Source organism: Bos mutus, chromosome 17 (genome assembly GCF_027580195.1).
Source record: "Bos mutus isolate GX-2022 chromosome 17, NWIPB_WYAK_1.1, whole genome shotgun sequence".
In the NCBI taxonomy this organism is placed as follows: domain Eukaryota; kingdom Metazoa; phylum Chordata; class Mammalia; order Artiodactyla; family Bovidae; genus Bos; species Bos mutus.
Genome location: NC_091633.1, coordinates 1,223,762 through 1,276,882, shown reverse-complemented (window position 1 = coordinate 1,276,882; position 53,121 = coordinate 1,223,762). Strand labels below are relative to the sequence as shown.

Below are 53,121 nucleotides of genomic sequence, written 5' to 3'. Positions count from 1 at the left end.
GTTGAAAGAAGTTGTCTGTACTTGCAGGTTACATGATTTTATATGTGAAAAAATTCCAAGGAATACACTTAAAAATATAAGAATAAACAAATTTCACAAAGTTACAGGTTCCAAGATCAAGATACAAGTTTTGTTTTTCTGTACCTGAGCAATGACCCATCTGAAAATGCAATTAAAATAAAGGGTAGGGGACTAATAGAAACCGTCGTGTATAAAATAAATAAGCTACAAGGACATACTGTACAACCCAGGAAATAAAACCAACCCTTTGATAATAACTATAAATGGAGTGTGACCTTCAGAAATTATGAATCACTAGGTCACGCACCTGTAATTCACATAATATTGTACATTGACTATATCTCAACTTTTTAAAAAGCCTCATTTACTGTAGCATCAAAAAGAATAAAACACTCAGGAATCAACTTAGATGTGTAAGACTTGAGTGCTGAAGACAAAACACTGTTGAAAGAAGCGAAAGGGGCCCTAAATGAATGGGGGCCATCCCACCTTCACGGATCAGAAAGACCGAACATGGGCAAGGTAGCACAGAGCGTCTTCACGCGACTCGGAGCCCGTGTGCCCACACGGAGCCCTCCTCGTCCACGCCTGCTCCCGTCCTGCGGGCCCGGTGCGGGGGCTGGGGCGCCCTTCACCCATGTGCTCAGGCTGGAGAGCCGTTGCTGGGCCCTCCTTCCAGAAGCCCAGCGACCCAAGCCCTGTCCCTTCTGCTTGCTGGCTTCTCTTGGTGCTGATCGGCTCCCTCGTCTTTCCTGCCACTGACTTGCCTGGATCCCTCTAACAGCCTCCCGGTGGGTGTTCTCACCTCCTTTTCACCTCCCCGGCAGCACTCAGCAAACCGGGTCCTATTCCTTCATGGCTGAAGCTTCCAGTGACTCAGGGTCCCAAAGCATGTGAGGCCGGCAGGTCGGGCCCCTTCCCACCTTTGCCCTCCACGCCCCCAGCTCTGTGCCCGGGCCTGCTCACACCCTCGCCCTCGGCGCCCCCAGCTCTGTGCCCAGGCCTGCTCACACCCTCGCCCTCGGCGCCCCCAGCTCTGTGCCCGGGCCTGCTCACACCCTCGCCCTCGGCGCCCCCAGCTCTGCGCCCGGGCCTGCTCACACCCTCGCCCTCGGCGCCCCCAGCTCTGTGCCCGGGCCTGCTCACACCCTGTCACTCTGTCGCCCCGCTGGCTCACTGACCTCCTGCTGTAGTCAAGGGAGGCCTCTTCCCTGGGGCGCCCCTGCCGCTGTGCGTGTGTGCAGAGGCCGCCTCTACTGGGTTTCCTGACTGAGCTCAGTCTCCTCTTCTGTGGAGTGTGGCTGATCCTGGTCCTTCCACCTGGGCTGGGTCCACAGCTTGAAGGTGGTGATGACCCCGGCAGGGAACAGTGGGCCCACCCTCCGCACCGGCCATCCCCACTGGTGCTTCGCTCTGCTTCCCGAGACCATGAGCCCTGCCCGTGAGGGTTCCCAGCAGTGCTGGCGCACAGTAGGCACTCAGACATGTCCGCTGAAGGACTGAACGGGGAAAGACGGGCTGGTTCTGACCACACCTTCAGAGGGTGGTTTTTGCAACGCTGGTAGGCCTCCCACAAACCCCTTTGACGTATCTGAGACTTTTTCTAAAGATTCATTTATTCTGGTCTGAGAAGAAGAAAGAGGACGGGGTGGCTGAGGGCGCCCCTGCAAGGACACAGCCCAGGAGTGGCCTCTACCTGACTGCCAAGGGGATCCAGCCCAGGGCTCGCCTCCCAGGAGCAGGCAGACTGAGAGGGACCAGGCGGAGCTCGGCAAGGAGGGGTGTTTCCTCTCCATCTGTCCCCAAGGGGCGCAGCCAGACAGAAGCGAGCTGCAGGGAGGCCTGGTCCTCAGGCAGGGACCAGCTCAGCCCACCACCGTCCAGGCAGGTGCCAACGCCTCTGTCCATGCAAGCCCTGCCTGTGTGACCTTCGGCAGTGGGCTCAGCCCCTGTGGGTGGGCATCTTTGCCAGCAGCGTACCTTTCCAGAGGAGGAGAGGGCACTGCCAGTGGAGGTGGGCACAGGAAGGAAACGGTGGCAGCAAACACAGGCAAGGCTCCCAAGGGTCTCAAGAGGCGAAACGCCAGAGCCAGCGTGGAAGCCAGCGCCTGTGTGCAGCCATCTGAGGGCGTGGCTCAGCGAGCAGAGGAGGCGTGCTCGCCCGCGGGCCCTGCCCTCGCCGCGGGCCTTGCCGCCCTGGGGCTCAGGGCGCATGCTGGGCGGTGTGAGCCAGGCCCCTCGTCCGGGCCGCCCCAGGCCCCCTCCCGCGCGGCCGCTAGTGGAAGTAGATGTGGCAGAGCGCCGTGAGCAGCACCAGGAGCAGCCCGCAGAGCCCGAGCGCCTTGCTCCAGAGGAGCCGCTCCTCCGGCGCCTCCCTCTCCTCTGTCCCTCCCGACGTGGCACGGTGCGCCGTCCCTTCAGCCATGTCATTCTGCTCCGTCTCAGGCACGCCCACCTCTTCCGGGGCCAGCTTGGGGCTGGGCAGCAACTCCAGGCCACAGAACACGTCCCAGGCCTTCCAGAGGCAGCCCCTGTCCTCTACGAACGTGTCTGGAACCGAGGGGATGGGCACAGTCAGGAGGCCACACACAGGAGGGGTCTTCCCAGGGTCTGGCGTCTCGTGGGGAGCCCTGAAGGGAGCCCAGTGGACCGGCTCCCCGTGCGGACAGTAAGCCTCAGCCCTGGCTGTGGAGTGCCTCCCACCAGCCTCAGGGGCACAGAGAGTGGGGCTGGGGGATCACGCTCGCCTATCATCAGCAGAGACTTCAGCCAGCCCAGAGCCCAGCTGGCACAGGGCAGGCCTCCCCTGAGGGCCTACACCGAGCCCAGCTCTGCAGGTCCAGGGCAAGAGGCTGCTCCTCGGAGGACAGAAGAGCCCCGCTGCCCTGCTCTCTCTGCTTAGCAGCCCTGGGAGTGTCTTCTCCAGGCAGTACCAGCCTCAAGGCCTGACCCAAGGACCTTCCGGGTCCTTGGAAGGGGAAATGTTTTCTCCAGGAGCAGGGGGAGGCCCAGGAACTATAGGCAAATTTCCATCCGTATCTCTGGGCCAAATCAGTGAAACGCCTCCCCCTGGGGCTTAGCCGTCCTTCTGGTGTCTGGCAGTGCGGCCGCGCAGGCCAGCACCACGGCCAGCTCCGAGCGCACACAGCCAGGAACGGTGCCCTCCCTGACGACGACAAGCAGTGTGTCCAGCAGTGCGTGCGGCGACCTGCTCTGCGTCTCACCCCCTTGGGCAGCGGCCGCGCCAGCTGTGCCCCGAGGCTGAGGCAGCACCGGGATCGTGGAGCTCGCCGGCCGGTGTTCCAGGGGCCTGTGTCACGGGGGAGGGGCTGCCGCCGGGGACCCCAGAGACGAGGGCCTGCGTGGCGGTGAGAGGCCTGGCCTCTCAGATGCTGTTGTCAGCCGCCAGGCCCAGAGGGCTGACCCCCCATGCGGCCACAACCCAAGGGCTATCTGAAGGGAGGCAGGACAGGCCAGTGGCCGCGAGCATGTGCTCTGCAGTCAGCCTGCCCGTGCCCGACCTCCCAGCCCCACCACTGCTGGGTGGTGTGCGGAGCCGGGGCAGACACTTCTGGGTGGGGCCGCAGTCTCCCCATCTGTGAACCAGGACGACAATGGCCCGTCACACCCAGCGGCTGGCACATCCCACATGCACGGCAGGTGTGCACCAGCGTCCTCGTGGTCGTCCACCCACGACTGAGGACAGGACTGCGAGGGGCCCCAGGGACACACCCTGCACGTGTGGCCCTGACGAGCAGTTCCCCCGTCCCCCAGGGAGAGCACTCCCGAGAGCCTGGCACCCTCCAGAGACCCGGGGCCGCCTGGCTGTAGGTGTCAGGAGAGGGTCCCTGGCAGGAGTGGAGGTGGGGCCCCAGGACGATGTCCCCCAGACATGCCTGCCACAGCGTCCCCTCGGCGCCCCCCCCGCCGCCCCGGTCCCTGGCTGCAGACTCAGCGCTAATCCCGTTAGGCTTTATCTGCTTGCGTCAGTGCTTCAGGAGGTGCGGGTGCCCTCCCCGCGGCCGCACACGCCTCTCTGACCCCCCTGCTGAGCGCTTTCCCCTGGGCCTCCTGGAGACCCCGACCCAAGCCTCTCCTGGACACTCTCCCTGCTGGGACTGAAACTCAGGTGTCTGCAGCGGTGTCCCTGGCGCCCTCGCGGGGGCAGCTGCCCACCACTCCTTGCGGACAATGCCCGCCTGCGCCCAGGAGCCTCTGGCTTGAACCGCTGTGAGAGTGCCGTGACCCACTGTCCCTCCCCCACCCCATCCTGGGGCACACGGTAATCCGTGCATCCCTCCCGCCCCACCGCAGACACTTCTAGATTGCCAGACGCTTCTGTTTCTCCGCCCCTCGCTTTGTGCCAGACCCTCCCCCGCTCCCCCTGCATCTGCTGACGCCTCCCACCTCCATATTCCTGGGCCAGAACCCCAGAGAGGGGTCTCGGAGGCATCACGGGGCCTCCGCCTCGAGGCGCTTCTGGGCGTGGAGACCGCGGGCTTGTGGGCGGGAGCAGGCCCCTCCAGTCGCTGGCTTCCGGCCTCTCACCTGGCTGTGCCTGGGGCTCGGGGCTCTTCACCTCTGTGTCCTCATCCAGGTCCACCCTCTCCTCCTGGCTGTTCCGCAAACTCCAACAGAGGCGGTGGAGCTGAGGGGAGACAAGGGGCCTGTTGCCACCAGGGCCCTATTGTCGGGGTTTATGGTGTCACAGCTGGGCACCAGGGTCTCCAGGGACTGAAAAGAGGTGTGGTCATTGGTTCCAACAAGGGAGGAAGGAAGGGGTGGGGAAAGCGTGGTGCTCAGGAACCCCGGGTTTCAGTTCTGGCCTCGCGAAGGGCGAGCTCAGTGTCCTGGGCTGGACACTGGCGGCACGAGGCACATGCTCAGCGCACCTTCTGGCGACCGAGGTCCAGGAAGCTGTGCCCTCCAGGCTGGGAGAAGCGGCCCCGCACCCCTGGTCTGCTGCTCCTGGGTCACCCACAGGGTGGACCCAGGGGCTGATTTCCTGCTGGAAGAACCTCCTGGCTGTCAGAGACGAGCGCTCACACACAGCCCAGGGGAGGCTTGGCCTGCCTCATCCTGGGTACTCGGTGTCCTGGCCCCGGCAGGGCTCTCCCACTCACACTCTGCAGGTGTCTGCAGGCGCAGAAAGCGGCCGGAGCAGAGGCATGTTCCCGGCCCAGCTCCCGTCCAGACCCCAGGGCGTGTGTCTCACAGGCCCCTCCCTCCAAGCGCCGCCTCCCTTCTCTTCCCCGGACCCTCCCTGCTGGCCTCCAGCTCAGCCAAGCCTGGGGGTCCTGCTGGGCCCACTGGCCACGCCTGTACAGGTGACACAGCGGCGTCTGCTCAGGCCCAGCAGGCCGCTGGCTGGCTCTGGAGTCACGGACAAGTGACCGCACTCCTCGGAGCCCAGGCATTTTATATTCCAACTAGAGTGGCAGACGCCTCTTCCTGGGCAGGGCAAGCGGCCGGACAGGAGAAGGGGCGTGCGGGCCGCTGGCCACAGCTCTGCGGGCATTCCTGTCGCCCCACCCCCACCCGCACCCCCACTGGCCAGGCGGGCGGCCAGGACGACCCTGCTTCTATGAACTCACACCAGAGTGAGCGACCTCAGTGCTTCACAGAAAATTTGTATTTTGAAAGTCAAACGTCTCACTCTGGGTGAATGCTTCATTGGAGGATCACCTTTTAGTTCAGCTCTGTGCTTAAGGCAAGGAGGTTACTTGCCTGTTTCTGACCCGTATGTCACCCCGACCCCCAGCCCTCCCGCTTCTCTTCAGCCGCTTTTCTCCCAAGCTGCTCCCAGGACGCAGGGCCCGCAGGTCGGCCCCAGAGCACGCCCACGGCAGCACTCACATGTTTGTCTGGAATCGGCACGGTGAACATGGAGATGCCCAGGACAGTGATGAGGCTGATGGTGAAGAGGATCATGGCGAAGTAGAGGTAGTGCACGCCGCAGATGATCCGGGGGCACTTCCTGTTCACGGAGCAGCTCCAGGGCCCGTAGGCAAACTCGGACAGCATGCGACAGGAGCCGATCACAAGGCCGCTGGCCAACCCCCAGAAGGCGCCCTGCAGAGGAGGAGCCCAAGTCACCGGGAGCAGGGTGGCCTGAGCCGAGTCGTCTGGGTCTAAGCTGAGCCCGGCACAGCAAGGGCTTCACGCGCCCTGCAGAGCCGTCTCGGCAGCGGGAGACGACACCGCCCGGACGAACAAAGACCGAGAGGCGCGCACACTCTACCAAGTCCATCGGAGAACTCAGGGAACACTGGAGACACGTCGAAGTCAGACGACGAAGACACATCCCAAACAGTGTCCGAGAAGACCTGTCTCGCCTGCTGCGGTGGGGGCACCTCCATCTCCCCAGCTACTCAGGCACAGACCCAGGAGACGTCCCTGGCCCCTTCCCCCCCAACCCTGCCCTGCCCTCGATCGACCAGTGAGTCATGCTGTCACTCCCACGGAGACCACCTCCGTCACGATCGTCCGCTGTCTCTCACACGGGGCCTCCCTTCCTGGTCTCTCCTCGCCCGCAGTCCGAGGAGCCCGCGTGAGCTCTTCGAAGCATGGGTCAGGGAGTGCCCTGTCTCTGCAGAAGCCCTTGTGGCTTCTCCTGGCCGCCCTGAGAAGCAAGGCTCAGCTGCTCCGCTGACCTCACCTGGCTCCGCCCTCCTGTCGGTCCCCTCCAGCCACCAGGCATGCCCTTTCCCTGTCTGCCAAGCCTCTGCACGTGCCCTTCTTCCTGCTTCGGTCTCTCCCCAGATCTCGGTGGTTCTGGCTCGCCCTTCAGGATGCAGGTTCTAGGCCACTTTCTTAGGAGAAATCTCCCACGACCTTGGCTGATGTCCTTGTGCTCCACGCCCTGCCCCCAGCATCTGCCCTGCTCACCTCCATGCTTCTTTACTTTCCCCTCCCCTTCTTTACTTTTAAGCAGCACTACCCCACTCTCAGAAATCCTATCTGTTCACTGGGTACCGTCTGTCTCCTCCACAGAGACATTGTACTCCTCAGCCTAAGGACTTGGACTTGGGCTTGGAGCCAGTCTCAGGGACGGCTGGATGTCGGAGGAGGCAGAGGATGCAGTGTGTGCAGGAAGAGTCCTGGAGAAAGAACTGAAACCAAAGGCCAGGAGAGTGGTCCACAGGCCCCATTTATTGAAGGAGACGTGCAGGAAAGGGAAGACCGAGGGACAGATGAGGGTGAGAGAGAGGGCCTGGAGAAGTTCTCCAGGCCAAGAAAGGGACCCACAACATGCTGTAACCTTGGACCAGGGTAGCCGGACAGCCACTGACAAGCTCCCCAGTTTCCCTTGGTGGCAGCCCCAACACCCCGAGAGTGACTCAGAGGTGGGAGGCAGACCGTTCTGACCGCCTGCTCCTCTTGCCCACGCCCCTCCCAAGCAAGCACAGGGAGGAGCATTTTCAGAACCCAGACGCCCCCTCACCCCATTCTTGGTGCTAAACTGAGTCCTGGTGAGCTGAGCCGTGGCTTGGTGGTAAAGAATCCACGCCAATGCACGAGACTCAGGTCTCATGTAGGTTTAATCCTTGGGTTGGGAAGATCTCCTGGAGAAGGAAACGGCAACCTACTGCAGTATTTTTGTCTGGAAAATCCCATGGACAGAGGAGCCTGGTGGGCTACAGTCCACGGGGGTCACAAAGAATCAGACACAACTGAGTGACTGAGCGTGCACCCACAAGCTGAGCAGAGCAGAAAGCTCTAGCCAACTGGCCTGGAGGACTGAACACCTGGCCTGAGCCTGCAGGAGGCAGCAGCCAAATGGAGGTGGACAAAGAGTCTCACGGCAAAGCAAAGACTCCGTGGGGAAGGACAGGGGCCACAGAGGGCAGGGGACAGGCAGTCAGCACCGCACGTGACCAGCAGCACCCAGGCCCGGGGGCTGCATGCGGAGCAGCCAGGGCTGGTGGGCAGGCAGGAGCCAGGTCTCAGAGGCGCTGAGCTCAGAATGCGTGCAAGGCAGGAAAAACAAGTCCGGATGTGACTCAACTAACCAGTGAAAAGGTTCTGGCAAACCGTGCTTCCAGTCTCACGGGTGAGATGATCGAACCGTTAGTTGGGACCTTTATCTAGTTCTACATGTGGTGAAGAGATGGTCTTCGTGAAGGGAAGGTGGTAGGAGCCTGGGGCTGAACATCCCCCTGAGCGTCTGACATCTCTGAGCAGGAAAGCATCCTCCTGCAGAGGCCAACAGCAGAGGGCCCTCCTGCGGCTAGACAAGCGTGCAGGAGGGCCCCACGTGCTCTGCCCCGTGCAAGGCAGGGCCGGAGGCGGGCGGCCTTGGGAGGGCGGAGCCTGCTCCCACCCGCCCACCCCGCGGTGTGAGCCACCTACCTGCTCAGTGACCCTCTTGCAGAAGACGGCCAGCAGGAACGTGGCGGCCACGGGTGGCGTCAGGTAGCTGAGCAGCGTGTGCATGTACTCAAACAGCTGCTCCCTGTGAGCCACCTGCAGGGCAGGCACCCAGGCGACCGAGACGGCGAGCAGGACTATAACAAAGAGCCTGCAAGTTCAACCGAAGGTCAGCGACACTGAGGGGTTTGTGCTTGTCTGTTTAACCTGCCAATAGAACACCTGCAAACCATAAACTATGAGCTAGTTCTAATCACTCCTTAGGGTACATTTGGATGCCCGTTCCTTAAGTGTGGCAGAGGAGACAGCATACCCCTAAACACTAACGGGGCCCGAGGGTTCTTAAAACCCCTTCAACTTCTGGACTGGATCGTGCGTAGATTTTCATCACATTTGGAGGGTGTGTCTTGAGGTGGTCATGCTTACAATATACAATACATGGAAAACGTTACTTCCTTGAGGGATAACGCACTTGTACACACTTCAAATGGAGCACTGACGCGCCTGACTTTACAGACTGCTGTCAGCTCCCTTACGCCCTCGGCTGCTCATGCGGGAAAGCTGCCCAACAGTCCACAACGAGCAACCAAGCAACTGGTGAGAGACAGAAAAGGCTGAGCAAAGATTCCATTGCCTGCAGAGGGAACCGCCTAGGGCTTTCCACTGAAAGCAGAGAGTGTGTCCGGGACTAAGAATTCGCTACATGACTAGAGAAAACTGACGCAGAGTCACACTGCTGCTGCTGCTGCTAAGTCACGTCAGTCGTGTCTGACTCTGTGTGACCCATAGACGGCAGCCCACCAGGCTCCCCGTCCCTGGGATTCTCCAAGCAAGAACACTGGAGTGAGTTGCCATTTCCTTCTCCAATGCGTGAAAGTGAAAAGTGAAAGGGAAGTCGCTCAGTCGTGTCCAACTCCTAGCGACCCCATGGACTGCAGCCTACCAGGTTCCTCCGTCCATGGGATTTTCCAGGCAAGAGTACTGGAGTGGTGTGCCATTGCCTTCTCCGCAGAGTCACACTGACCAAGCATGAATGCCAGGCCCCCTGTGTCAGCCTAGAGGGGTGGGGTGGGGACGGAGATGGGAGGGAGGTTCACAAGGAGGGGAGACGTGTATACCTACGCCTGATTCATGCTGAGGTTTGACAGAAAACAACAAGATTCCATAGAGCAATTATCCTTCAATAAAAATTAAATTAATTTGAAAAAAAAAGAGGCCTCCTTAAGTTCAAGGGAATCGGCTAGGAATTTACCTGCATACTTGAACAAAAGCCAATATTCTTCAGAGGAACATGATCCAGAATTTCTACTATTATCTACAATGTTAAGTATATAATAAAACTTTTCTATGAATGGGGAGAAGAAAGAAAATGTAACCTACAGTCAAGGAAAACAGACGTCAAAAGAAATCAACCGCAAGATGGTTCAGGTATTAAAATGACCACAGGCTTCAAAGCAACTACTACAGTTATCTTAAAGAATTTGGACGAAATGATAGTTATGAGTGAATAGATGGGAAATCAAGGCAGAAAATGGAATACTAGAGAAAATTTTAAAACCAACAAAACAGACACTCCAGAACTAGAATTCCAGTTGAAAATATGAAATGAAAAATTCACAGGTTGGCCTTAACAGTAAATTGGAAATGGCAGAAGAAAGGGCCAATATCCTCAAGGGAGACTGTGATGAAAATCGAAACTGAAGAACACAGAGAAAAAAATTTTAAAAATAAACAGTGCCTCCATGAGCTGTGGACAATATCAAAAGGCTAATATGTGTGTAAGCAGAAGAGGGACGCAGCAGACAGACATGCAGAGAGATAATGGTCAACAATTTCCCAGATCTGGTGAAAAACATTAATTTGCAGATTAAGAATTTCAGCAAAACCCAACCAGCACATCCATAACAAAACTGCTGAAAACCAAAAACGAAGAGAAAATTGTAAAAATCCAGGAAAGAAGACGCATTACATACACAGAGCAGTACTATGAATTATAGATGACTTCTGATCAGAAAGAAGAGGAACTTGGACAACTTTAACAGCAGCAATAATAGAATTAAAAATGCACAAGGACCTGGTAAACATTGTTCCAAAGAAGATATTCAGATGGCCAACGGGTACATGAAAAGGCGCTCAGCACCACTCATCAGGGAGAGGCAAGAACTACAGTGCGATGCCGTCTCATACCCGCTAGAAGGGCTGCCGTCAGAAAGACGAGAGATGACACGTGCCGGTGGGGAGGGGAGAAAGGGGCGCTGGGGACGCTGGTGCGAGCGTAAGCTGGTGCAGCCGCTACGGAAAACAGGACGGAGGCGCCTCAAGAAACCAAAAACAGAACTACAGCTCAGGCTAGTTCCAGTAGTCGCCCAGTCCTGTCTGACTCTTTGCGACCCCATGGACTGCAGCACGCCAGGCCTCCCTGTTCATCACCAACTCTCAGAGCTCACTCACACTCATGTCCATCGAGTCGGTGATGCCATTCAACCATCTCATCCTCTGTCGTCCCCTTCTCCTCCCGCCTTCAATCTTTCCCAGCATCAGGGTGTTTTCCAATGAGTCAGTTCTTTGCATCAGGTGGCCAAAGTACTGGAGTTTCAGCTTCAGCATCAGTCCTTCCAATGAATATTCAGAACTGATTTCCTTTAGGACTGACCAGTTTGATCTCCTTGCTGTCCAAGGGACTCTGAAGAGTCTTCTCCAACACCACAGTTCAAAAGCACCAATTCTTCATCACTCAGGTTTCTTTATAGTCCAACTCTCACATCCATACATGACCACTGGAAAAACCACAGCCTTGACTAGACGGACATTTGTCAGCAAACTAATGTCTCTTTTTAATATGCTGTCTAGGTTGGTCATAGCTTTTCTTCCAAGGACCAAGTGTCTTTTAATTTCACGGCTGCAGTCACCATCTGCAGTGATTTTCGAGCCCAAGAAAATAAAGTCTCTCACTGTTTCCACTGTCTCTCATCTATTTCCCATGAAGTGGCAGGACCGGATGCCGTGATCTTAGTTTTCTGAATGTTGAGTTTTAAGCCAACTTCTTCACTCTCTTCTTTCACTTTTATGAAGAGGCTCTTCTTCACTTTCTGCCAGAAGGGTGGTGTCAGCTACATATCTGAGGTTATTGATATTTCTCCCGGCAATCTTGATTCCAGCTTGTGCTTCCTCCAGCCCAGTGTTTCTCATGATGTACTCTGCATAGAAGTTAAAAAAGCAGGGTGACAATATACAGCCTTGACGTACTCCTTTTCCTGTTTGGAACCAGTCTGTTCCATGTCCAGTTCGAACTGTTGCTTCCTGACCTGCATACAGGTTTCTCAAGAGGCAGGTCAGGTGTTCTGGTATTCCCATCTCTTTCAGAATTTCCCACAGTTTATTGTGATCCACACAGTCAAAGGCTTTGGTGTAGCCAATAAAGCAGAAGTGGATATTTTTCTGGAACTCTCTTGCTTTTTTGATGATCCAGCAGATGTTGGCAATTTGATCTCTGGTTCCTCTACCTTTTCTAAATCCCACTTGAACATCTGGAAGTTCATGGTTCAGGTACTGTTGAAGCCTGACTTGGAGAATTTTGAGCATTACTTTGCTAGCGTGTGAGATGAGTGCAAACGTGTGGTAGTTTGAACATTCTTTGGCATTGCCCTTCTTTGGGATTGGAATGAAAACTTAACTTTTCCAGTCATGTAGCCATTGCTGAGTTTTCCAAAATTTGCTGGCACATTGACTGCAGCACTTTAACAGCTTCATCTTTTAGGATTTGAAATAGCTCAACTCGAATTTCATCACCTCCACTAGCTTTGTTCATAGTGATGCTTCCCAAGGCCCACTTGACTTCACATTCCAGGATGTCTGGCTCTGGGTGAGCGATCAGACAATTGTAGTTATCTGGGTCATTAAGATCTTTTTTGTATAGTTCCTCTGAGTATTCTTGCTACCTCTTCTTAATATCTTCTGCTTCTGTTAAGTCCGTACCATTTCTGTCCTTTATTGTGCCCATCTTTGCATGAAATACCACATGACCTGGCGATTCCACTTCTGGGTATATATCGAAAGGAAACACGGATCGCTACCTTGAAGAGATCGCTGTACACTTTACCTGTTTTTAATAGCCAGGACATAGGAAAGCCTAAATGTTTGTCAACAGGTGAATGAATAAAGAATACGTGGTACATGTACACAGCCTATTTTTTTCTTTTCTTTTTCCCCCCACACCTCAAGGCATGTGAGATCTGTTCCCTGACCAGGGATTCAACGTGAGCCCCTGCATTGGAACCAGAGTCTTAACCACTGGACCCAGGGAAAGCGCTCGATTGTTTTCTGTTCGACCTAGCTTTCACTTAATTTTTATTCTTCTGACTTCTTTTGGGCTAATCAAATATTTTATTGGCTAGTTCATATTTTACTGACTTGTTACACATCCTTGAACTGTCCTTATATCGCTCAGTCTAGAGGCCACACATGCACCCTTGACACGCCTCAGTCTGGTACCAGAGAGCCTGAGGCTGTTTACACTCCGTGCAGCCCCTTCTCGCTCCCTCTGGGATTCCTGGTGTGTCCTGCCCCCGTGTTGCTGCCCCACGGACGTCTTTGCTTACTGCTGTCAGCACCCGCTCCCCCGTGTTGCTGCCCCACGGACGTCTTTGCTTACTGCTGTCAGCACCCGCTCCCCCCTGTTGCTGCCCCACGGACGTCTTTGCTTACTGCTGTCAGCACCCGCTCTCTTCCATGTCCCATATACTCACCCTTTATGGTACTCTCCATCCTTCTCTGAAGGTCAGTCTTCCATCCGGGTTATTTTTCCTGCAGCCTAAGACTCCCCTTTCAGTTCAGTTCAGTTCAGTCGCTCAGTCGTGTCCGACTCTTTGCGACCCCATGAATCGCAGCACGCCAGGCCTCCCTGTGCATCACCAACTCCCAGAGTTCACTCAGACTCAAGTCCATCGAGTCAGTGATGCCATCCAGCCATCTCATCCTCTGGCGTCCCCTTCTCCTCCTGCCCTCAATCCCTCCAGCATCAGAGTCTTTTCCTTTGGTATTTCTTATCATGAAATTCCAATGGAATACATTCTCTCAACTTGCATTTATCAGAAAACATGTTTGTTTCACTTTCACTCCGGAGGCTATTCTGATGGGTACTGAACTTCAGGTGGGCAGTGTGTTCCTAGCACTTGAGGATGTCATCCCACTGTCTCCCAGCCTCTACAGTTTCTGCTGAAAACTCCACTATGCGTCTCTGTCGCCCTTTTGGAGGCGATGCGATTCACTTCCTTCTGGCTGCTCTACAGGTCTCCTGTCTCCATCTCCAGCAGCTCCACCACCACACGGTCTGGGTACGGTCTCCTTTGGATCTATCCTGCCAGAGATCTGTGGGATTTCTTGCGTCTCTGGATAGTTGTCCAGACATTTGGAACATTCTTGGTTGTCATCTTTTCGAAATGGCTTCTGCGGTCACACATATATAATCCCAGAGACATAACGTATCACAGCCATCTGTGTCCCCCGTGCGCCTTTTTTCTTCATGCTTTATTTTGGATATTGCTGACTGACCCATTTTCAAGCCACTTACTGTGTCTTCTGCTTCAGCCAATCCCTTGTTAACCCATCGAGCTGTCTTCTTTTCTAACTCATTCGTTTGGCTGCGTCATTGTTCGCTGCAGCGCGCAGGGTCTCTGTGTAACGTAGGATCCTTCATAGCACGTGGGCTTAGTTACCCTGAGGTATGTGGGGTCCCTGACCAGGGATCAAGCCTGCCTCCCCCGCTTTGCGAGGGGGATTCTTAACCACTGGACGAGCAGGGAAGTCTCCACCACTGAGTTCTTAATTTCAGATACTTGTTTTTCAATTCCAGACCTCCTCATTTTTACAAATTCTAATTCTTTGGGAAAGTTCCCAATTCTTTGCATCTATTTTCTTGTACATATTAACCCTGGTTATTTCAAAGTCTTTGTCTGCTAGCTTCACCTGTAGGCCTACGTTCACACGTATGATCCGCTGCATTTCACACATGTGGTAGTATAAATACAGCGGTGAGCAGGGACATTCTCTCCTCTTTTCTTTCTAGCTCCATCAGACATGACTTGATTTTTAGGGTGATACAGATATATTTTACTGGGTTGAAAGGTACCTACTTTATGAAATACTTTTTCATCATCTGGATATATATGATTTTCCTCTTTTGATCCATTAATATGGTGAGGTGTGTTACCACACTTTCTAATATTGAACCACTCTTGCACTTCTGGAAAATAACCACAGCTGGCAATGAAATGTCATTCTGTTCTTTTTAGTATTTTGTTGGATTTGTGTCCACTATTTTATTAACCATTTTTGCATTGGTATTTAACAGTGAGATGAAGCTTTAGTTTTAATTTCTTCTGTGCTGTACTTGTTAGGTTTTGGCATCAATATTTTGAGCTTTATAAAATGAGTATGTCTTCTCTTTCTCCCCGTGTCCTATAACAATTTACATAAAACTTGTATCTGTTTCTTAAAGTTTCTCACAAAAGTGCTTTTTAAAGAGTGAAATGCTAATCAAAATGTCACAGCAAACTCAATTTGCAGGGGTCACACAGGTAAGACAGTGAGCAAGAGGCGCGGAGCGCAGAGAGCATTTGAGGTTCAACGCAGGCCAAGTTCAGCGTGTGGGGCTCGAGGTGGGTCACCCTACGGAGATGACAAGGCCTGTGTCTGCACGTTCGTACCCCTGTGTTATGCCCAGCATTTGTGGCCTCCTGGTGGATGGTGTAGCCCTGAGACGGGTGAGTTCTGCTTACCACGTGGTCAGGCAGACCAGCTCCCTTTTCTGAGCCACTACCCCCATTTGTACAGTAAGAACAAGAACTAAAATTTACCTTTAAAGGCTGTCCTGAGGACTTAGAGAGACCCTGGAATAATGAAACACGCTCGTTCATAAGGACTACTTTGGGGGTACGTTAATAAACTATGCTCATTATCACTGTCTCACCACTTAATTTTCTCCCAAGTATAAACACTTCCCTTTGTGATTATAAAAGCAATACATCTTCACTGCAAAACTGCAACAAAAACAAACAGCACCATACCACGTGTAAAAGCGCTAGCTCTACACACAGTTCAGCTCAGTCGCTCAGTCGTGTCCAACTCCTTGCGACCCCATAAACCCCAGCACGCCAGGCCTCCCCGTCCATCACCAACTCCCGGAGTTTACTGAAGCTCATGTCCATTGAGTCGGTGATGCCATCCAACCATCTCATCCTCTGTCGTCGCCTTCTCCTCCCACCTTCGATCTTTCCCAGCATCAGGCTCTTTTCTACTGAGTCAGTTCTGAGAGCCTAAATGTATAACGTAATGAGTTATCGGGGGCATCATTTCACTGACAGCAGAAACCCGTGAGATTAGAGGAGTACTTCACCTTCCTGTTATCATGAGCTCCTTTTTAGTGGCCGTCGGCCGCATCTGGGGGTAGATGTCCATGGTGAACACGGCGCTGGCACTACTGTATACGGCGGTCAGGGAGGACATGAGGGAGGGCGGACACCAGGCCCAGAGGGAAGGACACCGCCTGGGCCTCCAGCTCCCCGGCCGCCCAGACATGAGGGAGGCCCAGAGGGCGGACACCACCAAGCCGCAGACGCCTGCGGGAGAAGGACACCGCCTGGGCCTCCAGCTCCCCGGCCGCCCCAGGAGGTGCCCGAAGCCTGCCGAGGAGCATTCCCACACGCTGAATCTCGCGCAGGGTGGCAGTCCAGCCAAGATGGGTCCATGCATGAAGCCTGCCCTTGCTCGGTGACAAGCCTCGCAGTCTCCGGCTGGGTCCTTATAACCAGAGTGGTCACTCTGGACATCAGCCTGACGGCCCCCCTGCAGCCCTGTAGAAAGGAAACCACCGCTGTCCCCCTTTAACACATGAGACCCAGAGGGCCAGGCCATTAAGCAAGTGACGCAGCTCCTGGGCCTCACCGTTCCCACCTGCAAGGTGGGTTTAAAAGCGCTTCCCACACAGGGCTGTTTTTACGGTGAAGACAGCGCCCAACACCAGGCAAGCACCCAGCAGACGCTAGCTGTAAACACGACGAGCTCAGCTTCTGGCCTGAAAGGCTGCTCAGCAGCAGGGACTTCTGTGAGTGAGTCCCTCCTGCAGTCAGGAGAGCCTGGGGGGTAACAGAGCCCGTGCAATAGTGCCCCCCACCCCGATTCACCAGGGACGTGGGCCAGGCCACGCAGCCCTCCCATTGCCCCACGGCCCAGGCCGCAGCACCCGCGCACAGACAGAGGCTCAGCTGGAGAAGCCAGGTAACCTCCTTCCTGAGCTGTGGGGCGGCTGGCGCTTCCTTCAGTGGGAGCTGTCTACATCGTATTTCAGGGGAATCAATGTCTCCATGTTGTTGGCCTGCTGGTACACAAAGCTAATGTGGAATTTTAAGAAGCCTGTACTCTTGGCTTGGCTCCTCTGGAGGTGGGGAAGCAGGTGAGAGGAAAGCCACCCCTCTGTCGTCCCACTGGCCCGAGCTCCCTGCCAGCGGGATGCCGCCTTGCTCCCCTGTGTCTCCAGGAACCATCTGTGGTGGCAGCGTGGGGAGGGTACAGGCTCTGTGGGTGCAGATGCCCGTGAGACCCGAGAGTCCAAGTGAGGAAGCAAGAGGAGGCCCCGAGGCTCCAGCGACGCAGAGGGCCTCTGCCACAGCCTCACCTCCCCTGGGGCCCTTACTTCGGACCCTCCGCTCCCAGCCCCAGGCACAGCTCCACTGCTTACCGCTAGGCAGAAGCTCCACCACCAGCAGGGGGTAGGCGATGGGGCTGCAGCTGGCCTGCATGCCACAGTACTTCTTACACTCTGAAGGCACAACACACGCCACCTCATCTGCAGAGAGACAATCGCACCAGCACAGGGCCCGGCTCACCAGGACCTCGGGGTGGAGGGATGGTCGCACCAGCACGGGGCCCGGCTCACCAAGGGCTCAGGGTGGAAGTCGGGGGAGGCGGGGCTTCTGCCAGTTCACCGCTTAACCCGCAGCCAGTCCTGAGACCCCAACAAGCCTTCCGGTAACCCAGTCGGGTGTTGGAAAAGCAAACAATAATTCAGCCTCACACTGACTGGAGGGCCACTCGACCTTCTCCCTTCGTCTCGCAGGGGCTGTTATTTCAGAGGGTGTGGGGAGAAATGTGGACAAAGGCAAGTAAATAAGGGAAAGTGATGGGCCATCGAGAGCTTAAATGGGATAAAAAGCTACCACCTGAGAGAAAAGCAGAAACGAGGAATCCTCGTGGACTAGGAAGAGGCAGGTAGGCCTAGGTTCACTCGGAGAGCAAGCAGTTTCACAGGGGAGGTCGGGGGAGCACGGGAAAACCAAGGGGCAGCTTGTCCTCTGCCTGGCCCCACCCCCGGCCAGCAGGCCCCCAGTCCCCCTCAGTGTGGTCCGAGAAGGGCCCCCGGGCCCCTGGCCATTCTGGACACGCCTTCCCCCACAGGGACCGGCCCCTGCCACTCAAGTGGGCTCCCTGAGACTCGCCTGGCATTTATGCCCAGGCGCAGAAAGGAAGCACTCTTTCCGGGGCTTTCTGGGCTGGAGGCTGGAAGCCTGGCGCCACTGGTGGTCAACTCACAGCAGAGAGAGACTGCGAGAAGGCCAGCTCAAAGGAGGTAAAACGCACATCATTTTCAGTCTAGAGCCCTAATGAACACGGGGACCGCCACAGCAGACCAGACTGACGAACCACCAACGTGGGGGCGTGCAAACCCCGGCTCTGGCCGCCTGAGACCCAGAATCTAGGCCAGAGGCCTTCGTGTTACTGGAAAGCCACCCTCTCCCAGGAAGCGGGTGGAGGCCCAGCTTTCGTGCTGACCGCCCCTCTGGCTCTATTCAAATCCCAGGCGTGTGGATACCATCACAGAGTCTGGCTCTTTCTAGGACTGAGAACAAGTGGTCCCAGGCCCTCGCCTCCCAGGCCCCAGTGCAGTCCCCAGGGCACCTGGTGGGTAGGTAGAGGTGGGGGGGGCGGGCGGGGGAGGCTGGCTCTTCCTGCATCCTGCCGCCCTCCACCACCCCCCAAGCCACCTCTAGAGTCCAGGAGTTGCAGGATTCTGCCCAGTCTTCCTCCTCAGTAGGTGGGGTGGTCTGTGCTGTGCAGGGGGACTGTGGAGGCAGTGCTGCCAAGCCCAGGGGACTCGGGTCCTAGGGAGCATGGAGGAGGGGACTATTTTTTTTTTATATAGTTTACAAACTTTTTTTTTTTTAACGCGGATCATTTTTTAAAGTCTTTACTGAATGTGTTACGATACTACTTCTGTTTATGTTTTGGTTTTCTGGCTGAGAGGCACCGGGGATCTCAGCTCCCTGACCAGGGACCGAACCTATGCTGGAGGGCAGCGTCTTAACCACTGGGCCACAAGGGAAGTCCCATGGGGCCTGTTTTCTACCCTCTGAGGGGGCACCACCTATGAGGCTCCAGAAAGCGCCGCCTGACAGCCAGAGAGCAGGCCTGGGATGCGGGGATGGAGCACGCCTCTCTGCTGGGACTGGAAGGAGTCAGCGCTAAGAGCAGCAAGTCTCCGGGGCAGACTGGCGGCTGGACCACGCTGAGCCACATCTCCCGCACGTGCCCCTTGGTCTGCCGGGGCTGTCGGACACTGCGGCAGAACACCGCGGCAGAAGACTCGAGGGAGCGGCGGCTCTGCCCAGTGGCCGCGCTGTCGGAGTACGTGCGCCATGAAGGTGTAGCACACGTTCGTCGCTCGGTCGTGTCCGACTCTATGTGACCCCGCGGACTGCAGCCTGCCAGGCTCCTCTGTCCGTGGGGTTCTCCGGGCAAGAATGCTGGAGTGGGCTGCCGTGCCTTCTCCCCATAAAGGTGTAAGGGATAAACAGACCTCGTGCCCAGAGGCAGTGCAGCCAGTGAAACGGGGCTGGAGTTGGGTAAGGGACATCACAAAATTAGGACGCTTCTTCATGGAAGCGGGGACGTTTGCGTGGTGCTGAATGGAAAGAACGTGGGTTGTTCTGGGGTTCCACACATGCCGCCCCTGGGCTGAGAGGCTGACGCACCTGGCACCCAGGAGGGCTCGCATGTGTCGCCCACGGCGGCCTCCCCGAGGCCGGGCCTCAGCCCCACACAGACCCAGCCGCGGCTGCAGGCAGCGTCAGCCTCTCCCCCCTGCCGATGTGCCCCTCTGCCATTTCTCTCTTGCCACCTGCCTCCACAGTCCCTGCCAGACTTATGCTCAGCCACGCCCCTCATCTAAACCCATCGCCCCCAAGAAAGCACCCTGGGGCTCCCTGACACCAGCAGGCTGTGGGGGACCTGACAGCCCCAGGCCCTCCCGAGGCCGGAGAGCCAGGAAGTCGCTCAGTGTGAGCGAGCGCAGCAGAGCAGGAGTTACCTGTGTACAGGACACGGCTGATCATCCCTGGCATGACGATGCTGAACATGGGCAACAGCTTCAGGAACCCGCACAGGACGCAGCCGCCCTTCACGTGGGACAAGTTCTTCCCGGCCAGGCAGCCCTGGACGAAGATCTGCAGAGGAAACGCGGGGGCACGGGGGGCTTTCTCAGACTGTGTGAGCCTGGGCTGCCTCTGCACAGACAGGACAGGACAGCTGGGACCTGCAGCAGCAGCAGGGGGTGCCCTGGGGCGGGAAGCGGGGTGCCGACCGCTCACCCCACTCGTCCGGCGCCCCTGGGCACGCAGGGCCTCAGGAGACACGTGTGACAGAGCAGCGCGTCCTGCTCGGCGCACAGCTGCCCGAGCGGATGGGGGCAGCCTGCCCTTGGCCTCATTGCTAGAGCTGCACGCCCAGCGCAGCGGTGCGGCGTTTACCAGCTGCCGCCGGCAAGGACGAGACTCCCGCCCAGAGGACACAGAGCGCCTCTGCCCGTGACATCAGTCCCAGCACAGGTGCGTCCCTCGCAACAAATGGGCGTTCAGAGCTAGGGCCAACCTCACTCGTCTCAGCAGAAACCAGCCAGTGTAGACCCTGACATGCGAAGTCTCCTGGGGGCACATCACGGCCTGTGTCACGGCGCTCTAAGAGGCGGTGTGCGCTCAGCCCAAGCAGGAGCGCACGCGGGCAGATGGAGAAGCACGTGAGAAAGAACACGCAGACGTGGTGTGCTGCATTGAGAAGAGGCAGCATTCTGTAGGAGCTGAAATGATGTGCTAAGGCATACTGAAATAATGGGGAGAAACGCCCGGCGTGTGACGCTGACTAAAAGGCACAGAGTGCAGCAGAGCCGCTGACACTGTGACTCTGTGCCTAGAGAAAGTCCACGGGGTAAACCGGGGCGGCGACAGCGGCTAATCCTGACGGGTAGAATTTTCCTGTTTTTCTCTAATGCTTTCTTGCTTTTCCAAATGCATTACTTTATGAGTAAGACGAAGAACTCAGAGTGGTCCTGCCTCATGCAACAGGCACTGCTTCTCAGGGGGCCAGGCGGCATCCTGCTGCCCGCCCCCCGGCGCCCTGGGGGCCGCTGCTGGGCTGCTGGGCTACACTTCCCTTGTCAGCTTAGCCCTGCGCACAGAAGAGATGGGCTCTAAGCGAGGGGCGGGAGGAGGGCTGGGGCCGAAGCCGACTCTTATTCTGAGGACAGGACAGCCGTGAGGCATGAAGTCATTGCATGCAGAAAGCCCTCAGCACTCACGTAGGTGGTCATGTGTCACTAAGTGGGGCGATGGACAAACTCTTGTTTAAAACGGCAGGCACTGTTGTTCAGTCAGTAAGTTGTGTCTAACTTTGCGACCCCATGGACTGCAGCACACCAGGCTTCCCTGTCCTTCACCATCTCCTGGTTTGCTCAGACTCATGTCCACTGAGTCAGTGATGCCCTTCAACCATCTCATCCTCTGTCGTCCCCTTCTCCTCCTGCCCTCAACCTTTCCCAGCATCAGGGTCTTTTCCAGTGAGTCAGTTCTTCACATCAGGTGGTCAAAGTGGTGGAGCTTCAGTTTCAGTATCAGTCCTTCCAGTGAACATTCAGGGTTGATTTCCTCTAGGACTGACTGGTTGGATCTCCTTCCTGTCCAAAGGACTCTCCAGTCTTCTCCAGCACCACAGTTCGAGAGCATCAATTCTGTGGTGCTCTGCCTTCCTTAGTTTTCAACTCTCACATCTATACGTGATTACTGGAAAGACCATACCCTTGACTATACAGATCTTTGCTGGCAAAGTGATGTCTCTGCTTTTTAATATACTATCTAGGTTTGTCATAGCTTTCCTTCCAAGAAGCAGGAGTCTTCTGATTTCTTGGCTACAGTCACCATCCACAGCGGTAGGCAAAGGAAATCAGTTTTCCTTCTGTCCATTTCTTTGCCTCTTTTTTAAATAAAATTTTTTCTTAAATCATTTTCTTTACTTGTTTGGAAGTTAGAGATTCTACTTTAATGCTTTTAATAATTACCTGTAAAATTTTAACATGGATACAACTTCATATCTAAAGAAAACCAGTATTCGCACACTCAACAATTTCAGGCGCACAGACAGATTTAACTCCAACTGTGGTCTCCGAGTTTAGCTCTGTCTGTTTTACTTCCCGTGAGCATAAGTACAATGACTTTCAGGTACTGCTTTAGATCTGTGCCTGTGCTGGCCAGCATCTCTAGCCATCCCTTCTGCTCTCCAGGACTTCCTTTTCCCTTATGCACCTCCTTCAGTATCTAGGGACGGTTATGCCTTTACTTTTATTATGTTTAAAATATTGATTTGGCTGTGCTGAGTCTTAGTTGCAGCATGTGGGATCTAGTTCCCAGACTAGGGACTGAACCTGGGCCCCCTGCATTGGGAGAGTGGAGTCTCAGCCACTGGACCACCAGGATAGTCCCAGTATGACTTTATTTTGCCCTCAGATCAGATCAGATCAGATCAGTCGCTCAGTCGTGTCTGACTCTTTGCGACCCCATGAATCGCAGCACGCCAGGCCTCCCTGTCCATCACCAACTCCCGGAGTTCACTCAGACTCACGTCCATCGAGTCAGTGATGCCATCCAGCCATCTCATCCTCTGTCGTCCCCTTCTCCTCCTGCCCTCAATCCCTCCCAGCATCAGAGTCTTTTCCAATGAGTCAACTCTTCTCATGAGGTGGCCAAAGTACTGGAGTTTCAGCTTCAGCATCATTCCTTCCAAAGAAATCCCAGGGCTGATCTCCTTCAGGATGGACTGGTTGGATCTCCTTGCAGTCCAAGGGACTCTCAAGAGTCTTCTCCAACACCACAGTTCGAAAGCATCAATTCTTCTGCACTCAGCCTTCTTCACAGTCCAACTCTCACATCCATACATGACCACAGGAAAAACCATAGCCTTGACTAGACGGACTTTTGTTGGCAAGGTAACGTCTCTGCTTTTGAATATGCTATCTAGGTTGGTCATAACTTTCTTTCCAAGGAGTAAGCGTCTTTAATTTCATGGCTGCAGTCACCATCTGTAGTGATTTTGGAGCCCAGAAAAATAAAGTCTGACACTGTTTCCACTGTTTCCCCATCTACTTCCCATGAAGTGGTGGGACCGGATACCATGATCTTTGTTTTCTGAATGTTGAGCTTTAAGCCAACTTTTTCACTCTCCACTTTCACTTTCATCAAGAGACTTTTGAGTTCCTCTTCACTTTCTGCCATAAGGGTGGTGTCATCTGCATATCTGAGGTTATTGATATTTCTCCCAGCAATCTTGATTCTAGTTTGTGTTTCTTCCAGTCCAGCGTTTCTCATGATGTACTCTGCATATAAGTTAAAAAAGCAGGGTGACAATATACAGCCTTGATGAACTCCTTTTCCTATTTGGAACCAGTCTGTTGTTCCATGTCCAGTTCTAACTGTTGCTTCCTGCCTGCATACACATTTCTCAAGAGGCAGATCAGGTGTTCTGGTATTCCCATCTCTTTCAGAATTTTCCACAGTTGATTGTGATCCACACAGTCAAAGGCTTTGGCATAGTCAATAAAGCAGAAATAGATGTTTTTCTGGAACTCTCTTGCTTTTTCCATGATCCAGCGGATGTTGGCAATTTGATCTCTGGTTCCTCTGCCTTTTCTAAAACCAGCTTGAACATCAGGAAGTTCATGGTTCACATATTGCTGAAGCCTGGCTTGGAGAATTTTGAGCATTACTTTACTAGCGTGTGAGATGAGTGCAATTGTGCGGTAGTTTGAGCACTCTCTGGCATTGCCTTTCTTTGGGATTGGAATGAAAACTGACCTCTTCCAGTCCTGTGGCCACTGCTGAGTTTTCCAAATTTGCTGGCATATTGCGTGCAGCACTTTCACAGCATCATCTTTCAGGATTTGGAATAGCTCAACTGGAATTCCATCACCTCCACTAGCTTTGTTCGTAGTGATGCTTTCTAAGGCCCACTTGACTTCACATTCCAGGATGTCTGGCTCTAGGTCAGTGATCACACCATCGTGATTATCTGGGTCGTGAAGATCTTTTTTGTACAGTTCTTCTGTGTATTCTTGCCATCCCTTCTTAATATCTTCTGCTTCTGTTAGGTCCATACCATTTCTGTCCTTTATCGAGCCCATCTTTGCATGAAATGTTCCTTTGGTATCTCTGATTTTCTTGAAGAGATCCCTAGTCTTTCCCATTCTGTTGTTTTCCTCTATTTCTTTGCATTGATGGCTTCTGAGTAATACTTAGCTGGGCACCTAATTGAAAGTGGGCATCTTCCTCAGTCCTTCGAAAGGTTTCCTCCTCTCCCTCAGGTTATGCTGTTACAAAGTCTGTTCACCAAGAGGTGACTCTGTGTAGATTTGCACGGGAGTCACTGTGATTCCTGAATCTGAAGAGTCCTGCTGTTAGAACGACTGTAAAAATTCTCAGTTATTTTCTTTTCAAATATTGCTTCTCCTCTTTCCTCCTGGAATTTGAAGGAAGTATTTCAATTCCGTCATCCATGTCACAGTCTCTCGTTCACACTTTTTTTGTACTGTTAGGGCAACTGCTTCAGTTCTCTCTTCCAGGTTGCTAACTCTTTCCTTCAGCTATGTTTAATCTGTTATCTTAACAGTTACTGAATTTTACATTTCAACAAGGATATTTTGCATTTCCAGGAGTTTGAGTTTTAAATCTCACTGGTCATTTTTGATGGAATTGTGTGTTCATGTTTTCAGGTCCACTTTCACTTCCTTATATGCGTATTTTGTGTTTGGTATCTAACACCTCGGTTTTGTGAAGTATGGGGGTTTCTTGCCGTGGTGGTTAGGTTCCCGCCTGTTTTCTATCTTTTACAGAAGGATTTTTCTTGTCTTCGAGGCAAGGCAGCATAATGAGACACGTGATAAGCAGAAGAGGAGGAATACAAGCAACAAGGCTGCGCCGCATCACAGAGCACGCGGGGCGCGGGCGCTCTTCCGGCTTCCGGGCCCTCCAGTCCGCACAGCTTGGCGCTCCGTCAGTGCGGCTCTGGGCACGGCGGCCCCGCGGCTGACAGGTGCGAAGCAGTCCCCAGTGTTAGCTTCCCCCGCCACCCAAGCCGGTCTCATCCTCCCACCTCAGTGCGATCGATGCGGTCATCAAGGCCTCATGTGGTCCCTCGTGAACCTGGATGAGGATTTGGGGGTGCATTCTGGGGAACATGCCTGCTTGGTCACAGAGCACAGCATACCAGACTTGATTCAACACGCAGTCCTCCAGAGCAGGCTACCCCGACCTGCACTCTCACCAGAACCGCACGAGGACCCCTATACATCCACGTCCTCCCCAGAGCTTGGCATCATCAGGCTTCCTGATTTTTGCCAGTCTCATTGTGGTTTTAAATTGCACTCCCCTGATAATACTGGGCTATATTTCATTTTCTACAAATTGCCTGTCGCTGTCTTTTGCCCCCGTGGCTGTGTGGCTGCTGGAGTGCCTTTTTCTTATGGGTTTGCTATTAGTCTGCCGCTCACTGCAAACATTTCTAATGGTCTCCTCTGGCCCATCATCCGTCAACTTTGTCTAGAGCGTCTTTGTTAGAAACACCCTCCTTGCAATGTGGTCAAACCGCTATGACTTACACTCCCCACAACTAATAAAGTATTCACCAGTGTTGCCTTCCCTTATTAGAGTATGGGTTTCCTTTTCACAGTTAAGTCTTTAATTCACCGGAAGTCTCCCCTGTTGATTGGTGGAGCCTCCAGAACATATGTTAAATCCCTGCAAGTATGTGAGTCTGTCTCTGAGCTCTTTGCTCTGTTGGTCTGTATGTCGATTCCTGGGAATTTCAAACTGCTTGCGTTACTGCAACTTTGTCGATGTTTAAATATCTGGTCGGGCAAGTTCTCCCACTTTGTTCTTCATTTTCAACCTCGGGTTAGCTATCTGTGACATCCCCTTTCATAAAAGGCTTAAACCCTTTTTACTGTGATATCACACAGGGACGCATGCTATAGCACGTTATGGAGCGCTGTAGTTCCGTTACCGTGGAGCCACCACCCAATTCAAGAGGTGCAACTCTGCCGAGCCCCAGAAGCCTCTCTCCGTGATCCTGTTTTTAAACATCAAGGTAAAATTCACGTAGCGTATAACTATCCGTTCATCTTCTACTTTCGGGCATGCTGTGCAGCATGTGGGATCTGTTTCCCAGCCAGGCATCAATCTTGTGCCCCTGCGCTGGAGATGAGGCGTCTTAGCCCCTGGCCTGTCGGGGAAGCCTCTGTGATTACCATTTAAAGTAAACAGTTCAGCAGCGGTTGGTGCCTCCCAATGTCGCACCATCTCCACCTCTTTACAATGTCAAGACCTTCTCATGACCCAGAACAACACCCAGGCCCACAGAAGTGGTCACTCTCCATTCCTCCTCCACTCGTCCCCTGTGAGGCACTAATTGGATTTTTGTCTCCATGGATTTGCCTGTTCTGAATGTTTCATATAAAAGGAATCATACAACAGGTGAACCGCTGAGCCTGGCTTCTTTCACTGAGCATAACGTTCTTAGATTCATCAAACACGTAGCATGTAACAGAATTTCATTTCTTTTTATGGCTGAATAATATTCCCACACACAGGCACGCGTTTTGTTCATTCACTCCTTGGTGGATATCTGGGTCATTTCCACTTTTCAATGATTGTCGCGAACGCTGTCATGTGCGCTTCTTTTTAACCTCAGCTCTTCCCCTTGCTTCAGAAATGACTGCTTTACCGACCTTTCCTCCTTGCTTTTCTTTAGTCTTTTGCTACTTAATTGTGTGGGCTGAAACGAGGTAATCGGCACTGCCCGTGCTCCACTCGGTGAGCATGACCGCACAGCCCCTGGCCTCCTGCTCCAGAGGCTCGCTCCCGGCGTGCTGTGCAGCTGCACTTCCTTCCTTTATTGCCCTTCCACCGTATGAACATTTCACAACTCAGTGATCGACCACTGATAGAACCATGTCATCTTTAGAGTAAGCTTTGAGTCCTGACCAAAAAATCCAACTGAAATACTGATTAGCAGCATTTAATTTTTAGGAAAACTGACATTTTTCATGAGCAAAAAATTGTGCTTTGCAGATAATGAGAGGGAAGAAGAAGAAGTGAAAACAGGTGCTGTGCTACAGATGGGACTGGGAGAGAGACCCCTTTTTAAAATGTTATTATTTTGCAAACATGCTGCATTTTAAAAAGTTTTTTAAAAGTTTTTTGGCCATACCCCACAGCACGTGGGATCTTAGTTCCCCATCCAGGGGTGGAACCCACGTCTCCTGCATTGGAAGGCAGAGTCTAAACCAATGAACCATCAGGAAGTCCTCCACCACCACCTTTTTTTTCTTAACTGCCACATTAAACTTTTTTCCCAAATTTTAGAGACCTCTTTTAGACAGCACACGGTGCTGCGGCATCTGGGCACCGCATGAGGCTGGGAGGGAAGCCTGCCTGAGGTCCCCCCGCCCCCGCCCCCACCGGCCGCAGACCCATCAGCGCCACCTGTCTCCTTACCTGGTCAGTGCACCAGTAGTACAAGGAAATGGTGGAGAGGCCAAAGACGACCCCAGGCCAGGGGACGTCTCCGGTGACGGGGTCTCGGAAAACGTGGAAGGCGTCCGCACGTGGTACGAAGCACTCCATCGGGGCGGTCCAGTTCCCTTCCTGGGTGACGGTCGGCTTGGCCTCCGGGTACCTGCTCTCTAGCTCCTGGTATCCGCCTATCTCGTTAAAGGCTTGAAAACACCACACAGTCGCTCAGTACCTTCAACTGCACAGGAGCCGAGACAGCAACGTGTGACACGACAGTAGCCGACACTGTGCATGCTAAGAGAAGAGACCCCCTCCTCCAAGGCGAGAGCAGAGCAGAGTGGACACGGGGTCAAGTGCCCAGCTCCCCGTCCTCCTGCTGCTGGGGACAGATCCCTCTCTCCAGCTGCACTCCACCCTGCATGGCTCAGGTGGGCCTTGTCAAACCGTCCACCATGCATTCTGATCTGGCATGTGACCTAGGCCTGGCCAGTGCTCCCTGTCTCTGGGCAGCTGACGTGTCAGGAATGGACTTGAGACCCAGGCCCAACTAATTTAAACAGAACTTGTCCCAGGAGCCTTCTGCTAAAGGCACCAAAAATGCCTGCTTCCTTGCTTTGGGGTGCTAAGCAAGAATGGGAGTGTGAGGTCCTTTTGTCCACCTGGCTCTTACAGAAGCCTGTGTCAAGCCATGCTCAGAAGTAAGATGCCCTGGAATTTCCAGTCATGTGAGTCAAGGAAGTACTTAATTTGCTTCAACTGGCTTTGAACTAGAGTTTTATCACAAGTTACTCAAAGAATCTCGACTAAATCAGAAATTAACATTCATTTTCCTGCCATCCTGGCAAAATGTTTGTGAGACTTCATGTTTGGGATTCTCCTCAGTGCTCAAAGCATTTCTTCCTCCGTATCCTAACCAGTGTAAAACCTTATTATTAAATAAAAATGTCTTTAAAAGGCACTAAAACACACGTAATCCCACCCACATAACTAAAAAACACCCTGTGAAAGTGGAAGTCACTTAGTCGGGTCTGACTCTGCAACCCCAGGGGTTATAGTCCGTGGATTCTCCAGGCCAGAACACGGAGTGGGTAGCCTTTCCCTTCTCCAGGGGATCTTCCTAACCCAGGGCTTTGGCATAATAAACCAAGTTCCTTTGAATTTTGAAATGGATCCCGAATCATTTGGAGTCAAGACTAGTCAATGAAAGATACTGAGTGACTATAAAATGAGTAAGACACCTCATGGCACTTCTAAAAACAATCTCCATGGGGATTTTTAAAAGGTGAGCTACAAAGCCACGCAGATATTAAAAGAAAACAGGAAAAGTATCTTTATGAAGTTGGGTGAGGGAGTAGAACATTCTTAAACAAAGCACAGAAAGAAAAGAGAGGTTGATAAATGTGATGTTAAATTTTCAAGTTTATATGACAGAAACCAAATAAAAAATTTGTTAGACTGCAAGAAGAAATTTGCACCATGTATGAAGGATTCACACATCCACAGCCAAGGAAAACTACGGGAAAGAAATCTGTCAGTGAACACGAACGTGCAATTCACAGAGCAGGAGTCCGATGGCCGTTAAGTGTGGGAGAGGACGTCCAACCTCACTCGTGTCCGGAGAATTCAGATTAAAACAAAAATGAGACACTTCCACCCCTTCACTATTAGGCCTATTTTTATCATTTTTAAAATGTTATGCGTTTCTTTGGCTGTACTGGGTCTTAGTTGCGGCAGGCGTGATCTTCTTAGTTGCTGCATGTGGGGTCTAGTTCCCTGAGCAGCGACTGAGCCCAGGCCCCCGGCACTGACAGGGGAGAGCGTTAGCCCGTGGACTGCCAGGGAAGTTCCTGGGCGTATTTTTAAAAAGTCTTAAGACATCAGGTGTTAGATGGGAGGTTAGGAAACACACATTCTCATACGTTTCTGAGAATGTAGTTAAAACTGCCACTTCGGAGAGGAAATTGAGGGATTTCTTGACAAATCCAGGAATGCAAGGTTAACATTCAAAACCAAGTTAATCTAATGTGCTATGTTAACAGAAAAAGGAAAAAAATAATCTGATCACCTAAGCAGATGTGGAAAAAACATTTGATACAGTTCAAAACCTGCTCATGATAATCTTAGCAAACTAGGAACAGAAGGGAACCTTGTTAGGATGACAAGAAGTATCCACCAAACAAGAGACAGGGAGTATCTAACGGTGGTGCAGCCAGAGCTTCACTGCAGACGAGAAAAGAGGCGGGGCCTGGCGGCTCCCTGCGCCATGTGCGTCCCGCCAGCGTAAGAGGCAAGAAAAGGACACGAAAGGCGTAGTTTGGAAAAGGAGGAAACAAAAAGCCAACTCTCCTCCTGGGGGCTGGACGAAGTGTTCACTCTGTGATACTTCACCTCACTACCCACTTTCATTTGTGCCCTTTGCAATAAGAAGTTAGTAACAAGCACAGAACACACAGTGGCTCTCTCTCTACCCATATAAAAACCTGCCTGAGATACAGTTCCAGTGGTGAAAAACAGAGGCAAAATGTTCTCATTCTATTAAGATGCGTGTCTCACAGATGGATGCACTTGCACAGGCACACAGCTCATTTCGTGTTTTGCTTTCTCGCACTTTGCAGGTACTGCGTTGCTTCTGTGTTTTACACACTGAAGGTCTGTGGCCGCCCTGCAGTGAGCGGGTCTGTCAGTGCTCCTCTTCTCCCAGCATTCTTCCTAAAGTAAGGCACGCACCTTGTTTTTAGACATAATACTGTTGCACACTTAATACAGTACTGCACTACACTATAAACACAGCTCTCGTATGTACGGGAAACCAAAACACCGTGTGACCTGCTCTGCGGGGTATCCGCTTCATTGCTGTCATCTGGAGCCAAACCACACTCTCTCCAAGGCCTGCCTGTACACTGTCTCTGGAAGGATGTACACAAGACTTAGGATACTGGTTGGCTCTGGGGAGTCAAACCGAGAAAATGAGTGATAAATACCTCGCCTGGTACCCTTTTGTTTTCCTTGTGTATGCACACGTACACGCGTGCTAAATTGCTTCAGTCGTGTCTCTTTGCGACCCTATGGACGCTAACCCGCAAGGCTCCTCTGTCCGTGGAATTCTCCAGGCAAGAATACTGGAGTGGGTTGCCATGCCCTCCTCCAGGGGATCTTTCCAACCCAGGGACTGACCCTGCGTCTCTTATGTCTCCTACATGGGCAGGCAGATTCTTCACCACTAGTGCCACCCAGGAAGCCCGCCTTGTGTATCTACTAATTAAAAGTTGACAATTAAAAAAGCTGTATGTGCATCAGTTCCCACAGTGACTGGTTTGAAGACAACATTCATTTGTAACTGCAAGTTTCTGTGTATTTTAAAAAGAAAACAAGCCCCACAACAGTTTACTTACCAAAAGAGCCAGCATGGACACCCCAACTAAAAAACCGTTAAATTTCTCAGAATGTGCCATGGTCTGTTTGGGCTGCTGTAACAAAACAGCAGATAGTGGGCAACTTCCCTCCCACAGTTCTGGAGGCCGGGACTCCAAGCTCGAGGTGCCAGCCGCCTGGGTGCTGGCCACGTCCTCAGGTGGCAGAAAGGACGAGGAAGCCTCTGGGGTCTCTCGTAGAGTACTAACGCATTCATACAGGTTCTTCCCTCAGGAGCCAACCACCTCCCAATACCATCACACTGAAGGCTAGACTTTCAACTTACGAATTTTGGGGGGATAGAAAAATTCAGCCTGTAACAGTAAATGATACATAATTATTTAGAGATATAACTCCTAACATTAAATGCATTATTCTACCTGCCCCCAAAGTTTAACTGGATATCATTCTCAAGTATTGGGATGGTCCTGGCAGATTTTAATAAAGTTTATATTTAATACTAGCACACAAATAAACAGTGACTCAAAGAGTATTTTATAATTTTGTCACTCAAATCGGTCGTTGCTTCCAAATGCTTTAAGAAGTCCCTGGACCATGCCTGAAATGTGTTTTGTGTCCCAGAAGCACGGTGCTGAGTAGACAAGGAGCACTGACGCTCCCTGAATGGTGAGACTGCGGTTTGTGACCCTGTGGGCCGACATGTTCTCCTTCCATGGGGCTCAGTGATCTGCCCTATGGAACCATAACCCTTCAGCTCAAGTATCATTTCAGTAATTTTCCAATACCTGAGCCCAGAGCTTTTCCTTCTAAGTTTCTGCAAGACAAACCTGTGACCCACCACCAAGCTCAGTAAGGCTCCCCCAGCCAGGGGTGCAGGCGCTGTAACAAGCTGTCCGTGTGTCGGGGCTTTCGTGCTGGAAGGGTGCGGCTCGGACTTCTACCCCTGGTGTGCTTCACCAGCAAGTCATTAGCCGAGTAACTCGGCTCCTCCTCAGTCAACTAAGGACAGGAAACGTAGCGAGGCGGCCTGGTGGCTGTGATGCTGGAGGAGGCAGGACAGCCAAAGCCCTGCCTGGCACCTGGTCCTCAGTTCGTATGCGCTGTCACCCTCGTTCATGGCTCTCACTAAGCACCTACTGTGTGCATCAAACTACCCACTGTGTGAAGGATACGATGGCTCCGGTTCTCAGAAGCTCTAGATCTGGGGGTCTGACTTATTTATGTAATACAATGAACAATCAAGGTAAGCACCAACAAAAAAACGTCGTGTTGGAAAAAAACAAGTGTCGTGTCGCGTGGGTAGTGATGCAAGTCCAGAGAACAAGGATGCAGAGGTGTGACAATCACGGAGTCACAGGTTTGGGGGCGGGTTTCCGCTGAGCCTGACAGATGGGTTTAACTCAGTGGACAGAAGGAGAGGGGCTTCCGACGGAGAGAAGGGCATGGCTCCAGCGTGGCGGGCCACCCCGACTGCTGCTCAAAGCCCTGGGGTCTGGCGCCACCCTCCGCCCCTCGACTCCTCTTTCTCCACGAGCAGAAGTTTCCACCCCAGGTGGTCAGCACGACCTCAGACAATGCTCACTCATGGGTCCTGAGGGCCTCGGTCCCGTCTGTGAGAGGACAGTGCTGAAATGGCCCCAGGCAGTGGCCAGAGCCCCCCAACCCCACCATGGTGCCCAGCAGTCTCTAGATTTACTTACCATAGCCCATTAACAAGACAGAGCCCAGAACCACGAAGCCAGCGTGTAAGAGATCAGTGTAAACCACGGCTGCAAAACCACCTGCGTGGGCGAGAGAGGGGCGAGGGAAGCCTGCCTGACTCGAGGGCGTCACTGTGCGTGCCCAGCGCACTCGTGTCCTCGTCTCCACACCCACAGCTCCACCTGTGGTTCAGCGGGCCTGGCTGCCGGCTACGCTGAGCCAGGTGCGTGCTGTTCTCCCCCCTGAACAGCCTCTGTGATCTGCTGCTGGAGTCTCACTCTGCCTAGCTATATCCCAATTTCCTTTTACTCCCATCTTCTGGATGAAAATCTGGTAGTTTTTCCTAAGCAAAAAAAGTATACAGGTCTTCCCTGACTTAGATGGGGTTAAATCATGAGAAACTCATTGTTAAGCTGAAGGGATCACTAGATTGAAAATGCATTTTCTGTATCTCACCCCCCAAACATCACAGCTTAGCCTCGCCTGCCTTAAATGTGCTCAGAACACACACACTAGCCTACAGCTGGGCAAAATCATTACCACAGCCTATTTCATGATGACATGATGGTCATCTCGGGTAACTTACTGAAGACCATGCCGTAGGCTGTCTGGGCAGAGGATGGTCGCTCACCCCATGGTCTTGTGGTTGATGGGGAGTGGCTGCCACCCAGGACTGTGACTGTATCATGTCACGTGTTGTTAACCCAAGATGGAATCAGTATTAAGAATTGAAGTGTCCACCTAAAAGGTCTCATCCGATGGCCTGCCCAGGTCACCAGCCACCAGGACGACCTAAAGCGGGCGCCTCCCTTCTCCCCGTCTGCACCCTGCCCCGTCATCCCACAGCCTGCTGTGTCAGGCCGGCCCCACCCCAAACACAGCCACTGCCAGCCCTGCCCAGCCCCCTGGAGAGCCCCTGCCAGTCTGACGAGACTTCCGGGAGCAGGGCCCCACGCGGGCACCCCTGCCTCGTTTATGTTCAGGCCTCAGTGGTGTGACTCACAGTCTCAGGGAAAGTGCAAAAGCTGGACCTATCTCAAGTCTTCGGGTCTCCACTAAGAGGCAGAGCCTTCGTGTCAACACAAGTACCTGCAGGGTCAGAGTGACCTCACCTGTGACGGAGCATATGCCGGTGACTGACAGCAGGACCACAGTGGCCAGGTAAACATCCAGCCCCAGAACCAGCCTCATGAACACGGCGCCCGTGCAGATCTCCACCTGAAATGAGTGCAAAGGCGGTGGGCTGCACTTGCATTCCCCAGAAAGACCCCGATCTCAGAGGCCGTCTTCAATCAGCAGGTCAACTCCATCCCCAGTGGACACTAGGGGAGGTCTCTCCACGTTCTGCTGGGTGACACAGCTGGTGGCCATAAGTTCAGCCAAGGTCAGCACTTTTAAGGCTTGGGTTAATCCAGTTAATGCAACTTAGTCTCTTCCTACTTGGAGCCTCAGAGTGGGGAGTGTGCTCAGAGAGCGGGCTTTTCCCGCAGTTTCACCAGCGGGGCAGGCAGAGGGGACAGCTTACTAGGACTGGCGAGCTTTTTCTGTAAAGGGAAGATGCTGAACGCTGTGGGCTTTGTGAGACATAGACTGCTTCTGGTTTTTACGGCCCTTTAAATGGTAAAGACCATCTTTAGTTCAAGCGCTGTACAAAGCAGACCTCTAGGCTGACGGCCTGCGGGCTGGCTCTGTCGACCGTGGGCTGTGCTGACGCCGACTCTGCAGCGTGTGCACTTCACTTACTGGCTAACCTCCCGCCCCGCTCCTCTGGTCACCACACGCAGGGGCACGATCGGCAGAGGTCTTCCCAATGTATCCGTGCACACACTGATTGTTCACCAAGTGCCAACCACACGGTAGACACACGGCAGGGTTCAGAGGGCCCTAGGGTTACCAAAACTCGGCCAGTCTTCAAGGAGGACTCCCTCCTAATGTTTAGGAGGGAGGCAGACCACCAGATAGGCAATTTTCATGCAGTGTGATAAGCGACGCTCATTCAGTCATTCAAAGAACGCTTCTCTCCGTGTTTATGTGCTAACCACGTTCTCAGCACGCTTCCAGCCCCAGAGCTGGCTGGGAAGGCAGGGAGCAAGCCAGGCAAGGCCCAGGGGCTCAGGAAGCTCATCGGGGAGTGCAGACAGACAGTGAGGAGGGAACAGATCCGTCTTCTCACATGCTAGCATGTATCAGGAAACAGAAACAGTAACAGAGTGGAGAATGAATGGGTACACCCAAGGAAGGCCTCTCCCAGGAGGCGATATGTGAAAGATCTGGGGGAAGAACACTCCAGACGTAGTGCAGAGCAGGTGTCAAGGGCTGCAAGTGGGAATAAGCTCGTAGGATCCGAAACACAGTATGGGAAGGAGACCACGTCAGAGGCAGGGTCTGGACTGGCCTCACAGGCCATAGCTGGGGGTTCTGGTCTCTGTGAGGGTGGAAGGCCGTGGACTGTTTCAAGGAGGGGCGGGGCACCTCCTGATAACATCATGGGAATAAGCCCAAGGTTCTCTGGGAACACAGGCTCGGGAGGCAAAGAAGGCGCTCTGCCGCTTCTCCTGTGTACTACCCAGCTGCTTTTTCTCTGCTTTAGTTTAGACAGTGGAGGCCGACATGTGACTCAGGGAGCCCAGAGTAAACTCCTGGGGCTCATCTAGTCCCGCCTATCGGTTTCCATGTTTCCCTTCCCTGGACTCGCCTTTACACAACTCACCGAGATCTTACTGAAGATATAGATGACTAAGTACAGAATAGCGAGGAGGAACTGGATCCGGTAGCCACCAAACCTCTTCCTCAAGTATCTGGGCAGCGTCACTACCTGAAGAACAGTAAGAGAAGCCCCTGTGAGGCAGAGGGCTCACGGAGTGCCGGCTGGCACGGAGACACAGCCAGGGAGCCTCGGGTGCTGTACACGAACACCTGCGGGGGCGCGGGAATCAGGAAGGAGAGGTGATACCGCTGTCTTCAAGAAGCTTGGAATCTAGCTGCTGTTCAGTCTTTGGAAAGCGGAAGTAATGACGTTGCCTATGATGACAAATGACTTTCGTGACATAATCATACAGCAAAATCGAATGTTTTATCAGATACTACAAATATACCACGTTGTTGAGAGACACACGACCTGACTCCACAGCCCTCCGGGTCCTCCGTGCTCATGCTGCTGGTGTGCGTGCGGGTGTCCCGAACCATCCTGCTCATTTCTGCCTCCACCATCTCATGCTACATGTGCCCAGGGGCAAGAGCACCCCTGTCGCTCAGCAGACGCCTGGCCCCAAGCACAGGGACTCACGGAGGCAAAGGCACCCCCGGTAACTGAGTGTCCTCCTGTGCACTCACCCCGCCTCACACGTGCGCGTCCTGGCTGCTCCCTGCAGCCCTGGCTGGGGGTGCGACACCCGCAGCTTCTACTCGTTTCCCTCCAACTGGTCCCCAGTCACGCCTGACACAGTCAGTCAGCCCCAAGCCGTCCCACACCCAGGGCGCCGTCACAAGGTATGGCACAGCAGCTCACAGGGTACAGACACATGGTGGTCGTGCAGCCCCAGGGCCGGACGCGTGCAGTGTCGGGAGGCCAGTTCCCTTGGGCCGCGAGGAAGGGCGGGCCCGGCCCCTCCCCTTGGCTGGCGGCCGTCTTCCTGCGGCTGCCCAGCCTCCCCTCTGTACGCCTCTGTGTCCAGTGTCCTCTTCTCATAACGTCATGCTGAATTAGGACCCGCCCTCACGACCTCATTTTAACTCAGTTACTGCTTTAAAGACCTTATCTCAAAAGATGTCACAATCTAGGGTGCTTTTCCTGGGATTACAGCTTCACAACTGCAAGCGTTAGACTGCAAGGCAAACCAAGCCTTTCACGGTTTTAATGCCCTCTCTACAAGTATTTTAAACGCTTAAGTCTTATGAGGCGTGGTTTACACACAGTAAAACGATCCGATTTTAAAATCTGAGGAGTTTGGGTAAATGCACACAGTTGTGTGGTCACCACCACACACAAGATATAAGGCACTGCCAACGCCCCTCAGAGCCCCGAGGGCGTGTGTCTGGGACCTTCTCCACCCGATCCTGGGTATCCAGCTCACCTCCCCTGGAGCTCAAATCCTGTCTGGCTACTTTCACCTGCCACCACGCCCTGTAGGTCATCCATGCTGGCACTTGACTCCTTAGGGCCGCCGAGTGCTGTGCTGCAGGCTGTCTGTCCGTCCCCCACACAATTCAGGTTATTTCTAGGTTCGGACGTTATGACTGGAACTTCCTGCGCAGTCTGGGTGTGGACCTGCACCTTCATGTCTCTGGGGTTGGGGGAAGCACCACACCCAGGCACAGAGCAGCTGGGTCCTAAGGCGTAACTGGGCAAGAAACTGCCAGCCTGTTTCTAGAGTTCTCTCTGGAAAGGCAGGGGGTCCCCGAAGCTCCACAACCTCTCCTGCTCTTGATGCATCAGCCCTCTTTATCTCAGCGGTTCAGTGTATCTATGTGGGATCCTAAGTAGCGTTTCCCTAACCATCAGTGAGAGCGAACACCCTTTCATGTCATTATCTGCCATTTGTAGTGAAACGTATGGTGAGATGCTGTCTTGTTATAAATTACAAGAGCTTTTTAAAAAAATGTGTATATTCAGGACATAAGTGTTTCATTATGAATCATTTCAGTTTAGCTCAGTCGCTCAGTCGTGTCCGACTCTGCGACCCCATGAACCACAGCACGCCAGGCCTCCCTGTCCATCACCAACTCCCAGAGTTTACTTAAACCCATGTCCATTGAGTCGGTGATGCCATCCAACCATCTCATCTTCCATCGTCCCCTTCTCCTCCTGCCCTAATCTTTCCCAGCTTCAGGGTCTTTTCCAATGAGTGAGCTCTTCGCATTACGAATGCGTTCTATAAATATTCCTCCGCAGTCTCTAGCTTGACTTCTCATTTTCTTAAAAATCTCTTTCAAAGAGTAAAGTTTAAAATTATACTTTGAAGTCCAATATATCAATTTCTCCCTTTATGGTTTGTATAAGAAATGTATACCTAACCAATAACCTTCATTTTTTTCTTTGCAATGGTTCTTCTTTAAATTGATGTCTAAATGACATATAACCTTATATCAGTTTCAAGTGTACAACATAATGTTTCAATATTTGTATATATCTCATCTTCTTTTTGACCACACAACTTGCAGGATCTTAGTTCCCAGACTAGGGACTGAACTGGACCCTGGGCAAGGAAAGCATAGAGTCCTAACCACTGAATCGCCAGGGAATTTGCTCATCTTCATTTTAAAAAATACTTCTGCTGGGCATAGAGTTTTTGGTTGACAGCTTGTTCTTCCTTTCAGCATCTGGCTGCATCATTCTGATGTTTTCTGGCCTCCACTGTTCTGAGCAGAAGTCGTCTATCAAGCATATCACTGTTCCCCTGCATGTAACGTGTGATTTTTCTCTCACCATTTTCAAAACGCGCTCTTTAGCCTTGCTTTTGACATTTTCACTGCGATGTGCGCCTACGTGTAGTTTTGTGTTTACTCTATTTGGTAGAGGGTAAGCTTGCTGAACCTGGAAATTAACGTTTTCACCAGAGGAGATATTTCCAGTTATTATTTCTTCAAATAATGTTTGGGGTTACAATTTGGGGGCACCTGTGAGCTTCACAATCTTCGCTCAGATTCGGGAAGTTCTCAGGCTGTAAGCGACCTTTCTGCCTGCCTCTCCCCCTCTCCTCCCGGGGCTCCAGGAGGTGCTGACTGTTTCTTCCACGGTGGCCCATCGTCCACACGGGCTCTCTCCACTGTCTCTCATCCCTCTCCCCTTGCTCTCCTCTGACTGTGCGTGCTCAGTCGCCAAGTCAGGTCTGACTCTTTGCGACCCCAGGGGCTGCAGCCTTGCCAGGCTCCTCTGTCCCCAGGCAAGAATACTGGAGTGGGTTGCTACTTCCCCCTCCAGGGGATTTTCCTGACCCAGGGATGGAACCCACATCTCCTGTGTCTCTGGCACCGGCAGGCAGATTCTTTACCACTGAGCCCCTTGGGAGGCTGCTTCTCCTTGACTGGGTCGTTTCGAGTGGCCCGTCGCTGAGTTCACAGGATCTTCCTTCGCTTTGCTGAGTCTGCTGTAGACGCTTTCAACTGCAGTCTTCACTTCGTTCACTGCAGTCTTGAGTCCAGAATTTCCATTTGGTTATTTCTATGGCTTTTCTCTGTTCAACTAGTTTCCTTTACGCACTGTTTTCTTTACTCTGTTGAACTGTCTTTCTGTGCTTTCTTGTAGCTCACCGAGTTTCCTTCAGACAACCATCCTGAACTCTTTATCAGGTAGATCTCTGGGGTTCGTCTATGTTAAACTACCGTGTTTCTCTGGTGGTGTCACATTTTCTTGATTGTTCCTGCTCCTTGTAGTCCTGTGTTGCTGCCTCTGCACTGAGGCAGTGGTTACCAGCCCTTTCCCCTGACTGCTTCTGGAGAGAGACAGCTTCCATCAGTCCTGCTAGGGCTTCTGAGACTTTCTCAGACCTTGTCTATGGACGCACTGGCTTCTCATGTCCTCTTTGATCCTACAAAGCCAGGCTGTGTGCTGACGGCCTCCCGAGGGTGGGCCGAACGCTCCCCTGCGGCTCTCCCAGCTCCACAGTCAGGCTGGTTTCTGCACGTGCCACTAGCTTTCCGCCAGGGCTCAGCACCCGCCACTGGGGATAAGCAAGGGGAGCCGGCTGACGGGTGGAGGCGCACGTGGGTGATGCTCGCAGCACGGCAGGGGTGTCCGTGGGCAGCTGGGCAGATCTGCAGGTGAGGAGCCCCCAGCAGCTCGCTGGCAGTCTTCCTGAGAAGAGTCTATGAGGGGGCTCTGTGTTTCTCTGATGCCGTCTGAGAGCCCTGGGAGCTGCCCTCCAAGTCACGCCCTGTCCCCTGGTCCCACAGCGCACTGCAGCATTCCGGAGGGAGGGAGAGCCAAGCAGGGCACTCTGGCAGCACACTGCACGGCCGGTGCAGCCAAGCCCGTTCACGTGCTCCCTTCCCTCACGGGAGACACCTCAGGCTGAGACGCGCTCTCCTGGCACAGAGCTGTGCCGCCTTGGGGCGGCGGGTGATGTGGGTAAGTAGGCCCGCCCGGCTCACCCTCTTCAGTGCGTCGAGTCTTGGATGTTTTTCTCCAAAAGAATGACTCCTGCACTTCCACCAAGGCCCCTGTGTGTGGTTACCGTCTAAAGTGGGATCCTCTGACAGGAAGCTCTGCCTGCCGTGCTGGTGACACCGCTCCAGGCAGCCCTGTGGACGCTGGCCCTGGGCCTCTCTTCTCGGCCCCCTCGCCAGGCGCTGACACGCCCGCCCTCAGCTCTCGTCACACTTCAGGACCAGCCTGTCGGGTTCCGCACAGCCTGTTCTGGATTTAGGGCGACTAACACCGTTAGTTCTGACTACAGTGTTGGGCTGCTGTCTTCCAACTGTTAACAGAGTTGTTCCCTTCGTTAATTTAGGTCTTATTTTTTAACAAAGTTTTAAAATGTTTTCTATAAAAGCCTTCAGAGGGGAACCCTTGAATAAGATCCAGAATGAAACACTGGCAGTTACTGGCTCCTGTTTATCCGTGTCAGCTGATATTATTTCAGGCATTTCTTAGAATTTAGGGATGTCAGTACAAGGATCAAAAGATTGAGAGGTTTAACTTGTCCTCTAAAATGTTTTTATGTACAACTATAATATTTGTAAGAAAAAATACTGCAGAGACCAGACTAACTGATCATGGATACTCACCCCAGACTTCATATAAACAGGAGAAAACACCCAGCCAAGAGCACAGAGGATGAATGCGGCCTGAAACCAAGAAGAGAAGAGCGATTACATCAGCGTCCCATCTTGAGCAGGCTCTTAAAGGGGCGGCAAACTCAGTTACTAACTGTTTTGAGCCCAAAAGCTGCATCACTCCTGGGAACCCTGCAAACAGCAGCCCGAGAATAAGCCTCCAGGAGGAAATCACCTTACAGACAAAATCACCTTACGGGCCTTGGTCTTTGCCTGCAAAGGCGCATTCTTAATTTTTTCGGGGTGGGGGGGGTTTGTGCTTAACTAAACCAATCTTCAAGATATTTATTAAAAGTTATGTTTGCTTAGATCCAGATAGGATCAAAGATAACTGATCATTAAATAAAGAAAGACAGGTTGAAAAAAATCAGAAACCATTCAGAGAAACAGTAGAGAAACTATGCCAAAATTTACACAAGTTATTGAAATTAAGTAATACATTTTGCTTCAGCTTTCTTTACAAAGAAGGCAGCGGAATATAAGGAGACGCTAGTAAATTCTGATGGAGAAGGCAATGGCACCCCACTCCAGTACTCTTGCCTGGAAAAATCCCATGGACAGAGGAGCCTGGTAGGCTGCAGACCATGGGGTCGTGAAGAGTCGGACATGACTGAGCGACTTCACTTTCACTTTTCCCTTTCATGCATTGGAGAAGGAAATGGCAACCCACTCCAGTACTCTTGCCTGGAGAATCCCAGGGATGGGGGAGCCTGGTGGGCTGCCATCTATGGGGTTGCACAGAGTCGGACACGACTGAAGCGACTTAGCAGCAGCAGTAAATTCTGAGAGGTAAACTGTGGTAAAGGCCAGGGCTCCTTATTAGGATTGGAGCTGACTCTGTTAGAAGTGTTATTTCTTTTTGTAATCTACCAGGAGAAAGATGAGACCCAGAAAGAGGGAGGTTTCTGATTTATAAAAAAAGTCAGGTGATTTATATAGATATAGGTTAATTAACCCAAAACTTATAAATTCACTTATAATTTAGGTGAACAAACTCTACATCCTATAACAAATATATCCATATCCCACAGATTAAAAATAAATAATCCATTTTATAAGTTTTATAGTTGAAACTGGTATTCATAGATCAATTAGGAGTTTTATAGTAATCACTTGAATGTCTCAAAGAACTCAGCTGACCCTATTCTCAATGTACAGATGACTGACTCCCATCTAGTGAAAAATCTGCATAATGCTAAATCTGCCTCAAAAACAAACTGAAAAATGACTCACCCAAGGGTGAAGCTGAAGGAGTTTGGACAGAATCAGCACTCAAACCCTAGTTCTTTTGATTCCACATACGGTGATCTCTAATCAAACACAAACTTGTCCCCACTTCCGTCAATTTAAAGATCTGTGAAATGAAAATGCAGGTACTGCATTTTCGGAAAAAAATCTGTGTGTAAGTGACCTGCACAGTTTAAACGTGTGCTGTTCAAGGGCCAACTGTACACCGCAAACGTGTATACCCAGACAAATACACACACACATGTATACACACGTATCTGTGTGTATATACACGAATGTTTATGTTTGTATATATTTGTTACTACGATCCTACCTGACTAGTCTCCTAATTGTACTCCCATGGTCCCTGGAATAAAAACACTGTCTGTCTCTTTTTACTTTACTAAGAAGAATGAAAACTAGCACAATCCTTTTGAGAAATGAAAGACTTGGTTCCTTCCTTCTATGACTTCCCAAGGAGTCTTTCGCGTTTACTCAGGCCTTTCTGAATTTCATCTGGACACACAGAAGTGGAGGCTTGCTGCCACCAAAGGCACTACTCACGTTCCACTCGAAGGCCCCAACAGCAATCCCCGAAGACGCCCCTTTTCCAGCCAGACCCATGAAGTGGCCAGTGCCAATATTTGAGGCGAAAAGAAAAGCACCTATCTGAAAATCAAAAGACAATTATTAAAAAAAAAAAAAGACAATTACAGACCAGAACTCTTATCCAACTCCAAAAACTAATTTTCACAAACGTAACCTCAAGCTGAATTTCACATTTCCTCAAAAGAGAGTACACTTGGGCAGAATTCCCATTTGCCCTTTTTCTATACTAAAGCCTCACCATAAACCAGAAGCCAAGTAAGAACAGGATGAAACGAAACAAGCAGCACCGCCGTTCTTACGCTGCCCTAACCCCAGACTTACTGCAGCTGCAGGAACACCGGCAGGAGTATGACCTCATCACTGTTGGAGGTTAACTCAGAGACACTTACCGCTGAGCTGACCATAAGAGCACGGTGAGAGTGCTAAGGCAGTGAATACGACGAAACACAGTGCAGCCTAAAGGAGCTCTACCAAGTGGTGCGAACAAGGTAAACAGCATTTGTACTCAATCCTATTAAAATGGACTGTGTGCATACACACTTGTGCACACGTGTGTTTCTACACAGATGGGTGTGATTCTGGTAGTACATATATAAAAAATACTTTTGGGGACTGGAATCACTGTTACAGAAATAGAATAGGGAGAAAATTTCAAGTTCTATAATTGGATTTTAACTTTGTGTGTTTTTTTTTTTTTAACAACCAGCATCTGTTACTTTCAAAATAAAAAATCCCAGAGGCATTTAAAATGAACAAAATCCCTCCTAAACCAATAATAGCTTTTTAGTTGAGTAGAGAGAGCCATAAAAATCCAAACCCAAATACTGCACTGTATGTGACAGAAGATCACTGCAAACCAAATTATTAAGAGAGGCTGAAAATAACAAGGCCTTTTAGGTAAAAACAAAGAAACAAAGCACTGACAAAATAACATAAGATAAAGTAGCATTCAGTACCAAGGGCATTAACTATGACAGAGGTTTATTTGTTTGTTTGAACCACCACTCGCAGAGTGTACTAGTTGGAGGACACAATTGAGAACACGCGGCACCAAACGTCTTAGCAGCCAAGAATAGACGGCAAATGAACCTCAGGAGAGGCACGCAGTGATTACTCAAGCAGTTATTTTTACTTGCTACCTTTATCATAATAATGAAGACCTACGTACAGTTTAAATTGCCCCAAAATATGGCACATAAATAGCGGACTGTCCATATGCTGTATCACTATGCAACTGTGTATAAAAGTCTATCTATCTACCAACATTTATAAAGACTTAGGGAGACCTTATACATTATTAAATAAAGTGTTAGTCACAAAGTCATGCCCAACTCTTTGTGACCCCATGGACTGAAGCCTGCCAGGCTCCTTTGTCCATGGGATTCTCCAAGCAAGAATACTGGAGTGGGATGCCATTCCCTTCTCCAATTAAATGAAAAGGTAGGCTAAAAAGTCATCATTTATTAATTAACTATAAATAAACGTCCACTGCGAACTATGTGCCAGAAGCATTCCAAGTACTAGCCATCAGCGAGTACAACAGACCCTTGCCCTCGTGAAGCTAACGTCCTGTTACACGAGAGCATAAACAAAGTAAGTCAGGGGTTATTTTGTAGCACAGAAGCCAGTGGTAAGCAGTGAATTCCTACAGAGAAGGAGAAGGTAGGAAGGCAGACAGAAGTGCTGAGCGGTGGGGCGGGCGGCGCCGGCCTTCCTGAGGAGGGCTGAGGGCAGCCCGGGGGCCTGCGGGAGCGGGGCCTCCAGGCCACGGGAGCGGCAGGGTCAGAGTCCCTGAGGTAGGAGCACGGCTGAACATCTCAGGGTCATGCAGGTAAGGAGGTGCAGGTCATCCGTCTGTGGCCCGACAGACTGGGTGACATGCTGGGTGAGCAGGAGCCCCCAGAGGGCCGTAAGCAGTAAGGCGGCACGTCCTACCCCTTGGCTGCCTTGCTGAGGCTGGAAGTGGAGGAGCGCAGGTGGAAGGAGGGAGTCCAGACAGAAGCTGTTACAAGGAACCTGCCTGAAGGATGATGAGAAGCGGTCTTCCTGATGGACTCCCTGATGGACTAGAAGATGGGCTGAGAGAGAATGGAGAGTCGGATGCGACTCCCCGTGTATCAGCCCGAGCAGCTAGATGGCTGAAGCTGCCCTTCAGGGTCGAGAGACGGCGGGGCGGGTTGGGGGGCAACCGCGCAGAGGCCGTGTCGTGTGCAGTGGCTGCCAGGCCTTCCAAATGAGGGGCTAGATGGGCAGAGGGACACAGGACTGGAGTGTAGGCAGAGAGCTGGGGCTTGCCAGCATTCCAGCAAGTGGTCTTGAATGCCAAGTCGCCAGGTATGGGAGTGTAACTGCAGAGTTAAGAAGCCAGGGAGACGGGAAGGAAGCAGCCAGGGGACCTCGAATGACTGGCTGGTGAAGCAGCAGTAAAGGTGGGAAGCCCAGAGGCAACACGGGGCAGGAGAGGGCACTGAGTTTCAGTCTCACCACCATGGAGCCAGGTAAGAGGAGGCCTGAGCACCAACCCAGGGATAAGCCCCATGGAGGCCCCGATGAGAGCAACTCATACCCACTGGACACTCACTGCCTAAGTAGAAGTATAAAAGAAAGAAAGCTGGAGTGGCAAAACTACTCTTTTATTGCAATTCCTTTTAATAATACCATACCACAGTTTATTCATTAAGCAGTAACTCTAAGAATGAAAACAGGAGTCACATCCAACCCCCAGTCTGCACTGCGCACTTCAGAGAGCAGAGCTCCCTCCACCTTGTCTGGGCCCCAGAGCCCAGCGCAAGGCTCTGCACCTCCCAGGCACCTAGTGACGGCTGTCGGACTAAACTGAGCCAAGGGAACACTTATGTCAGCAACTACTTGAGAGCTGAGGGAACGACTACTGAGGTGGCTTTCCTGATTCAGCAACTCTACATTGTGTGGGGTAAAGGGCACCTGCGTGGAAGTAGTAAACAAGCCCACACGCAGCCCCCGGGGCCACACGGGGCACGCTCACCTGCCACCACACGAGGCTTCGTCCCGCCAGGAAGAAGTCTTCCTCTGTCCCACGGCTGCACGACATGATAACCTTAAAAAGGGGTGGGGGAGTCCAAGTAACCAGTGATGACTTCATTTACAGGTAAACGTCCTTTGCAGAGATCCCATTCCCCTCTTCATTTTTTTGTTTGTTTGTTTGTTTAGGAACAGAAGTCTTTGCCCACTGAGTTAGAGGAGGGCCCATGGTCCCTCCCAGCTGTGAGACTGCACGGGCATATCCATTTCTTTACACTCCTGTGAAAACAATATTACCTTATTTCCCGCGCCCGCCCCGCCCCGCCCCGAATGGTTAACCAGCGCTGTGGTTCCCATCAGTCTGGGAGATGAGTGGTCTGCAAATGCCTTAATCGACTGGGAATGGAGAAGGTGAACACAGCCCAGCTTCTTCCAGGAGGACAGTCACACTGCCAAGATTATGGTGTCCTCCCCATGCACCCAGAGGCTCTCTCCCCCGGTCCCCAGCTCTGATCCTCAGACTCCAATATGGTCAAGGGACAATCCCAGGGTTTCTTGGATTGCCTAAAACAGCAGGACTCAAGGATGACCGCTGGTTGACAAAAATGTGTTTCTCTGGAGTGAACTTATGACAGCCATCCAGAGTATCTGTATTATAACCAAGTCCCCTCACAGCACCAAAGAAACGCTCTCTAAGTCAGGCACTTGAAGCCAGTCTCAGTCGTCCATCCACTGAGTGCTAGTCAGGAGCCTGTGACGCTCAGAGCAGGCCTTTCCTAAGGAAGCATCAGCAGGGTGTAAGGACATGCGCATTAGGCCTTTTAGAAGGAATTTACAAAACGGTCTAAGGTGAATAAAATCACACCAGACAGGGAGAGAGGAGGTCCTGGGAAGAAAGTGGTTACACACATCTTGCCTCTTTGTTCTTCCCTGCTCTCCTTCTAGAATGATCCACCAACCACGGCCCCTTCCTTCCTCCCTGCTCTCCTTCTAGAATGATCCACTGACCACGGCAGGAGGGCTGCTGGAGCAGAAGGTGCATTCACTACTTTCTCAAAGACCTCAGGCTGAGACTGATAACAGAGACAAACAAACAAACATGTAAATGTGTTCCCCGTAAGCATCTTAAAGGACCCAAGACACCAGCAACAAAGACAAGCTTTCCCTGTGGGGCTTCACGGACAGAAGCTGATGAATGATTTCAGAAAGGAGCAAATGTGGGCAATTCCTATCAGTAAAGAAAAGGGTGGTTTGCTTAATAACCAGAAGAAAATAAAGCTCGAGTCTTCCATCACATTATATACAAAAGCAAATTCCAGATGTTCAAGAGATTTATATACTTGTAAAAATCCATAAAATATTGGAAGAAATTTAGAATAATATTTGTATATCCTTGGAGTGGGGAAAACTTTGCTGAGCAAGCCAGGAATGAAATCTAGATGTAAAAGAAAAGAGAGATATTTGACTTATTGAACTGTCAGAAAGATGCCAGTAACAGTCTAGACCGAGGGTTCTCACCCCACCCTCCAGGGGACAGCTGGCACTGTTTGGAGATACTTCTGGCTGTGCAGGGGTAGGGCTTGGGGCACTCCTCAGCATCCTACAGTACACAAGGAAGACCCCACAACAAGGAATCATCTGGTCCCACACGTCAGGAGTCCTGAGGCTGAGAACCGCTGGCCTAAAGAATGACAGTTTGGGAAAAACAAATTAGCCAACTCAAATGACAGACAAGCTGATAAACGCAAGGTTGAACAACCCAATTCAAAAATGGGCACATAATCTGGCTATTCACAGAAAAAGAAAATCAGTGGACAACAAGCTCGCGAGGAGATGGTCAGCTTCACAGGAGGCTGTCTAGAAAGTGCAAATCAAAGTTGCGGTGACTTATCACTATTCCTTCATCAGCCTGCCCCCACCTCCTTCCCAAAATTAAATTAGAAGTAACACACCAGGTCAGCGAGAGCTTGGGGCAAGGGTGTGCTCATATGCTGCAGAGCAATTCCAATTTCAGGAATCCATGCTACACAGATTAAAAGCACAACACGTTAAAACTACGACCTGGCAATAGCCTCAGCGTCAGTGAGTAGGGAAGAGCTGAATCACACACACTCCTCTGACTATCGTGCAACTGACACAGACACGAGCTAGCTCTCTGCTCAGGCCCAGAAGCACTTCACGTCGCGGGGTGAGGGGAGAAGCGAGCTGCGGAGTGACGTGCATGACATGCCCACGTTGTCGGCAGAACCAAAATCACAGACTCTGCCTGTATGTCTGTGCCGTTGTTTAGTCGCTGAGTCGTGTCCAGCTCTTTGGGACCCACGGACTGTAGCTCGCCAGGCTCCTCTGTCCGTGGGGTTCTCCAGACAATACTGGAGTGGGTTCCCACTTCCCTTTCAGGAGTGTGTCTCTGTAAGCACTGAGAAAGGGGAGGAGGAACACATGGCCCCTGGGGATCTCAGGAGCTGGGAAAGGATGAGGAAGAACAGTGACTGCTTCTGACAGTTAACGGATCTTTTTACTTCTTATAATTAACATGTGATTAAAAACAATATATGATTTTTTAAGAAGACCAAAGGAAAAATAACAACACAGAGAAGGAAAGAGATGAAAGCATTCTGGACAGCAGCGCATGCTTTCTGGCTCCTAGAAGAACAAACGGAATAGCGGGTTTCCTTTGGAAGCGTCCAGAAGGTTCACAGGTCCTCTGAGCCTGGCCAGACCTAGGCCCCTCCTGGGCCGAGAAGAAAGCTGGGTGGGGCTTCCTGATTGAGGGCAGCTGGGGGAAGGATCCCCAACAGGCGCCCACCACTAGAGCGCAGCCTGGGCGGCCTAGGAGCATGCTGCCCACTTGCGTGTGCGCTCAGCCGTGTCCGACTCCTCCTGACCCCATGGAGTGCAGCCCACCAGGCTCCTCTGTCCATGCGAGCTTCCCAGGCAAGAATACTGGATCGGATTGCCATTTCCTACTCCAGGGGATCCTCCCGACCCAGGGAGCAAACCCTCACCTCTTGCATCTCCTGCACTGGCAGGCGGATTCTTTACCACTGCACCACCTGGAATGTTTCTCATAATGGAAGCCAATTTGAAAAAAAAAAAAAATCATTCATTTGAATGATCTAGATAAATCTCAAACTTCTTTCCACTTGGAAGAGATACAAAAAATTCTCTTAAGAAGATGGAGACCATATTTCCATTACTCCATCTGCCCACTCACACAGCATGGTGAGCCCTCAAGAGACTGTCCAAAGATCCTGCATGGAAGGGCCAGATTCTGCACACTAAGATCTGCTCATAACCTCACGAAGCACTCCGCTTAAAGGTCAAATGCGCAGGTAAGCTCCAGCTGGGCGGGAGAGGCCCAGAACGAAATCTCCCCCTAATCAGCAAACTGTGACATCGTCACCAGGTACTCCTGCTCATAAAGCAGGCCAGGGAGAGGCTTCTGATGGTTAACAGCTTAGCCGAGGGGCCATACCATGACCAAAGCCAGAGTCTTCTGCCCTGCCCTCTGACCTTCTGCTGTCTGGCTCTGAGGGTGTATCTTCAGGACATCTCTGTGAGTACTTACAAGTTAAGCGAAGAGCCAACTCATTGGAAAAGACTTTGATGCTGGGAGAGGCTGAAGGCAAAAGGAGCAGGGAGCAGCAGAGGATGAGATGGTTGGACAGCTGCTGCTGCTGCTGCTAAGTCGCTTCAGTCGTGTCCAACTCTGTGCGACCCCATAGACGGCAGCCCACCAGGCTCCCCCATCCCTGGGATTCTCCAGGCAAGAATTCTGGAGTGGGTTGCCATTTCCTCCTCCAATGCATGAAAGTGAAAAGTGAAAGTGAAGCCGCTCAGTCATGTCTGACTTGTAGCGACCCCATGGACTGCAGCCCACCAGGCTCCTCCGTCCGTGGGATTTTCCAGGCAAGAGTACTGGAGTGGGGTACTGGAGCGGGGTGGTTAGACAGCAACACTGACTAAATGGACATGAACTGGAGCGAATTCCAACGGAGAGGAGCTTGGCGTGCTGTAGTTCATGGCATCACAAAGAGTCGGACACGACTTAGTGACTGAGCAACAGGTGAAGCGTTAGCAGGCAGACGGCGGTACCACAGACCCAGTCTCCAACCCATTAAGAGAACTTTACACTAGAGACTATGTAAGTGCTCAATTCAAATTCAATGGGATACTTAGGGCCCTGAAGTGGATGTGACCTTTGAGGTTTCGCAGCCAGGGCCTCTGATGGTTCCCCTCATGCCTCAGGAAGGGGCAGCTCTAGGTTCAGAGCCACACTCCATCATTCCCTGTGGTCACTCAGCCTCTGCCAATCTGTTTTTCCTCATCTGTGACCCACAGCCTGGTTTTGAGGATGTGCCACACTCAAAGCCCTCAATACCCAACCCGGCCCTGTAGGGGCCTGCGGTCGCTCCTGCGACCATCACTACAGCACCTCCGTATCACACACAGCGTGGGTCCCAGGCCGTGCGCACTGGGCCATCTGACCTGTTTATCTGGGCGGGCGGGTAGGGGAGATGGGCTTGCACCTGCTTGCCCTTCTTCTTGGTGGAGCAGCTGCACAGGGATGCTGGAGAGCTCCCGGCAAAGCGCTGCGCAGGAGCGGGACAAGCGGGAGGCGAGGCGGGGGCCGGGGGACAGGCAGGTGAGGGTCGGGAACGGCCTGGGGTTCGCTCCTCCCCTCCCCCACGCCAGGCCCCACTCACCCACAGCGCGATGCCCAGAACCAACAGGAAGTACAAAACTATCACCAGGACGTCCAGGGCGCTGCTGGAGCTGAAGACCTGAGCCGTCCAGCCGAAGCCCTGCCAAGGAGATAGCATGGTGCTGCGTGCCAGCGAGTGAGCACCACCGGCGGACTGAAGGTTGCAACGGCCTCAGTGGGACTCTGGCCACTCGGCCGCGGGGCACGCTGGGAAGGGCCGCGGGGCACGCTGGGAGGAGCCGCGGGGCAGCCTGGGCGTTCCGGCAGGCCCCGCGCGGCCCGATGCCTACCTTCTGGAGGCGGCTCTTCGAGGGCAGCCCATTGGCTGCCAGTCCAGGCACCGCGCCGTCCGGCCTGTCGCCAGAATCGCTCTGCCCTGGACCGAGAGCTGGTCGTGGGGTGGGGCTGGCTCAAGGCTACCGAGCCGCATGGAGCCTGGGGTGGTGGAAACCAGCGATACCCTCCTGTCTTTATTTACCATTTCGATCTTCTATACCTTGTGGGTTTGGGACATTGACTTGGATTTACTAAAATATTGCATTTGAATATTATGTATCCAGAGTCCTGAGTTTTCTTGGTTCCCCCCTCCTCTTAAATTCTGCTTCAAGGAAACTGCCTTGCTCGCCTCCCCCAAATCATGGCCCTGAGTGGACCAGCTGATCACAGAGGGTCCTCAGCTCTCTGCAGTTTGATCTTTTATGGGTGATATGTGAATTCTCAAGCTGGGCCAAGCCTTAATTTCCTTGGTGTGCGTCTCTGCTGAGTTCAAGTTCTAGAAATCTTTGTCAATAATACAAATAACAGTAACAATAATAAGAGCTACACATAGACTTACTTCTGTGCACTTTATATGTATTAACCCCTTTGTACGCATGCTAAGTCGCTTCAGTCCTGTCCGATTCTTTGCGACCCCGAGGACTCTAGCCAGCCGGGGTCCTCTGTCCATGGGACTTTCCAGGCAACAATACTGGAGTGGGTTGCCATGTCCTACCCCAGGGGATCTTCCCCACCCAGGGATGGAACTGCATCTCTTAAGTCTCTTGCATAGGCAGGCGGGTTCTTTACCGCTAGCTGCCACCTGGGAAGCCCATTAATCCATTTGATTCTCCCCCAAAACCAGTCAGTCTGTGGCTAGGACTACAGGGCATGAGGCTTGCAGCTGGTCAGAAGTCTATGGCCTCAGCTTCTTGAGCAGAACTCTTGTGTCCTAGCTTAGATCAGTGCTATTCAAAACATATAATGGGAACCACAGATCTTCATTTTTTCCAGCTTGATTGAGGTATGATTTGCAAATAAAAGTTGTACATTTAAGATGTACAATGCAATGTTTGGTATAAGTATACAATGTGAGATAATTGCTATAATCAAGCTAATATCAATCACCTCAGTTGCCATTTTTCCTGTGTGTAGTGAAAACGCTTGAGATCCCTCTTAGAAAATTTCAGGTATACAATATGTTATTAACAGCACAGTAATCGCTGTGCTGTCCTTTAGGTCTCTGTAATGTGTTCATCTTATAACTGAAGGTTGGTATCCTTTGATCCATATCTCCCTTTTGCTCCTAGTCAACCATCCTTCTCTTCTGTTACTATGAAGGTTTGGTTTGTTTTGTTTAAGATTTCACATGTAAGATCATGCAATATTTGTCTTTCTGTCTGGTTTATTTCACTTAGCATAATGTCCTCCAAGTGCCTCTCCATCGTTGCAGAAGGCAGGATTTCGCATTTCTTCATCCGTTCGTCTGTTCGTGAACCCTTAGGCCTTTCCATAGCTTGGCTGCTGTAAATAATGCTGAAATGAACAAAGGCGTGTAGACATCACTCTGAGGTAGTGATTTTATTTTCTTTGGACATACACCCAGAAGTGTGATTCTTAGGTCATAGGATACTTCCGTTTTTTGAGGAAACTCATGCTGTTTGCATAGTGGCTGTACCAGTTTACATTCCGACCAGCAGTGTACTGGTATTCCCCTTTTTCCCACACTTGCCGATACTTGTCATCTTTTGACTTTTTTGCTAGAAGCCATCCTAACAGGCGAGAGGGGATATCTCACTGTGACTTTCACTTATATTTTCTTGGTGATCAGTGATATTGAGCATCTCTTCATATACCTGTTGGCCATGTTTATGTCTTCTTTAGAAAAATTTAGGAGCTATTTAGGAGCTTTGCCCAGATTTTGATTGGGTTGCTGTTCTGTTTTTGCCATTGATTGTATGAGTTCCTTATACATTTTGGATATTAGCCCCTTATTGGATATATTGTTTGCAAGTGTTTTCTCCCATTCTTTAGGTTGCTTTTTCACTTTCTGTATTGTTTCCTTTGCTGTAAAAATTTAAATTTTCCAGTAGCTACATTTAAAAAGTAAGCAGGTGAAAATAATCTAAATAATACACTTATTTTAGTTAAGCCAATATGTCCAGGAAGTCAAAATATTAACATTTCAGTATACAGTCAATGTAAAAATTGTTGGACTATTTTATACATATATATTTCCACATTAAGTCTTTGAAATCTGGTGTTATTTTACACTTACCGCACACCTCAATTTGCATGCTACCTTTTCATCAGAAATACTTGATCTGTCTTTAGATTTAACAAAATTCACAGTTGAAAAAAATAGATTCACTTACTACGTTGTTCTAAATATACGTGAAAATTTTCCAGGAGCTGAATATAGTCCCAGAATTTCATTTTCCCTTGTCAATGGCAAAAACAGTTCATCTTTTTAGATGAATTGATTTGACTTTGATGCAAAAGCCCATCAGTTTCAAAATTATGTCTTTCCAAATTAAGTAATTCACTAACTCTTGTTGACTGAGTATCATTAACATTGAATTCAGAGGCATGATATAATTTGAAAAGTGTCTCTAAATTGATCAATATCACAAAGCATTCTTCCTTCAAATTTTTCTTTGATTTTTTGCTACCAATTACATAACACAGCCAGTTAAAGTTAAAATCTTTAACATATTGACTGGTCAGAAGAATGTGTAAAATAATTATTACTGATTTGTATTATGGAGCTTCCCAAGTAAAAATTCATATACCCAAGTATAAATTTTTATACTTGGGTAGCTAGCTTATGGGCTTCCCTGGTGGCTCAGATGGTAAAGAATCCACCTGCAATACAGGAGACCCAGGGTTTCATCCCTGGGTTGGGAAGACGCCCTAGAGGAGAGCATGGCAACCCACTCCAGTATTCTTACCTGGAGAATCCCATGGACAGAGGAGCCTGGTGACCTACAGTCCTAAGGGCCGCAGAGAGTCGGACATGACAGAGACGCAGCACAGCACAGCTAGCTTACAAATAAGCTTTTCCTGTTTTCAACTATTCAAATTTAGCTCATTCACGCTGCTGCTGCTGCTAAGTCACGTCAGTCGTGTCCGACTCTGCAACCCCATAGACAGCAGCCCACCAGGCTCCCCCGTCCCTGGCATTCTCCAGGCAAGAACACTGCA

General features: G+C 51.7%; 1 protein-coding gene across 1 annotated transcript; it reads right to left on the bottom strand.

The window, feature by feature from the left end:
- Window positions 1-2,296: 2,296 nt before the first annotated feature.
- On the bottom strand, window positions 2,297-52,214 carry LOC102283818 (sodium/glucose cotransporter 1). Its single transcript, XM_070386704.1, has 21 exons — window positions 52,196-52,214; window positions 49,953-50,038; window positions 49,664-49,816; window positions 44,959-45,030; window positions 41,910-42,014; window positions 40,071-40,130; window positions 35,056-35,160; window positions 33,458-33,563; window positions 32,345-32,425; window positions 27,255-27,475; window positions 19,751-19,886; window positions 17,126-17,233; window positions 15,785-16,007; window positions 8,374-8,542; window positions 5,878-6,093; window positions 4,570-4,669; window positions 4,429-4,500; window positions 4,198-4,291; window positions 3,122-3,331; window positions 2,718-2,806; window positions 2,297-2,571 (listed from the first exon to the last, which is right to left on the bottom strand). The coding sequence occupies exons 1-21, from the start codon at window positions 52,212-52,214 to the stop codon at window positions 2,297-2,299; spliced, it is 2,700 nt and encodes an 899-aa protein (XP_070242805.1).
- Between the last annotated feature and the right edge of the window lie 907 nt (window positions 52,215-53,121).

Bases quoted from the DNA above. Each gene is read 5' to 3' on its own strand.
- LOC102283818 (XM_070386704.1), bottom strand. The intron at 16,008-17,125 runs GTAAGCAGTGGA...CTTCTCCCGCAG, and splicing joins GGTGGAGCTTCTGCCTAGCG to GCGTCTGCGGCTTGGTGGTG. The intron at 6,094-8,373 runs GTAGGTGGCTCA...CCTCCTCTGCAG, and splicing joins GCAAGAGGGTCACTGAGCAG to GGCGCCTTCTGGGGGTTGGC.